Genomic DNA, 53,198 nt, shown 5'->3' with positions numbered 1-53,198 from the left:
CACAAATTTCATGCACCGGGCCTCTAGTATGCTAATGATATGCTAAGGCTGCTAAACCGCTCACTATGACATGCACTGACCACCAGGGAGCAGATGCTCTGATTGGTAGGTTAGCTTGCTGCTGGGGTCCAGCCAATTGGGACTGAACAAGATGGACCAGACATGCCCTGGAGCCCTCCCATGGTCTCTCCCCAGCCCGATCGTGCACCAATGGGGTTCCTCAGCCGGGCCTGCGGGGATCTAGCCAAAACTGGTCTGGTGCATGGATTCGTCCAGGGCATGTCCAGCTTGTCTCATCCAGTCCCAACTGAGGCCAATCGGGGCCAGCCAGCCAGTGAGGGACTGCGGGAGGTTGACCAGCCTGGGAGGGCTCCAGGGCATGTCCGACCTGTCTCGCCCAGTCCTAATAGGCGGGATCCCAGCAGCAAGCTAACCTACCAGTCAAAGTGTCTGTCCCCTGGTGGTCAGTGCATGTCATAGTGACTGGTCGACCAGTTGACTGTCTGCCCTCTCGTGGTCAGTGTATGTTATAGCAAGTAGTTGGGTGGCCTTAGCATATCATTAGCATATTACATTTTGATTGCTTGAACGGCCGACAGGTCGACCAGACACTTAGCATATTTGGCTTTTATTATATAGGATGTTTGGAGTATTTGTTCTAGCTCTGTGAAATAGGCCATTGGTATTTTAATAGGGATTGCATTGAATTTATAGATTGCCTTGGGTAGTATGGACATTTTAATGATGTTGATTCTACCAACCCATGAACATAGTATATTCTTCCTCTTGTTTATACCTTCCTCTATCTCTTTTTTCAACATCCTGTCATTTTTCAAGTACAGGTCTTTTGCCTCCTTGGTTAGGTTTATTCCTAAGTATCTTAATGTTTTTGTTGCAATGGTAAATAGGATTGTTTGCTTAGTTTCTCCTTCTGAGAATTCATCATTGGTGTATATAAAAGCCATCAGTTTTGGGGTGTTGATTTTGTATCCTACTACATTGCCGAATTCATTTATTAAATCTAGTAGTTTTGATGGAGTCTTTAGGGTTTTCTATGTACAATATCATGTCATCTAGGAATAATGAGAGTTTTACTTCCTCCTTTCCAATTTAGATGCCTTTTATTTCTCCTCCTTGTCTGATCTCTGTGGCTATGGCTTTCAGTACTATGTTGAATAAGAGTGGTGAGAGCAGACATCCCTGTCTTGTTTCTGTTCATAGGGGAAATGCTCTTAGTTTTTGCCCACTGAGTATGATGTTGGCCGTAGGTTTCTCATATATGGCCTTTATCATGTTGAGATATACTCCCTCTATTCCCACTTTGCTGAGAGTTTTTAATCAAAAATGGATGTTGAATTTTGTCAAATGATTTTTCTTCATCTATTGATATGATCATGTGTTTTTTTTTTGTCTTTCAATTTGTTTATGTGATTTATCATGTTTATTGATTGTGAATATTGTACCAGCCTTGCATCCCTAGTGCTGGGGTCCAACCCCAGCAGGTCCAGGGGTCCCCAAAGGTGTGGACGGAGTCGGCAAAGAAGGAATGACACGGAGACAGCGTTCAGTTGATCAGCAGCCTAGCCAGGATCTCTAGCCAGGATCTCCAGCCAAGTTCTGGTTAGGATCTGATGAGGAGCTGATGAGGAGCTGATGAGGAGCTGATCAGGTTGTGTTGTTTATTGTCTTGTTACATCCGTATTTATACCAGCCATTTTAATCCTGTCAATTTCTATTACAAAGGTTAGGGCGTTTCTTATCTCCATTCCAGGGAGTAAAGATTATGTAGCTTAACTACCCACCTGGCATTTAATTAAGGGGTTGTATCCCCTCCCTAACCTCAGGGAAAGATCCCCACCTGGGGAAACAACCTTTCTCGGAGAGGTGACCTTGGTCAAAACACATGGCACTAAGGAGAGCAAACATTAAGAACACTATGCCATATATGTCAGGTACCTCGAAACATATGCTGTGCAGATGTTTCTTCTCTGCAGCAAGGATGGACCGGCTCCCGGCACCCTAGAATAAATCCCACTTGGTCATGGTGTATAATCTTCTTAATATATTGCTGGATGCAATTTGCTAATATTTTGTTCAGGATTTTAGCATCTTTGTTCATCAAGGATATTGGCCTGTAATTCTCTTTCTTTGTAGTGTATTTATCTGGTTTGGAAATTAGAATAATGCTTGGTCTCATAAAAAAAAGAGTTTGGAAGTGTTCCTTCCTCTTGGATTATCTGAAATAGTTGAAGGAGTATAGGTGTTAGTTCTTCTTTGAATGTTTGGTAAAACTCCCCTGTGAAGCCATCCAAATCTGGGCTTTTGTTTGCTGGGAGTTTTTTTTATTATTACTGCTTCTATTTCATCAGTAGTTATTGGCGTATTCAGGTTTTCTGATTCCTCCTGATTCAGTTTTGGGAGATTATATTTTTTCTAGGAATTTGTCCATTTCATCCACATTGTCCAGTTTGATGGCATATAGTTTTCCATAGTATCTTCTTACAATCCTTTGTGTTTCTGTGGTGTCAGTGATTACTTCTCCATTTTTGTTTCTGATTTTATTTGGGTTCTCTCTGTTTCTTAATGAGTCTGGCTAACGGTTTATCAATTTTGTTTATCCTTTCAAAGAACCAGCTCTTGGTTTCATTGATTTTTTTGTATTCTTTTTTTTAGTCTTTGTTATTTATTTCTGCTCTAATCTTTATAATTTCCTTCCTTCTACTTGCTGTGGGCTTTTCTTGTTGTTCTCTTTTTAGTTCTTTAAGTTATAGGGTTAAATAGTTTATTGCTGATTTTTCTTGTTTTTTGAGGTAGGCCTGTAGTGCTATGAACTTCCCTCACACACAGGATGAGAGTGAAGGGATGGAAAAAAATTTTTCCATGCTTTTGCTGTGTCCTAGAGATTCTGGGTTGTTGTATGTTCATTTTCATTTCTTTCCAGTAATTTTTCTATTTCTTTCTTGATCTCACTGGTAACCTATTCATTGCTTAATAACATGCTATTTAGCCTCCATGTAAAACTCTAATATTTTGGGGTGTTTTTACTGTAGTTGATTTCTAATTTCATTCCACTGTGATCTGAGTAGATGCTTGATATGATTTCAACATTCTTGAACTTGTAGATTCCTGTTTTGTGTCCTAACATGCAGTTTATTTCTGTGAATGATCCTTGTGCACTTGAGAAGAATGTATATTCTGCTGCATTGGGGTGAAATGTTCTATAAATGTCAAATCCATCTGATCCAGTGTGACCTTTAGAGTCACTCTTTCCTTGTTAAGTTTTTGTCTGGAAGATCTATCTAGTGAAGTCAGAAGGCTGTTAAAGTCCCTTACTATGACTGTATTGTTGTCAATCTCTCCATTAAAGCCCTCTAGAAGTGTATATATGTGTGTGTGTGTGTGTGTGTGTGTGTGTGTGTGTGTGTGTGTGTGTAGTAAATTTTTTTTAGGTGCTCCTATATTGAGTGCATATGTTTATCAGGTTTATATGCTCTTGTTGGATCAATCCCTTTGGTATTATGCAGTGACCTTTGTTGTCTCCCGTGATGGCCTTCATTTTAAAATCTACTTTATTGGATATGAGTATTGCTGCTCCAGCTTTTTTTTTTCTTTTTCCATTTGCATGGAAATTTTTTTCCATCTCTTCACTTTCATCCTGTGTGTGTCTTTTGTTTTGAGGTGGGTCTCTTGTAGACAGCATATAGTTGGGTCATGTTTTTGTATCCATTCAGCTACCCTCTGCCTTTTGATTAGAGCACTTAATCCATTTACATTTAGGGTTATTATTGATAGGTACTTATTTATTGCCATTTTAATTCTGTATGCCTAGGTTTCTCACTGTTTCTTCTCATTACAGCAATCTCTTTAGCATTCCTTGTAATGCTGGCTTGGTGGTGATGTACTCCTATAGCTTTTTTGGCTGGGAAGCTCTTTATTTGATCATCTATTTTGAATGACAGCCTTGCTGGATAGAATAATCTTGGTTTCAGATCCTTGTTTTCCATTACCTTGAGTACTTCATGCCAGTCCCTTCTGGTCTGTAGAGTTTCTGATGAGAAATCAGGTGTCATCCTTATGGGAACTCCTTTGTAGGTCAGTTTGCTTTTCTCTTGTTGCCTTCACAATTCTTTGTCTTTAATTTTTTGCATTTTAATTATGATGTGTCTGGGCATGGGCCTGTTTGGGTTCCTCTTGCTTGGGGTTTTGTGTGACTTTTTCCTTTACCAGGTTAGGGAAGTTTTCTGCCATTATTTCTTCAAACACATTCTCTATCCCTTTCTGCTTCTTCTGGCTATTCTAATATTGTTATGTTTCACATTGTCCCACAGCTCCCTGAAGCTGTCCTCCTGTTTTTTTGTTTTTCTGGTTCACTGAGTGATTTTTTTCAACCCTGTCTTCTAATTTACTGATTCGATATTCAGCTTCCCCTAATCTGCTGTGTATTCCTTCCAATTTGTTATTTGTTATGTCATTGTTTATTTCCAATTGTTCTTTTTTCATAGTTACTATATCTTTACTATATCTTTTTTCATGCTGTTAAGAATCTTTACCATCATTACTCTGAACTCTGTTTCAGATAAATTTCTTATCTCTGCTTCATTTATCTTTTCCTCTGGAGAATTCTCGTTCTTTCATTTGGGGGTTGTTTCTTTGTCTCCTCATTTTGGCTGTCTGAGTTTGTGACTGTGTATTAGGTAGATCCTCTACACCTCTCAATCTCTAGTGCAGGATAGTGTCAAATGCTGTTTCTGACTAATTAGATCAGGCAAAGACTCAAAGCCTCCAGAGTCCACCTCTGCCTATAGACTGAAAAGATTCCAACTTGAATGGCCCCAGGCAATCATCTTCAGGTGTGGTGAGAGTTGTTGTTGTTGTTTTAATCTTTATTGTTCAGATTATTACAGATGTCCCTCTTTTATCCCCCCATAGCTCCCCTCCACCTGGATCCCACCCCATCCCAGGCCCTCGCCACCCCACTGTCCACATCCATAGGTACTGCATACATGCATATAAGATTTTTGTCCAATCTCTTCCTGTACCCTCCCACACCCCCTTCCCCCAAGAATTGTCAGTCCACTCCATTTCCATGCCCCTGGTTCTATTACATTCACCAGTTTATTCTGTTCATCACATTTTTTATTCACTTGATTTTTAGATTCACTTGTTGATAGATATGTATTTGTTGTCACTTTGTTGTTCATAATTTTTTATCTTTACATTTTTCTTCTTCTTCCTCTTCTTAAAGAATACCCTTCAGCATTTCATATAATACTGGTTTGGTTGAGATGAACTCCTTTAGCTTTTTCTTGTCTCTGAAGCTCTTCATCTGACCTTCAATTCTAAATGATAGCTTTGCTGGGTAGAGTAATCTTGGTTGTAGGTTCTTGCTATTCATCCCTTTGAATATTTCTTGCCACTCCCTTCTGGCCTGCATAGTTTCTGTTGAGAAATCAGCTGACAGTCGTATGGGTACTCCCTTGTAGGGTAACTAACTGTTTTTCTCTTGCTGCTTTTAAGATTTTCTCTTTGTCTTTTGCCCTTGGCATTTTAATTATGATGTGTCTTGGTGTGGTCTTCTTTGGATTTCTCGTTTGGGGTTCTCTGTGTTTCCTGGACTTACAAGTCTATTTCTTTCACCAGGTAGGGAAAGTTTTCTGTCATTATTTCTTCAAATAGGTTTTCAATATCTTGCTCTCTCTCTTCTCCTGGCACCCCATAATTCGGATGTTGGTATGCTTGAAGTTGTCCCAGAGGCTCCTTACACTATCTTCATATTTTTTTATTCTTTTTGGTTTTTGCTTTTCTGGTTGGGTGTTTTTTGCTTCCTTGTATTTCAACTCTTTGACTTGATTCTTGGTATCCTCTAGTCTACTGTTGGATCTCTGTATATTATTCTTTATTTCAGTCAGTGTATGCTTAATTTCTGACTGGTCCTTTTCCTTTTTTTTTTCTTTTGCATTTTCACTATGATCCGTAAAGGTCTCACTAAGTTCATCAAAGGTTTCTAGATTCTTGAGTAACCTTATAACTGTGGTTTTGAACTCTATATCCAGTAGTTTGCTTTCTTCCATTTGTGACATGTTTCTTTGTCTCTGCATTTTGGCTGCTTCCCTGTGTTTGTTTCTATGTATTGGGTAGCTGCTAAGTCTCCTTGAGTTGATCGAGTGGCCTTGTGTAGTAGGTGTCCTATAGGGCCCAGTGGTTCAGCCTCCCCAGTCACCTGAGGTGGACACTTTTGGTGTACCCCTGTGTGGGCTGTGTGCACAGTCTTGTTGCAGTTGAGTCTTGATTGCTGTTGGTATCACTAGGAGGAATTGACCTCCAGGACAATTGGCTATGACAACCAGCTGTGTCTACAATGGAAGAGCTGCTGTGCAGGAGACAACCTTATGGAGCAGGACTTGCTTCAGTGGGGCTTTGGTGCTCACTGAGTCTGCCCCTTGAGTGTGTCACTTATGGATGTGAAGAGTTGTAATGTGGTATGGTCTCACACTAACCACTGAGTATACTGGCTCTTGGATCTACAAGGCGGTGCAAAGTCAGCCACTGCTTGGGGCCACCCAGCAGGAGCTACAGAGGGATCTGCAGATTCTTCCTCTTTGTATTGGGTTTGGAAGTGACCAGACGAGGCCCAGCTATGAAGCAAGGCAAGCTGCTGCTGGTGCCGGCCTTGGGCCTTCTTTTGATAGCTTTGCAGTTCCCTGACCCAGCTGCAGCTTGTTTGATGGGTTTTAGGCTGAGAAAGAACAGTCCATTCATAAGCAAAAGCCGCTGCTGCACACAGCTTGGTTGCGGTTGTAAATTGGGTAGGGTGGGGTCTCAGGGAATCTCCAGGGTGGAGCAAACAGCAATGGCTGCCAGTTGGCCCTGCACTAAGGAAGTCCCAGCACAGGAACAATGACCATTGCAAACACCTCCTTCTGTAAGAAAGCCACCCCTGCCTTCCTGCCCCTATGCCAGACAGTCCAGTTGCTCCCTGTATGTGTCTGGGTCCCCCAGAGTCTCACCTGGCACTGGAGCTCAGAGCAAGTGGGAGCTTGTATCTCCCTCCCGATTAAAAAAGTGTCACACCTGGGTGCCAGCCCATTCCGCACCTCCTCCAGTCTCAATGTGCTTTCTTCTTTACCTCTCTAGTTGTAATACTTCCAGTCAGCCAAATTTCCCATGGTTCTGGATGATAGCTGTTCTGTATTTTAGTTGTAATTTTGATGTGGTTGTGGGAGGCAGCAAGTACAGGCATTTACCTATGCCCCCATCTTGGTTCATTTCTAACTGTGTTTTTTTTTCCAACAGGTGGGGCAGTTGCTTTTGCCTGGAGGCTAACTGTTATTTTTAGTCTCTTAAGTTGCCTCAGGGCAAGGTGTTTTCCAATAAGGTGGGTCAACTGTCTTCTCCCCAGGCAAGGCAAATGTCTGTATGGGAAAGAAATCCTCCACTGTGTGAGGGATGACTCAGCACAGGAAACTGAGGGTGTCTGCCTTCTGAGCCCTAACACCCGAGTCCCCAATCCTGGCTTCTGTTCACACAGCTCCAGTCCACTCTGCCCTCCCTCTGCTGGAGCATAAGGTGGGTGGCTCCACAGGGAATTTTGTGCATTGGTCCTTTAAGAGGGTGCCTGAATTTTCAACTGTCACTCCCTGGCAGACAGCAACCCTGTTGCTTTTCACAGCCAGATGTTATATGGGTACCCTCCTCAGTTTTGGTGGTCTCTGCTGGGAGGGGGGGCAGCTTGGGGATTAGATCCCCGAGTTCTCAGTGGCAATGCCCCGCAGCTGAGATCTCTCTCCCGAACTTCAGTTGTCGTCTATGGGTGCTGGGCCAGCCCTTTCATGCCTCCGCCCCTCCTACCAGTCTCTATGTGGTCTCCACTTTTGGTCCTCGAGTATCAGGGTTCTCTCCTGCAAGTCTTCTGTTGATTATTCCGGAAGTTTAGTTGTAATTCCAATTGTAATTCCAGTTTGTTTCTGGGAGCATGTCCGTGCAGCATCCACTTACTCTGCCACCATTTTTAATCTCTCCACATTAGGTCTCCTTAAAAGGAAGTCAAACCACTGAACCAATGAAGGTGGCAGGGTTTGGGTTCAGGCTTTTATAGTTTTATTACTGTCCAGGGTCATTTGTGAAGTAGGATCTGGTTGTGGGAACTCAGACTAAAGAGGCAACAGGCTCTGAAATCAACCTTCAGAAGCTCTGGAGACTCAAGTTTCGGGTAACTTTCCCTTTCCAGGGTCTCCCCACACACTGGGGAATGCTGTCACTGCCCACAAAACATTGTCTGGGCAGCCCCAGACCTATGCTTTTTGATGACTAAATATTTTGCTCTTCAGATTGAGAATCCACTAGAAAGCATAAATCTAATGGTGGACCAGAAGTATCTGTGTATCTCCTGTTATATCTTGAATTATTATACATGTATTAGGTACTTGAAGATAACTAAAGGATAACACATGTCCTACTGCAAGATAGCTTCAAGGAAAATATGTGATTTAACCAATGGAAAACAGATAAAAATCTTTAGATGAATGACATGTACAATATCAGAGAAAAGTAGCTCTAAAAGGAACTGTTATATAAAAAAGTCTTCTTTTTAAATATTTTTTATTGATTTCAGAGAGGAAGGAAGAGGGAGAAAGACAGAAACATCAATGATGAGAGAAAATCATTGGTCAGCTGCTTCCTGCACACCCCACATTGGGGATCGAGCCTACAACCTGAGCATATGCCCTGACTGGGAATCGAACCGTGACCTCCTGGTTCATAGGTCAACGCTCAATCACTGAGCATTATTTTCACATAATAATATGAACCCATAAATACCCTTATTCAAGAGTTACCAATGATGGATACTAAAAATTAAATATTTTACCTCTCAACTAAAAGTTTAATCAAATAAGAACACCGAGGGTGCATGTAAGTTTTTTATTGAGGCACAACAAGGCATTATAACTTGCCTGAACTTGAGGCAGTCAGTTTAATAAGCTGAACGTTAATACAGTTAAGGGTTAAGTGCAAACAAGATACATTCACAGCTTGACTAGCAAGGCTACATCACAATTTATAAAGTGCCAGATTAGTGCTAATTGTCATTCAGCTTCAAATTTTTCACTTTGGGGAGGAAAACAAAAATAAAGACCTCCTCCTTCCTCTAGGAATGAGAACATTTCCCTAAACCAGTTATTCACAAGTTCAAGGACTACCTTTTCCTTTAACCCCACTAATATAGAACACCATTCTTTTGTTGTCAATTGTGCATTGACTTTCAATCTTGATAAAGAAGGTAGCCAGAAAATGTAGAATATTTCCAACTACTTCCATAAATGGCTCCCCTGTGCAAACGTAACCATATCTGGTCTCCCTGGAAGAGCTGAAGAATCGCGTGATTGCTAGCGGTTTCATGGTCTGGAGCACCGTCATTGGCATAGGCAGACACCAAGACCTCTTCGTTCTTCATGAGGTTAACATACAGTGGCACATTCACTGCCAGCTTCAGCATGTGAAAAATGAAAACGTAAGTGCCATTCACCGGGCAATTAAATCTACCAAGCTGAAGATCAAACGTTTCTCCCAAGTTGTTCAGAAGAAGGTCAAACACAATAGGTTGGTCTAAAGTTCCGGGGGCGAGATTAGAGGTCCTGGCTGCTGAGAAGGCAACGCGCATCTGCTGAGGCAGGGGATAGACATGTACCGGCAGGATGGTGGCTGCTGGATTTGTCACGGGCACATCCACGGGGGTCATGCTGCGGGAGTCTCCTTGTCCGGAGTCACCACTGTTAAAGGTTTCGCTGTCTCTTTCTGGGCTGCTCACCTGAGAAGAATCGCTCCACCCTGCTGTTTTATTAGCAACAGTGAGTTTGTCATAATGAAGCAGTTAGCTTTGAACACAATATTTAACATTAGTCGGCTACTGAAACACAGAGAAGGACACATTTACAGTAAATTCCAAAACAAAAGCAAGGAAGTATAGCTACAGTATGCTTCTCAAGGCTTTTCCAGCACTAGGCTTTTATACCACTAAGATTAAAAAAAATAAGGCTCCCAAAAGCTTGGATAATTTACCTAGTTAAGATTATTGGCAAAGTCTAAAACCCAGGTTTGAACATTCTCTTTGCTTCTTTACCTTTCTCTCATAATTCTCATTGTTCTACATTCCTCAGTGATAAACCTACTCAAAGTTTCTGATGTAAAAACACTCAAGAAAACTGAGATTGCATAAGAGAACCAACTTTTAGAACTACTAGCCATTCAAGGATATTTTGGTATGATACCATGATGAATGCTTGTTTTTTATTTCCAAGTCAATGTGGTATTGTGAAATGTTTTAAGCATGGTACAAACACTGCTCACGTGTAAGGCAAAGGCAATGCAAATACTGGCTACTCTGTTTAAAAAAAAAAAAAAACTGTTTTCCTGTGACAAAGCCAGTTAATCTTTAGTAACTCTTGATTTCCTCGGTTACACTGAATCTTTAAATAGTACTGTCCACAATTTTTAAAGTATCACAAGTTTCCTGCTTTTGTTTCAAGTCTTAATTGTGTGTCTTAATTTTAAGTTGCTTATTTCCCATCTTTACTCCTATCTATCAATGTAGTGAAACTAGAGTATGTGCAAGTGCCCATTATTACAAGAACCACCTTCCTGAAACATTCCATGAAACAATTGGAAGTCGGCATTGTGAATATACAGAATGGGGCAGAAGTAACGTTTACAGTCGTTTGTATGGAAAATGATACAATAAAATACCAGAATAAAATCTGTGTTTCACATACTCACAACTGTAAACCTGCTTTTGCTCCACCCTGTATATCTAAGGTTAAATTACGCTCTGGGGTCAAGAAAACTGAAACACACACACACTTACACTTTTAATTAAACTGAAAACTGATTTCCACAGCCTAAGTAGTCTAATATCTCTCTCAGGTCTCCAGTACTACGACATAAGCAAACTGAAAGCCACAAGATAAATGCTGAAAACAGTGTATTTGGGGAGAACTTGACGAAGGAAGAGGTAGGTTGGGCAAATAAACTACTCAGTTAATTGTCCTTACCTCTTGAATTTGCCCGAGGACCACCAGATGTCCCTCCGCGCTTGTAACACTGCTGGAAATTATCCTAAAATGGCACCAAAAATATAAGACAATAATTAGTTATTACCCAGGATGACTGGCTGGTCATTCTCTAAGATTAAAGTCCTCTTAGCCCTTTACTGGCCTTCTCCAGCAACTGAAGAGGCTCAGATGTCTCCAAACACAAAAAAATAAAAAATAACAAAAAAAAACAATGGCAACAGTAGCAATACTTGCTTCATCTGTTAATGAACCTCATCAATTGGATAAGTTAATACTTTTTAAAAAAATTTTTATTGACTTGGGGGTGGGGGGAGGAGAAAGAGAGAAGCATCGATTTGTTGTTCCACTTATTTATGCATTCATTGGTTGATTCTTATATGTGCCCTGACCAGAGATCGAACCCACAACCTTGGCATATCGGGACAACACTCTAACCAACTGAGCTACCCAGCCAGGACCTAAATAGGCTAATACTTGCAAAAACTATAAAGCATCTAGAGAACGCTATTTAAAAGATACAATGCTAAGTAATGGGAGAAATGTAAAAATATGGCATGGTCTGCCCTGGCTGGTGTGGCTCAGTTGGTTGGGCATTGTCCTGTGCACCAAAAGGTTACTGGTTGAAGTCCTGGTCAGGGCACATGCCCAGGTTGTGGGCTCCATCCCCGGCTGGGGGCAATGCAGGGGCAGCCAATTGATGCTTTGTTCTCACATCAATGTTTTTTTCTCTCTCTCCCTTCCTCTCTAAAAAATCTTTATTAAAAAAAAATATGTTATGATCCTCTGTCCCTCATCTCAAAAAAAAAATAGAAGATAATAAAGCAAGAACACAGACTATTTAAATCTTGCTCTATAAACCAAACTCTAAAGATAATTACAAAGTAGGTTAGAGCTTTGTTTTGTCTTGACAGGTGAATTGATAAGAATTATATTGTACCCTGGAAATGTAATCTATTATCTTCAAGAAAAAATGTTCAAGAGCCAACATTTCAAACTACCTTCCAAGTATGGTAAAAGTCTGCCTCCATATAACCCATAAAAAGCATACTTATGCCCTAGCTGGTTTGGCTCTGGTTGAGCAACAACCTATGAACTGAGAGATCATGGTTCATTCCTGGTCAGGACACATGCCCAGGTTGCAGGCTCAATCCCCAGTGTAGGACGGAGGTGGAGGAGCGGGGGAGGGGGAGCAGCCAATCAATGATTCTCTCTCATCATTGATGTTTCTATCTCTCCCTCTCCCTTCCTGTAGGAAATCAATAAAAAAATATTTTTAAAAAAGACTTTGCTATACTTGATATTCAGAAAAGTTAAATTTAAGGCAATATAGTAAAATTAAAATCATGGGCTCCAGAGTTAAGAAATTTGCATTCTAATCTTAGTTCTACTTGCTGAGTGACCATAGATGTGTTATTTAACTTGTCTCTGAACCCCCGTTTCTCTTATAGGGTAAAGAGTAAATGAGTTAATACAAACAACACAATTAATACAATCCTTCAAACCTTCTAAGTTGTCATTTATGGGTTATTAGAAAAGCTTCCAACTTAACGCTTCACAGTACTTACAGGTTAAAACTAAGAGTGCCTTACACAAAAAAAATCATGACTGCGCTATAATTTAATCACCAGCTTAGCATCAACAACTGTACTACTATTCAACTATGATGACTATTCTTACCCTTTGGGAATAAGGTGTTCCAGGATACTCTCTAGCTTGGAATTGTAGCTGGCTATAATTTCCATTGGAAACTGAAGGAGGTCCTCTATAAGTATCAAAACCTAATAAATAAACAACTTACATAAAATTATGAGCAAAGTTACACTAAACTTTTAAGTAGTCTAACTGTATACCATTTTAAAAGTAAAGCTGATCCTATAATGCCAACATTAGATTTATGCCTTCGTTAAGCAAACTCTATTAATATTGCTTTCCACAATAAGACGCACATTTATAAAACATGGCTTACTTCAAATAAGCCACCTGCAGAAATTTACTATTGCTAGAATGCCGGTGGGGGTGGGAAATAGTGGTAAGGTAAGTAGGTAGTTAAAGCTTCTATATAAAGTACTTTGCTAACACCAAGCGTGACTGGAATACTTGGAACTACATTTAAAACTAAAAAGAATATCACTATTACAGTCTCAAAGTTTATGTTTTTATCTGTGGCATACTGATACACAAATCACTAGAAAATGGGCTTTGTCTAGTTATGACACATTTTGAACAATCAAGTCAATTAACAAATGAAAAAAAATTTTCAAATATGAAAATCAGAATAACAGGATGAATCTGCCTTTCATACAAAAAGTTCTCTGTTATAGAGAATAGGGGTATTAAATACTGTATTTTGCAGAAATAGGAACTTATTTACTACATTATAAATAACAACTACAAAAAGAAACAGATAAAGTAAAAAATAGTTTGAGTCAAGTTAATACATAGACAAAGTAATTCAGTATCATTCAATGTTATCCAGAGCATACCTTTATAAGCTCCCGGGGACCGATATGTATTGGTTAGTAATCTCCCACCTCGAGTGCATCCTCTAACAGATCCCCGGCTATTGACGAACGGTTGAGAGGGCCTGGGAAACACATTCGTCTGTGCTGGGTAAAAGGCAAGGCTACCATTGCTTACTTGAATAGTTCCATCAGGATAACTTGCTGCTGAAAGAAACAGTTTTAAAGTCCAAGAGTTAAATTGTAATAAAGATTCAATATTCTTTATACTAAAAAGTCACTATATGTCAAAACGTTTAATACAATGTCCTCCCTTTTTAAAAAATACAGGTGCTATGTATGTGTGAAATCTCTCTATACATACAGGGTGGGGCAAAGGTAGGTGTACAGTTGTTCATATGGAAAATAATACAATAATCAATAAATAATAATACAAGAATAAATTCTGTTTCATGTACTCACAACTGTACACCTACTTTTGCCCCACCCTATATCTACATATATAAAAGGCTAAGCAACCATCCGACCGTCCAACCGGTAGCTATGATGCATAATGACCACCAGGGGGCAGATGCTCCAACTGGTAGCTATGACACACACTGACCACCAGGAGCAGACACTCAATGCAGGAGCTGCCGAGCTTCAGTGACTTGGCAGCAGTGGTTCTCAGGTGACACACCCAGGAACCAGAGAGGAGGGAGCTGGACACGGGGTGCGTCACCCAAGAACCGCCCTCTCACAATCTGGGACCCCTCAGGGGATGTTGGAGAGCCAGTTTCAGCCCGATCCCTGCAGGCCAGGCCAAGGGACCCCACCTGCTAGAGGGACCCTGCTCACTCCACAGATGCCCTTCGAGCCACAGCGCAGCCCCTGGTGCAGGCAGCCTGGGAGAGACCACAGGAGGTTGGCTCCAGGGCATGTCCAGCCCATCTCACCCAGTTCCACCCTGTGGCCACCTTCTAATTAATTTCCATTTAATGTGCACGAATCTGTGCACCAGGGCACTAGTATTTAAATAGAACATTATTCAGCCTTAGAAAGGAAGGAAATTCTGACACAAGCTACAATACCGAAGAACCTTGACATTATGCTGAGTGAAACAGGCCAATCACAAAAGGACAACTATTGTGATAGCACTTACATAAGGTAAGTACCCAGAGTAGTCAAATTCATACAACAGAGTAGAATGGTGGTTGCCAGCATTTGGAGGGAAAGGGGAATGAGGAGTTAGTGTTAAATGAGTACAGAGTTTCAGTTGGAGAAGATGAAAGTCCTAGATATGAAGGATGGTGATGGCTGCACAACAATCTAAATGTACTTAATGCCACAGAACTCAATACATACAAATGGTTAAAATGATAAATGCTATGTTATATATATATTTTACCACAGTTAAAAAAAAAAGAGGCTAACTATTCCAGATCAGGGAGTAAAAGAAAATGAATGTTCATCACTACTGCAATTGAGAAGGCATATGACAAAAATATCCTTTCAGTAAATTATCTGCCCTACGTCTTCACAGTACAGGTGAGAACAGAATGAGGTCATTTGTGGCTAGGTCCAGGGATTTACATTGACTACCTCTGTGATAAACCAGGTCCCCAGAAAACTCAGTTCATCTGATCAGGTTTAAGTTTTAGAAGACTCACTAGGGGTCTGACGTACCAACACTAAAGATTTATAAGTACTTCTTAAAATAGTAAATAACTACAAAGTTGCTTATTTTTTCATGATTTACAATAGCGTGAAAGATCAAAATAACCTCTCATCTCTAAGCAAACAGTGGAATAAGCATACTAAGTTATATTGTCTGATTAACCAATGCTTTTATTGTAAGACAAAAGGAGAGAGCAAAGGCCAAATAGCCATCTGTCTGTGCTAAAAGAGTTAACAGAATGGTTTCAAAACCTTCATAAAAGCAACTGGACAATGCCCTATCTACCTCAACCACTGTCTATGGCAATCAACACAATCAGATTAAAAAATATGAGCTTATATATTCATCTAAGTCAACTAATTTCCACTTTTACAAAAGTTAAAATGGTGAACTTAACAGAGGAAAAAGCATCAAATATTTGTCAACGTTGAACATGTAAAGAGATAATGCTTACTGCTCGGGAAAGAACTGCTAAAGTATCACTACAGAGTTGCTTTCCAATTAGCTGTCATCTAAGTCTTCAAATACCATACACCAAGGTCTTACCAGTCTCTTGAGAAAGAACAGTTTGTTCCACATGGATGGCTGGCAGTTGGCACTGGAGTGGTGTTTGTGTACTTGCTGTGGTAAAACTTTGATTGTAGCCAGGTGAACAGGTGGATTCTTTTATTTCTTGCTCTTTCCGTGGAGGCAGAGGTGCATTAACATTAAATACCTTAAAAGACAAGGGTATGCTGAGTCATTTGCGAAGTTTCATAAAAAATAATTAAGGGTGACATCCAGCAAAACTCGGCAACATTCAAAAGCTTCTATTTGATGGCAAAGGACTTGAATAAACATTTCTCCAAATAAGATTCATGACCAATAAGCACATACAAAATGCTCAACATCATTAGTTATTAGGGAAATAGAAATCAAAATTACACTGAGATACTACTTCATCATACCCATTAGGATGGCTATTGTTTTTAAAAAACAGAAAATCCAAGTGTTGGCAAGGTTGTGGTCAAGTTGGAATCCTCGTGGATGCTAATAGGAATGTAAAATGGGGCAGCCCATTTTACATGTAGAAAGCAGTATGGTGGTTCCTCAAAAAGCTAAACATAGAATTATCATGTGAGTTATAACCCCAGAAACTGGCTCCATAAAATACCTGTTTTTTAATGAATGAATGAGTGAGTGAATGAATAAACGAATACCACTTTGTACTAGATAGAATTCAAACAGGTGGAGAAAACAGATTGGCATGAGCAAAAAGGTATTGTGGCAAGAATGTACAAGGCAAGCACAGGGGACTAGTTTGGCAGGTTATACCAGACTTCAGAAGTTATTGAGTGTCGGACAAAGGACTTTCCATTTTATGCTGTAATGGACCACTGTTTGCTTTTAATTGGGAATAGGAAAAAGTTAGCAAAACCAATGTGGCAATTCTGTGCAAGATGGGCTGACAGGGAAAGAGGGAAAGCAAAGAAACTAAGCTGTTCTAAATGGCCACGCAGGAAGTAATAAGATCAGTGAATTCAGGTCTCTGAATTCACCAGCCTATCTCCCTGCATTGTGCCTATTTCCCATTGCCACTCCACTGGCCCCACTACTGTCACTCAAAGAACCTGGAATGGGACATTAAGCACCATCAGGAAAGGTACTTATTGCCTCAGTCTTTTTGTGGGTCTTTTTATAAAACTGTTTTATACTATTCTGTTTTTAAAGAACATAGAAACCTAGTTGTAATAGTACTATAAAAATAGTTAGATTACAATTTTAATTTGTGATCCAAAATACCACACATATCTGAATAATTCTCTAAAAACTTACACGAGATCAAGATTAAATCAAGTGAAAGTTTCAACAATGATAGAACACCCCGGTATGTGTCCTCTGTGTCTGGTTTTGATGCAATGGAACATCGCTAGTGTGATATTAGAAATGGTTAGTATAGGCCCGGCCGGTGTTGCTCAGTGGTTGAGCGTCCATCCATGAACAGGAGGTCACGGTGCGATTCCCGGTCAGGGCAATGACCAGGGTGCGGGCTCCATCCCTAGGACAAGGCATGCAAGAGGCAGCCAATCAATGATTCTCTCTCATCATTGATGTTTCTGTCTCTCTCTCCCTCTCCCTTCCTCCCTCTGAAATCAATAAAAACATTTTTAAATAAAAATAAAAATATATTTTAAAAAAAGAAATGGTTTATTTAGATGTTCATACAAGATTATGTTCCTCACCCACACCGTTCATTTCTTTCCTAGGGGTCCTCAGCTTTGCCTGCTACTGATTTTCACCCAGGGGGAAATGCTCCGATAAAACACCCATCAAAGTTCTTGAGGTTTTACTCGACCAACACAAACAATATTTCCACCGGACAAATGTAAACTCTACCAGCCCGAATAAGAGTAACCCAATGGCAGATTTATTCACCTAGTAACCAATAACAGATGTAAGAGAAACAATGGCTTTTTAACAGGAATAATGAATTGCAATCATCATTCTCAGTTCATACTCACTGTCTGCATGGCTTGAAAGGGCGCTGTGCCAATGGTTACTGAACTACTAGTTGCCGGAGGTGACGGGAAGCCCTGTTCAGGGCCCTTTGACATGGGAGAGTTTGGAGAAGCCAGTGAAGATGGCTGTTTGCTTGGGGGAACTGCTGCCTGGGGAGGAGAAATGCAGCATCAGCCAATCACCTCCCGTACAGCAAGCAGTTCACATACCCTAAACCCAGACCAGCGTAAGTCAGCAAGTTCTACAGAACGACAGCTGGACACAGGAATGCAAAAGAATAGCTTCTGCTTACAACTCCAAACCTCATCTGCTGAGGATGCATACTAGCGTCTGCTTTACCCAGCTGGCTGACTAAGCAAAAGAGTCTCACCAATAATCAGTCACACACAGTGGTCGGCAAACCGGCTCGGCAAACTGCGGCTCGAGAGCCACATGCGGCTCTTTGGCCCCTTCAGTGTGGCTCTTCCACAAAATACCGACTTCTGCGCACCGGCTCTTCCACAAAATACCGACTTCTGCGCATGGGCCATGAAGTTTCAATCGCACTGTACATGCACGCCCGCACGTGGTATTTTGTGGAAGAGCCACATTCAAGAAGCCAAAGAGCCGCATGTGGCTTGTGAGCCGCGGTTTGCAAACCACGGGTCTAACAGATGAGGGACTGGACTTTTCAGGAGTATCTAGTCCTTTTCAAACCGTGAAATGGTATTTTCCATTAAGTTAAAAGTCTAAATTATATCAAATTCATTCAGTAGAATTAGGCTTTAGAAAACCTTGGGTTACTTCCTGAGTTAGTGTTAACATTTTCCTATTTAAAAATCTTATTAGTGGACTTCTAAGTCAGCTGCCTAACAGAATCAAGCTTGATCTAATTTAAATAATTCTTATCTAAGAGAAGGCATAAAAAATTACCAAAATTCAATCCCAATGAGGTTATGAAGCAGACAGCTATGACTTGCTTGGTAACAAATACTTTGTCTTCTTAAAACGAGGAAACAAGTAATTTCAATTTAGACCACATCAGTACCACAAAAACTAAAGTTCATCTATATTTTCTTATATTCTGTAAAAAATACACATTCTTATACAATAGTTCAAAAAAACACACATACCCAATGAAACCTGAGTTGATATATTAATACCAAAAAAAAGCCCAAAATCACCCTATCTTGCTATATCTATTTAAGGATTTATTAGTACTGAAACTATTAGCAAAAAAAAAAAAAATCACTTTAGAATTGAAAGTACAAATATTGTAAAATACTTTTGACAAAATTAGGCAAAAAGAGAATGTAAATCATTCCAATTGAATAAAGGCTAATAGCAGCACTATAAAGTTATTGAGTGTTCACAGTTATATGAATAAAAAGATTTTTCTTCTCAGAATTTCTTCAATATAAATACAGCGAGAAACGACCTAATCCTACCTAAAAATTTTCATCTTTTTTGACACTAGCAATTTGGACAAATTTATTGTATCTGATAAAGCAAGACTCCAGTCTAGTAAGTCTACTTTATAGCAAAGCCACCATAAAGCTACCTGCATAAGTTCCAGGACCACACCTACAGAAAGCAGTATGGTAGTACAGTATAAATGTCACATTGTTTAATGGATCATGCATGTAATTCATACAATAAATTGAGACAATCAGTCTCTCATTATTACCTCAGGGGTCTCTGTGGGCATAAACTCTGTTTCAGATCCCGAAGAAGCCTGATCGGTAGTAACCAAGCAAGCACTTGAGCTACTGGTAACTGGAGAAACAGCAGTCTGGACACAGGAAGACATAAAACTTTTTTAAAAGGCACATTTTGTTCACATTCTATTTCTTGGGCCTTGGGCTTCCTAATATGTTATTGTTATTGAGAGCTCACTAATGCTAAATACTTCACACACTCTAACATCTAATCCAACAGTAAGCTTTTAGTTTTGTTTGTTTACTATTCTTTTAGAGGTCACCCAAGACTTTTAACATGAATCCTTGATTAAAAATTTAATATGAATAAGTACTTTTCCCACTTCCTGGATAGTGTGAGGGCTTTGAACACTACTATCCTCATTTTATTGACAATCAGGCAGAGGAAAAGAAAGATTACATCATTTACCCAAGATCACACAGAATTAAGTGGCAGAGCTGAGATTCAAACCCAAGCAGTCAGCTACATTGCCTTTCCAGGCCTGGTCGCCAAAGGGCACATCTAATCCCATCTTCACTTATCAAGATTCTTGGCCCTGGAAACTTGGGGCTAGATTTTCACTCTGGCACTCAATAGCAATTCACTGAAAGATGAGCTCAGGGCGCATTTAACACTCTAGGCATAGCTCTGCCAGGGATCATAGTAACTATGTTTTCACTCTGAGTACTCTCAGGATCTTAAAGAGGTAGGTAGAAATATAAATAGAAAGGATAAGCGCTGTATAAATCACAATGGCATCAAAATTCTAACAAAAAAATTAAAGCTAATAATAGTTATAAAATAAAAATTAGGAAAAAGCAGAGTAAGAACTAAGGCTGTGACAACTGTAACCAATAGAAAACTAAGAGAGAGCCCTAACCGGTTTGGCTCAGTGGATAGAGCGTCGGCCTGCGGACTCAAGGGTCCCAGGTTCGATTCCGGTCAAGGGCATGTACCTGGGTTGCGGGCACATGCCCAGTAGGGTGTGTGCAGGAGGCAGCTGATTGATGTTTCTCTCTCATCGATGTTTCTAACTCTCTATCCCTCTCCCTTCCTCTCTGTAAAAAAACCAATAAAATATATTTTTTAAAAAGTAAAAATCATCATTCTCACCTTTAAAACAAACAAACAAACTAAGAGAGTGGCTAGGAATTCGATGGTACAACAGGTATTAGATATAACGGAGAGAGACCCACAAGGTCTTAAATATCAGTGAATCCACTCCTTTTACCTAAATGCATGGATGCGGTTCTCAGAAGCCCAAGCAATAAAATGGGTGAACTGGAAACTAATTAATGGTAACCAATATCAAACCAGTTATGGTTCAATGACCTTCTAAAAGGAGTCACCATGATATAACACTTCTTGGGAAGGAGATGGGGGCCAAGTTTACAAAAGGCCTTATGGAAAAAAAAAAATATATATATATATATATATATATCCCCTTCACATTTTATATCCTATATAATAAAAGGGTAATGTGCAAATTGACCCTAACAGCAGAATGACTGGGAATGATTGGTCACTATGACACACACTGACCACCAGGGGGCAGACGCTCAATGCAGGAGATGCCCCCTGGTGGTCAGTGTGCTCCCACAGGGGGAGCTCTGCTCAGCCACAAGCCAGGCTGACGGCTGCCAGCACAGCGGTGGTGGCAGGAGCCTCTCCCGCCTCCTCAGCAGCGCTAAGGATGTCCAACTGCAGCTTAGGCCTGCTCCCCGCTGGCAAGTGGACATCCCCCAAGGGCTCCTGGGCTTCCAGAGGGATGTCTGACTGCCAGCTTAGGCCCGATCCCCTGGGGAGCAGGCCTAAGCCAGCAGGTGGACATCCCGCGAGGGGTCCCAGACTGCGAGAGGGCACAGGCCTGGCTGAGGAACCCCCGAGTGCACAAATTTTTGTGCACCGGGCCTCTAGTAACTAAATAAACAGGTACAATTTGGATCTGACCAAAATATTAGAACTATTATGAGACTGGAGAGTTTCTAAAACGGGGCCTTTCTTCTAGCCCTCTCCTAGACAACTGCCCTAAAGAAGTGGGACTGGCTATGGTGGAGGCATAACGAAGCTCTAGCCACAGAAAGATTCACAGATGCTAAGTGAAGGCGACTCAGGCCATTCGATAGTTAAGATTTAAAAGACTTGAATTTTAGTTAAAAGGTTCACTTAACAAAAAAGATAAACATTTTTGCATTAGTATTTATTTAGAAATGATGGCAACTCTTAATTCCAAATTATTGTTCTTTAAGTATACCAGCTGAAGGTCATTTTAAGTATTGATGAGTAAACATAATGTTACAGACCAGAACTACTACACCAGGCCAGTGGCTTTCCAAAAAAAAAATGTAATTAATTTGTCAATGGAACCCTAATAGCTAAACAGATAAAATGGAGCTCGTTCGTTACAGCAGTGACTGGGGTGAGAGACCTTGCCCAACAAACACAGTTTGAAAATGGAGCCATACCTTATTAAAATAAATATAAACCAGTGTCACACTGTAAGCAAATGATATGATTTTCTCAGAAGTTTTTGAAAAGAAAGACAATTATTGACCCATCTGGTTAAAATATTTAATATACTATCAAAGTAGCTACTATCAAGAAAATTGCCAATAAGGCTTTCAGAGGGATAATGACCAGAAAACTTGAACTTACCATTGATGGAAATGCAACGTGGCATTTACAGACATCAATGATCTGGTCCCTTTATATCTCTAAGTTGTTTTGTTAAAATTAGTTCCTCAGAATGTTAACTATTTGGGGGAGGGGGCAATGGCTAACCATGAATTTTAAAAAATCAGTTTCTTTCTTTAGACACTTCACTATGCTGCTATATTAAGCTGCTTAGGTAGCTCAGTAGCAAAGGAAAATTCCCAAACAAGGTACCTCTGGATTCTTCAGGTGTGCTCTTTCCTTACTAAGTCAACTAGCTTCCTCCGTTATAATTTATGTCTTCCCCATGGTCATTAGGGAATCTTTTGAGGACTGGTTGTACTTAATCTAAAAACTAGACATGTATATTAGAATCACTAAGTCTGGTCATTCTTGCCAAAGTAAGAGTTTTTTCCCCTAAATACCAAAGAAGAGTAAATGAAAGATTAATTTGGAGAAGTTACCTGTGATGGCTCTTGAAGAAAATCATTTTGACTGGTTAGATTTTGTTCTGTAGTTGCTGCAGAGAGTGAAATCAACAGTAAACCACTGAGCGAGGAGAAAAGTTTATGCATATCAACTGGGTGGAAACTAAAGTTTATACTTTACAAAAAAAAAAAAACGTAGCTGAAAAGACTAGGTCTCAAGTCCATCGTGAGTTTTCTATTAGAGCGCTACAAAGAGTCAGAGAAAATGTAGAGGAGGGGAATACTAGTCCCATCTGTGATACATAATATTTCAAGGTTAAATGGGCAGAAGCAGCATATCAAGGCCTCCAAAAGAACAGAAATATGACTTTTAAAAATAACGGGTAAGCCCAGCCAGCGTGGCTCAGTGGTTGAGTGTCGACCTGTGAACCAGGAGGTCACGGTTCGATTCCCCATGGGTCAGTGCACATGCCCGGGTTGCAGGCTCGATCCCCAGTATGGGCGTGCAGGAGGCAGCCCATCAATGATTCTCTCTCATCACTGATGTTTCCATCTCTCTCTCCCTCTCTCTTCCTCTCTGAAATCAATAAAATATATTTTTTAAAAGAATGCTTATAAAAGATAAATAAATAAAAATGACCGGTAGTAGTAATCTGAAAAGATAAAATCTGAGCTATCATGAATAGTAATTAATTTATTCATGTAAGTTTCAAGTTTCAAAGTAAATCTTAGCTAGGTCATCTGTCTCTTGAGGGTTTTTTTTCCCTCTTTGATCATGCATATTAATGTACTTTTCAGTTACCTGGTTTCAGTTTGGTTTTTCCTTGTTAATGTCCATCAGTTTTGTTAATTACTCTAGTTTTTCCTTACTTCAGCCAGGAATTGCTGTATAATCTTACTACAGCTGGGTCACATCTTTGATTGCATCACCCTTCCCCTGAGATAAACTAGTGTAGAGCAAAAGGCCTAAAGTTTGAAGCATCAGACCAGATTCAAATCTAGGCTCCATCATTAATTACTACTCAGTATACTAATTATCACTGAAGCAACTTCACTCATAGTCAGGATCCAAGAGCCTCAAGGCTAAATTTATACAGCTGAAAGGGGTCAAGCAAGTTCTACTCAGAATTCACTCCAAGAACAGAAAAAACTGCAAAAACAGCTATTGTGCATTTCCATTCACCCATCTGGAGACTTTCTCTAAAATGCAAATATCCTAATGGGAATTTACCCATATATAACTGATAATAACATGGATACTTAGAATAAATTAACACATGGACACAGTTTAACCCTTACGATATCTAGAATAAAATTACTTGTAAAAGAATTAATTGCTAGACCTACAGCTCTTTGTTCCAAGTCTCAGGAATGATTACATACCTGCTGGGCTCCCTGGAGTAACAGAAGGCAGCTGTGAGGATGGAATTGCACTTGAAGGTTTGTCAAAATCCAGAATAGATTCCTAAAGCCAAGTTTTTAAATAATGAATAGAAACAAAGGTTATTCATTTAAGAGCTATTGCCATTAAATGATTCATGATGTTGTCCATAGCTTATTAGGTATAGGAATCTAGCTAATAACTATCTCAAAAGGTTAATAACTTAAGACTTTACAGAAGCAGAAATTAAGAGTTAAAATGAAAAACTAAAGTAATTGTCAAACGTTAAGACTGTGTCAAGTTTTAAAACTACAATAGTAATTCTAAGGCCTGCCTTGGAAAAAAAACAAAAACTCCTGACTTGAGGTCTTAAACAATTAGGCATTAATCCTAGTAGAGACTGAACCCTCGTTTTTATTATACCCGAACAATGAGAGGGTCTAATTATTTTGTCTCAACCACTAAACTAGCTCATGGCACTAAATACTTTCATGAGGAGAAGCCATTCTCTTCTGCCATCTGCCTATCTTGGTTCTCCCAGAAATGTTTCCAACACTTTGAATACTTAAGCTACCCACTTGTAGTGATCATTTTAGTTCTTTAATTTATCTTTAGATAATATGAAGAATAAGCAATTCCATTGTACAAATAAGTAGAGGGGTGGAAGCGAAATAACTTGCCATAGATTCTACAGCTGGTAAACTGGTAGAAGTGGGATTTAAACAGGGACCTAATTCCAAGCTCAAGATCTTTTTACTACACAAGAATATCTTATTTGTCTACTTCATCCCTCAGTAATATCACACTATTCTGAAATTCTGCAAGAGTCTGTATGACACAATTTAACGTTTAACTATTGGCTTAACACATGTTCACAATCTTATACAACTGGAATCTAAACTCCTTAAAGGCAATGAATGTCTTATAATTTTCTCTATACAAGGGCACTTACCAAAATACCAAGCATAGAGTAGGTTCTCACAATCTCAGTGAAAACTACTGGTGATCCATAGCTATAAAAAGCACTGTAAGCTTTTTACATGTTTAATTCATTTTGTTACAACAAACAGAAATAGAAACTATTACCCTTATTCTTAAAGGAAACCGAGGCAGTAGCTTGCCTAAACTCTCAGAGCTAGGAAGTGGCAGAGCCAGGATTTGTACTCATTCTGGAACACCAGAATCTATGCTCTTAACAACCTCATTATAATGCTTTAGGTCAGAAGCGAGTAGCCCCATGAATATAATTTAAGATTCATTCAATAATGACTTATACAATAATGACTCATACTTGCATAAAGTTACAGGTTCCTTGAATCTGGGTCATCAGATCCTGCAGTTTTTCTTTCCTCAATACTGGATCCTTTGGAAGAGGAGAGGAAGAACCTACAGGTTGATGCATGGGCTTAGGCACCTACAAGACAAACCCATAATGTATTAAGAGTAAAATTCAAGTTCGATAACCTAATTTAGGAATCTTGGCCTGTCATTACATCTAAATGAAATCAAAACACATAGCAATGCTCATTTATCATATTTATCTCAGGTAAAGAATTTCCACCTAAATGCATTTTCTAAATAATTTAATCAAACTTTAAACACTTTTCCCCCTTTCAGAATAACTTTAATGGAAATCTTTCTAAAACATCCTCTTTTTAAAGAGAAGACCCAAGGCCCGGCCATGATGGCTCAGTGGTTGAGCGTCAACCTGTGAACCAGGAGGTCACAGTTCGATTCTGGTTGAGGCACATGCCTGGGTTACGGGCTCTATCCCCAGTGTGGGGCGTACAGGTGGCAGCCGATAAATGATTCTCTCTCGTCACTGATGTCTCTATCTCTCTCTCCCTCTCCCTTCCTCTCTGAAATCAATAAAAATATTTAAAAATTAAAATAAAGAGAAGAACCAAAATAACAGGGCTTGAAAGGAAGTTCTTTCATTGTGGACTTCAATTACTGTATGTCTTCTAGGCCAAGATGCCACTGGCTCTGAGACACACCAATGATTTTTTTTCCTATGGAAAAAATTACTACTACTACATTAAATATACATCCCATTTTTAAGATGTATCTGATTTCAGAAACATTAATATGTAAAAATGTATACATATATCCTAGAATTGAGGAAATACACTATTATGTTTTGTTATAAAGTAAGTATACTTTGAGGGGCTAATGGTTTTTATAAGGTGGTTAGCCCTCATGCTAAACTGCTTTAGATTGCTGCACACCCTGAATTAAACCTGTTTATAGTTACTTCTTACAGCTGTCAGCATGCCTCTCCCCTCCAGCACCTCTTCTCCAACTTTTAATGTACTAGTATTCAGTAGTCACACAGCTCAATTGATCAAAGTATCCCATAAAATAAGAGTTAATAGACCCTACGTGAATGAATGAAAAGCTCCTTTAGGAGAAAAGTATGAGCATTAGTGTTTAATTTCATGTTATCTAGTCTTTTGTGAACCCTATTTTGCCCTTGACTGTACTTACTCATGTTCTAGACAGCTGAGCTTGCAAGACAGATAGAGAGACAAATATTGAATTATACACAGAGGTGTCCTGTCAGACACTGAGAGACCTTGCAACTTCAGTATAATGCTGTGCCATAAAGGCAAATTAAATCAGTTCTGACCTTTACAACTAAACACCCCTGATTTCAAATTATTCTGCAAATGTCATGGTATCAATATTCTGGTATGATAAAGGCTCAGCACTGCTATACCCAGTGGAATTTTAAGTTGGGTGTTTTAAATCAGCATTGAGGGTTTTTTAAAAAAATATATTTTTATTGATTTCAGAGAGGAAAGGAAGAGATAGAAACATCAGTGATGAGAGAGGATCATTGATCGGCTGCCTCCTGCACACCCCACAGTGGGGATTGAGCCCACAACCCGGGCATGTGCCCTTGACCAGAATCAAACCTGGACCTCCTGGTTCATAGGTTGACGCTCAACCACTGAGCCACACTGGCCCGGCAAAAACTGGGTTTTTAAATATAAGTTTCTCAAAATGATATATTACAATTACTGTGGGTGATATCTGGTTAGTGAAATAACACTATCAATCTTCTGCAGGGTCAGGAAGAAATGAAAATTAATATTAGCACCTGAAGAAAGAGGAATAGAGGAGAGCAGAAGGAGACAGTAAACTCTAAAATTCTCTTCAAGGGAAGGACGGAGGTAGGGGTAATCTATACTAATAATAGAGAAATATAGAGGAATATAGGGAACAACATAGACTGATGAACAGGGACAGATCCAAAGACAGAGAAACAGCGATCAGACTATCAATCCCCAGAGGGAAAGTAGGGGAGGGTGGGAGTAAGGGGAAGAGATCAACCAAAGGACTTGTATGCATGCATATAAGCCAAACCAATGGACACGAACAACAGGGGGATGAGAGCATGAGTGGGGGGAGGGGGAAGGTTGGGGGTTAATGGGGGGATGAGGACACATTTGTAATACCTTAACCAATAAAGAATTTTTTTAAAAAAAGGGTAGGACGGAGGTAGGGGTAATCTATACTAATAATAGAGAAATATGTAAATTGACCGCCTCTCTGTGACACCCACAGCCGATCAGGAGTGAGTATGCAAATTAATCCGACAAAGATGGCGGGCCTGTGGGCAACGCACACGCGCGCAGGCGCCAAGCAGCCGGGGTCCCGGGGACGCCACTGGAGTGTCCGGTCCTGTCAGCCCGGCCTGGAGGTGGCTGGACTTCTCAGTCCTTTTGGTTTCTGCAGCCCCTGGACCAGAAGCGGAAGCCCGGAGTGCAGGGAGCACCGGGAATGCTAGGAATCGTAGTTCTGGTGGCAGACACGTTGTGGGATCTCCTAGACCAGTGATGGCGAACCTATGACACGCGTGTCAGAGGTGACACATGAACTCATTTTTTTGGTTGATTTTTCTTTGTTAAATGGCATTTAAATATATAAAATAAATATCAAAAATATAAATCTTTGTTTTACTATGGTTGCAAATATCAAAAAATTTCTATATGTGACACGGCACCAGAGTTAAGTTAGGGTTTTTCAAAATGCTGACACACCAAGCTCAAAAGGTTCGCCATCACTGTCCTAGACACTAGAGCAAAGTGAGCCTGGAGCAAGTTACTGTTGCAGGTGGGGGATAGAGGGAAAGCAAAGGTGAAAGACATAAGTAAAGTCAGAGTGTCGAGGAAAAATTAAAAGGAAGATATCCTGCAACTTCTAGAAAATCTCCACCAATGGAGCAAAGAAAAAAAAAGACCTCTATTATTCTGTGAGTACCAAACTAAACTGGGTTGGGGTCTCAGACAATTCGCTCATATGATTGCAAAGACAGACAGAAACTCCCGGATTGGAGAGGGCTCCCCTGAGGGCTCCCAGATTGGAGAGGGTGCAGGTAGGGCTGAGGGACCCACCCCCTGTGCGCGAATTTTGTGCACCGGGCCCCTAGTTTATTTATAAAATGCAATGCTTTGATTTCCCCAAGCAAAATGTTTTTCACACTGTTGGAGCACCAAAGGTTTATCCGAAAACTTTTGGCTAAAATGGCACGGAAGTGTAAGGAACAGTACTAGAGAGGAAGAACACTGGGAGGATAAAACATTCACACTGCTTAGCAAACAAGGTGGGACCAAGTTTGCATTTAAATAATGGAACATAAATTACAATTTAATAAAAATATAATACTAACTAGCACTGTATAAAAGGATTATACATCATAAGTCTTCTCATTTTCCTTTCTCCAACTACAGGATATCTGCAACCACCATGTACCTTCTTCAAAGAGTACAGGCTAATCTGAGTGACTACGAATGAGTGAAAGAGAAGCAAGAGAACACAGAAAAATATAACTTCTGTCAGAAAAAGTCACCCAGGGACCAGGTGAAAGATAACAAGTCTCCCACCTGGGACATGCATTTACATCTCTCACTTGTTCACATTATGGTCTTGTCTCAACTATCCACTATTTTGACGTCATATCATGTCATTAAATTTTTGGCATTAAAACAGTATTTCCTCATTGTGGAAATTTCATCTCAGGTTAGGCTCAACAGACTGACTAGGTCTACTTCCAATTTTCAAGGGAAAACAATAAATTACACATTAAAGAGGTAAGTGAAATACTGTACACATTAATTTAACATGGGTTTTGTTGATTTCTTCTTTTTTTTTTTTTTTTAAGAAAACTAAAGTTATCAGTACCACAGCTCCTTATTTATGTCTACATTGCCAGGCACAGACTGATAGAGATCAACTCACATCTTTGGGTTCTGCATTAAACTTCCTGGGCAGCAGCTGGTCATTTGGTATGAGGCTTCCTGCAGCTACCCCCCAGGACTTTGGAGAAGTCTGTGATTGTGGTGTTAAAGGGTGTTTTGGATGCTCCACATTGTTGTCCCAGGACTTGGGAGTCTCTGCCTGCCTTGCATCCTGTTCTTCACACATGGGAGCGGCCCATGACTTGCTGAGGTCCTGTTCGCTCTGCAGGGAAGGTGTCCAAGACTTTGCAGTTTGCTTCTTTGGATCCTGTTCTTTCTGCAGTTGAACTGGCCAAGGCCTTGGTGTCTCCTGCTTCTTTTGTTCCTCTTGAACGCATCCTGCTTTGGGTTTGGGAGTTTCTTGCTTCCACTGGCTAGGAGTTAGCTTGGGCTTAGAGACATCCTGCTTCTTCTGCTCTTCCTGCAGAGTGGACCTGAGCTTGGCCATCTCTTGCTTCCTCTGTTCTGAGGAAACCGCAGGCCTTGCCAGCTCCTGCTGCTTAACAGAAGGCTCCCAGGACCTGAAGGATTCCTGTTTCTTCTCCTCACCAGCTGGTTCAGTAAGCTTATCCCAACATTTGGGGAGATTTGGTTTTCTAGCATAATCCGCTTCCCAAGATTGCTCGTCATGCTGTTTGCTTGAATAATCTACTTCTGCTATGTAGCGCCTGTTAAGAAACTAGACCAGAGAAAAAAATGTGCTGAGTCACTAAATGTATAGAAGACCTTTAGGGGGATAGTGAACTCTCTTAGTATCCCTATGTCCATTGGTCTGAACCACTCTACTAACAGGAAATTTCTATCTTATTCTACTTGAAAAGACTGTCCTACTTTTTTGTCCATTCCTTTCCCCTCTCAATTAACAGGAATACAAACTTTGATATTTAAAAAGTAATCTATATTTGACTGGCAGAGTCAGAATAACCTTGATAAAAGAGCCTGAATCAAGTAAATGTGGGACCACGATGTGCAGTTCTTAGCAGTCTTAGGTGAGTCAAGTATAGATCGCTACTTTGGAAACATCAAAGTTTATATTTCTGACTACTCACCTGACACCCTTAAACATTAAGGCAGAGGACAGTCCAACTAAACAAAGTTATATTGCTTAACCTTAAGCCTTACGTTTTTTAAATTACCAGACTTTTCTTTATTTCCATTATATATCCGTCAATACTGTGATGTTGCCTCTCCCATTCTTTCCAGTTTCTATGAATTTCAATGTCAGTTTGAAAAGAACAAATACCCTCTTCTATTACTAATCTGAGTAAATTTTGGAGAGAGCAAAATTCTACCCATTTTTAAATTCTAACACAAGGGCCAACAACAATAACAGCTAACAAAGCAGTTATTGTATGCCAGGCCAAATTCTAAGCAATGTAGAAATTAAGCTGCCTCCTGTAATCCTCACAGTAACCACATGAGGCAGGCATTACTCTCATCCCACCTTATGCATACAGATAACAGACATAGGTATCTTGCCCAAAGTCACTAGGCTAGTAAACTGCAGAGCCAGGATTCAAGCTTAAGTAGTATACCTCCAGGGCAGGAATTTCCAACCACAACGCTACACAAAAGCTCAAAAACCAAAATCAGCAAATGACCTTTCAGTACCTTACCTCTTGTGGTTGTATCTCTGTCTGTGTAAATTCCATAAGAGACTCTGGGAAGATAAAAGAAATACAGGTAAATTATACATTTTAAGACTGATTACAACTAATTCATTCTAGCAACATATCTCAGAGGAGTTATAGGAAAAAAATATAGTAAAATTAAGTATATTCATAGCAGGAGTAATTCTATTGTTTGTTAGTCAAAAGCTTGTGGTCCGAGGCTAGCTGAAGCTAATAGCTCACCTCATGTAAAGTCAAGTTACAGTTAAAAACAGATTTCTGATGGAAAACAAGATTATCTCCTCTTACCCCAAACACAGCTTGTTTCAAGCTGGAATTACAGCTCCGGTATCCATGGGGTAATAATTAGTCATCTCAGCTTGAAATATAGCCCTTAAAGGCCTCTTACAAGCCAGTTTAAGATTGGGAGGAGGGTGAGGGAGTGAAGATACTGAAGCACTGGATTTCGTATTAGGAACTAAGAGGAAGTGGCCTCCAGAACCCTGCCTGGACTACCTCCTTAGAAGTGATATTTCATATATATATATTTTTTTTTTAACTGATATTAGAGAGGAAGAGAGAGAAACAATAATGATGAGAGAGAATCATTGAGCGGTCACCTCCTGCCTGCCCCACACTGGGGATAGAGCCCGCAAGCCCGGCATGTGCCCTGACCAGGAATCAAACCGTGACCTCCCAATTCATAGGTCGACGCTCAGCCACTGAGCCACACCAGCCAGGCAGAAGTGATATTTCTTAAATAAATCCAGCTTCAACAAACAAAAGCAAAAGTGCCATTTACTCAAAATATTTCTTTCCCAAATAAAGTGGAATTTTGAAGAGCATATTTCCTTGATTGGAATTATTATATTTATTTGGGCACTTTTTTCCTTAATCAGTATGTTAACCTTAGGTTATTTACACTCTTATTCTACTCCAGTATTGGATTGTACTATAATTTATATTTTAAACAATTTCAAATGAAATTATCCTACTACTAGTTTAACAAAGAGATTCAAACTCCATAATATCTCATTATAACAGCACACTCTCTTGTAACAAAGTATAACTTAACATTTCTAGTAAGGTTCACTCTTAATAGAAGGTAAATCATGGTAATAAAGCCTAGTGATATTTCCTAAAGTGAGGTAAAGATTTCCTGCCACAAGTAAAGATTTCCATGCATGTACACACTACCAAATTAAAACATGGCAATCATTTCACAGTGATTTGTCTCATATTTGGGCATTAAAAATGCAACCACTATACAGAATTTCAGAAAGCACAACAAACCTGACTCTCTGACAGATTCCGTCTTCAATAACAGTTTTCTCTTCTCTGATTTTATTTCTTCCTCCAGTGATACTTCTTTTTCCTGAGCACTTTTTGGAACTGGGATACTTTCAAAATAGCCTGAGTTCAGCAATTTAGACAGTAGTTCTTTCATATGTTTGTCTAAGAAAAAGTGATGAAGATTTAGTTATCATATAACCTAAAAGGTCATGGGAAATTATTTGGAATAGAAATCCTAACATAATTTTATCCTATAGTGTCATTACAACATTCTACGTTAGAGGGGATTCAAAGAACTAGTCAGTACCATGAAAAATAAATATGCAGCCCATCTTTATGTCAGGCTGAATCAATACGAATTTAAACAATCAGAATCCCAAAGTTTAGCAAGTCACTTAAGGTCTCCATTTCTACTATGTGAAAAATGACTAAAAATCAGAGATCCTTATCAAAGTCTCAAATATTTTACAAAAATACACATTATTCCCTGAGCTTAAGGAAAAGTCATTTCTCCCATCTGCTTACAAGACATCATAACTAACAATTACTCTATCTTCCCCAAGTCATGAAGGCTTTATAGAAGTAAAAGCTCCTCAAACATAACTACTAGAAAACCCTAACTTGGACAATCTCTAAAAGATTTTTAAACTACAAAATTCCACGATTATGACTTTACTCGAGTTATACTTTATGTCACTCATAGCATATCACCCTTTGATGATCAAGAAAAATCTTAAAATGATGTTAAAGTCACTGCACCATGAATAGGTTTAACGTCTATTTCATTTTTAATATCTACTAAAACCATAATTCCAAATTAAGCTGAGTTCCCACACTTGATTTGGGTCTATTATTCCTTTCATAGGAGTACTATGACATAGATTTTTGTCTTTCTTTAAAAGAAAATCAACTTTGAGATATAATTTACAAACAAAAAAATTCATTCACTTGAAGTGCACAGAAAGTCATGTTATTTCTGGTGTTACTTCCACCAGAAAGAGATACAGAACATTTTTATCAACTCAAAAAGTTCCTTCATATCCCCTTCCCCCTCTCCCTGGCAACCACTGATGTGCTCTCATTCTAGTTATGTCTTTTCTAGAATTTCATACAAATGGAATCATATAATATGTGCTCATTTTTTTGTCTGGCTTATTTCACTCAACATAATTATTTTTAGATCCACCCATGCTGTTGCATATATGAATACTTCATTCCATTTCTTATTGCTGAGTAGATTCCACTGTATGGATATACCACATTTTGTTTAACAATTATCAACTGATGCACATCTGGGCTGTGTTCAGTTTGGAGCTATTATGAATAAAGCTGGTATGAACATTCATGTACAAATACTTATGTGAACATATGTTTTCAGTTCTCTTGGGTATTAGAAGTATATCTGCTTTGTTATATAGTAAGTGTACGCTTAATTTTATTTTTAAAAACTGCCAAATGATTTTCCAAAGTATTTGTATCATTTTGCATTCTAACCAAGAAATAAATTTCTGTGATCAAAACTTGAAAGGACTTAGAAAGTTCGTGACAATTATATATACTTAGGGTATTTTAAAAAGGAAGCAACCACTATTAACAAAAATGTTTGCTAGCTTCGAATGAGTTTTCATTACCCTAAGCTAGTACACAAAACTATGTACTTCATGTCTGGCCTTTTGTACTTGGGCACTGGGCCAACATCTATTTAGGAAGCCAAAAGAACTCTTTCTCTTCAGCTCATTTCCAGATCAATAGACAACAATGCATCAGTAGACTATGTAGCCAAACCATTCATATATTTCTTAGGCAAATCTGGTAGATAAGTCTTGATATTAACAATATGTGGATTTAAAATGCTTAAATAGAACAGGTACAACTATTCAGAATAGAGAACCGAACTCTAAAAGGGTCTCCATTTCTCCAGTGTTAAAGCTAGCACTAGACCTTAGTTAGCCCTTGTTCCCAAATCACAGTGACTTTCCACTTGAAAACTCTCCCTAGGTTTCATTTTAATGAGTGCAATTATACAACAGCTGCTTTTAGCAGAACTAAACAAAGAGATCATTCTCCTGATGAATATAGTATTGCAGACAAGTAAGTTCTGATGGACTGACGCAGTTTCAGCCCTCAGTATCATTCTAAACTTCTAGACATAAAGTTTAGTATTTACTGCATAAGTCCAGAGTAGAGAAAACTCACATGTCGTTCCTACCACTGCTTTCTCACTACCTTCCAAAAGGTCCCAAAAGTACAAGGATGACTGCTCCATCTGGTCTTCAACACTGATAAGAAAAAGCAGCAGCAGAACAAAGTGGCTTTAGAGATACATATATATCCTATATAATAAAGGGCTAATATGCAAATTGACCGAACGGTTGAACGACTGGTCACTATGACGCGCACTGACCACCAAAGGGCAGACGCTCAATGCAGGAGCTGCCCCTTGATGGTCAGTGTGCTCCCACAGGGGGAGCACCGCTCAGCCAGACGCTGGGCTCATGGCTAGCGAGCGCAGCAGCAGTGGCGGGAGCCTCTCCAGCCTCCACGGCAGCACTAAGGACCCCTCAAGGGGTGTCTGCCTGCCGGCTTAAGCCCGCTATGTCAGCCTGCTGGATTAGGCCTGCAAGGAGCGGGCCTAAGCTGACAGGTGGACATCTCCTGAGGGGTCCTGGACTGCAAGAGGGCACAGGCCAGGCTGAGGGACACCACCCCCCCAAGTGCACAAATGTCATGCACCAGCCTTCTAGTCTATATATATGGAGTAGTGCAATTTATACAATTAACCCATAAATAGTCAAGACACTCAATGTGAATTTTATCTTTTTACTCTTTGAAAAATGGAAATTTTACAAAAGATGACTAACTGCCCATTTATGGTTTTCTACTGTAAGCACTTTTCCTCAAAACAACCAAAATAAGGATTTTTACCAAATACAGCTATTAAGGAATAATCCAAAAAGAGCTTAAAACTGTCAATGACATAGCATTCATTATCAAGCCTATGTCCTACATAAAAGAACATTGGAATGAAAATATTAAGAGCTGTATTTAAAGAGAGCAGCTTATTTTTCAAATTATAATCACTTGCATTTCACATATTAAAGCTACATTCCCTGAACCCACCAAAGTGAAGTAGGAGAAGACAACAAACAGGTAATGATGATGGAGTAGACTATCAGAATAGGAATAAAAAATATATATATATGCGGCTGTCTATAGGTAATTGAGTTTTATTAGGTTTCCTGATACATGATTGATTTCCAATAGCAGTTGAAATCTAACCCTTAGTTAGATACAGGCTATTCCAATGTTGTGTCTAACTAGCATAGCTAACAGACACAACATTGGAATTGCCTATATCTAACAAAGAAAGGCTTAGAGAGCTGTTCATTAGCTAACTTATTCCTTCAAAGCAAGAATAGAAAATGGATAACTGTGTGTGTGTGGGGGGGGGTATGCGGGGGGGATGGGCGGGGACTGAGCAGCCTCCATTTGCTGGTTTAGTATTTTTAATTATCAGGTTTGTTTCTCAGTATTTATTCGCAGCACAAAAACACCAAATAATTCTCCCTTTGAAATGTTAATGATACTGGTCAAGGTAAATTTTATTTACCTCCACTTTAAGTACAGCAGTAAAAAGGCAAAGACTCTCAGGTAGTACAACAGCCTGAGATAATTACACAAAAAAAAATTTAAGAAAATGCAGAATTAGTATTATGGTTAACACTTGCACAAGGTTAAAACTTGGTGATCAGTCATTACTTTTTAAAATCCGTGTTACAATAAAGAAGTAGGTTAATGAGATCATTCAAATTCACTTTCCTCCTAATAGTCTATCAACCCTGTCAGAGTCTAGGCAGGCCAACATTTCCCGTGTTGAATCAAATTAATGTTTTCCTAATTACTACATACATACATTTTTTATATTTACAAAAGCTAGACTAAAGTGTTATGTGTTCTACTTCAGAAAAATATTTTCATTGGCTTACCTCAGACTTTCATTTCTTTCAGGGCAGGTCAGTTTTGAAAATTTAATGAGGTAGTCAAGTTCTTTTAAAGGCAAACACACTGCACCATTCAAGCCCTCCTTCAAGTCCTTCTGTACATGTTCCTGTGTCAAGTTCTGTAATACATACTGAAGCTGGAGGACAGTGCAAAGTTTTTTCTTCTCAGCCTCAAGTTTTAGCATGTGCTCCCTTCTCTGGGCCTTCTTCTGAGCTTTAAGTAGCTGTTAAAACAAATGCTAATTAAAATGGACAACTCTCACCACCGAGTATTAGCAGCACCGTAGTCTAAAAAAGTCTAATCCCAGAGACTTGAGATTAGAAGATAAAACTCATATACAGGGTGGGCAAAAGTAAAGTTTATAGTTGTGAGTACCCAAAACACAGAGTTTATGCTTGTATTACTTATTTGTACTACAACTATAAACCTATTTGTACCCAGCCCTGGATGTGACACTGACTGTGAAACTGATACATTCATTTAACCCTGCTTCCTCCTTCAGCTGAAGAAGTCCCCGAGTAATAAACTGGTTTGTCTCCGGTAACCAGAGCCCAGGGAGTCCAGATTATCTGCCCCGGACTCCAGGCTCTATCTAGTACCTGCAACATCACCATAACGAGAAGCACAGCACCCACTGCTGATATCTGCATCAATCCAAGGTTTTACTCTTCCATATTTAGTATTATCAAGCCTTCTTAGACCAAATATTTTAAGAAAATGCTTCAGTCTGTTTTGGGTTATTTTTTTAATCTCATGTTCCAGGCGAAGAATATTTAAACTATAATAGTCAGTTTTCAACCAACCAAAGACAACTGGCTAAAGCGTGAGGAATTGAAAACCAAACAGAAATAAAATGCCTAATAAATGTAATGGGGGGAAAAACAGCCACAGCCAACAGGTTTGTTTTAAAAGTAAAGAGATATTTTCAGAATTGTGTGCCAGTCTTGATGGAGCTTGTATCTTCCAATATTTAGCAGACAAAACACATATGGAAAATTATTGTCTACTCTAAAGCTCAGAACTGCAACACCTTAAAGTCTGACATAATACATGGCTTCCCATTTAAAAACAACAACAACAACAACAAAAAGTACTATCTATTTCCACTAAGAAGCCTAAAAGTTCTTTTCTTCCCATAGTTGTTTTTCTGGCTGTAATGTTTGCTTCATGTTGGATATTTTCCGATATATAAAGATCAAGAGAACAACAACAAAAGTCTAAACGCTTTTTCCTATAGGTGGGTTAAATTATTTTGATATAGCATCAGTATTTAAAACTCTACGAAAGAGATGTGTATGTTCATAAATCCTAACAGATAAAGACTGAAGGAAAAAAACTCAGGAAAAATATTCATTATGGCATTATTAACTAACTTTCTAGATGTTATGAAAGCAACTTAATAAACTCGACTTGTGTTATTCTCAGGGACAGGAGACAAGGAATGAAGATAAAAGTTTGAGAATGAGGCACAGGCTGGTTGGGGGTTAATGGGTAAGCGTATTTTCTTCAGGAGGACAAAGGCTCAGAAAATCTTTCCCAAGACTTCAATTTGGACTCACTGCAATACTAATTAACCAAACTATTACAGCAGTGTCCGTTTCTGCTTGAGAGGAGGAAAAAATATGAAGACGCAAGCCAAACTATCCAAGTGGGGTCCTCTGGGATGCAGTCTCATGATGGTGTAAGGAAAGGCAACTGATGCCAAGGGCATCTTCAAGATGGTAGCACAAGATAACCTCACATCTCTAGTTAGCCATCTCCCAAGGTTGGATTAGGTGTTCTTATGGGCTCATGCTACCCTGAACTTCCTCTATCCAAGTATCTATTACATTAAATGGTTATCTTTTTATTTATTTGCCATTCCCCCCACCCCTTGGGCTTCAACTCCATGATGACAGAGACTATATGTCCATTGTTCACCAATATATCACTAGTGCCCAGAACAGAGCTGGACACATGACAGGCTTCATACATTTGCTAAGTCAATCAAGTATCAAGTAAGAAAGCATGTTGTCTCCTAGATTATAATCAGATGCTCCTGTCATGAACATCACTGACAACAGCCTATTTCTCCTTATTTATATAGAAGCTAAGAAGTCAGGTTACATCATCTTCTCTTCTTCCAGTGGGGGACTGGTTGGAAATAAGAAGGTAAGAAATATAAACTGCTATCAACCAACAGTCTTGAATAATCAAATTTATTTTCTGAACCATGATGCAAAATGATAAATCCCCAGCAAGGGACAGAGCTCCTATCATACAGACTAAGAGAGGTGTGGCTAGGCTGAAGGGAAAGAAGAAAATGTTACACAAGCTGCAAAACTGGCTATCACAGAAGAGATTTGACAAAAGAAACAGCTTAGTAAAAGAAGAGCCCAATAATTATTGGGCTGGAAGGTAGTGACAAGCACTTCTAGGATCGTGATTTATTAAGGCCCACTCCCAAGTACTTTTTAGCACCTCACCTATTGTGCAAATAAGGAAAAATAATCTCACACATAACAAAATCTGGTGGCTTGGAAGCTACCTCTAGACCATGGCAGTGGAAAAACATGTGAATATACAGGTACCATATCTATGGCATAAAATAAACAGTTTTTAAGAGTGAAAAATATTAGAGCTCTACCTTCACTCTACCACTTCCTGGCCACATGACTTTGAAGAAGTTCCTTTTGTTCTGAGCCTCAGATTCCTTATCTGAAAAATGGGGGCTACTTATATCTACTTCCTGGGTTGCTGTAAAAACAAGTGAATTTTTGTAGGTGCCTGGCACATGGAAAGTGTTTTTTAAAAAAGATTTATATCTTAAAACAAAAAAACATATATTGAAAAAATGAAGTCCTATATGGAAAATTAAAATTTGATAGGGTCTGAGTAAAGAGTGTCAATGGAGAATTTTTAAGTTTTAAAAGTATACTTCCAACCATCCACACAGAAGGTTGATATGAATGATCTTTCTAGAGTAAAATGGACCAAAACTAAATAAACTTAACCTATTGGGGGGGGGGGGGGCGGGTAATGGAAAATTGATCATACAAGAAAACAAATTGACTTAAAAGTATTGTATCTAAAACAGACTATAAATATTTAATAACTGTGGAATTAACAGTAAGTACTAAAATGAAGTGACTCATGAGTAACAACGAGTTAAAATATGTTGTGATTAACAAAAAGAGCTATCATCTTAGGCTTACATTAACAGAAATATCCAGAAAACAGAAGGTAGTGGCTCTACACTAGTCTATTTTAGATTTACACACTACCTCTGAGAGTTAATGAAGGCAGACATCCAGAAGAGAGCAACTCCGGACTATGTTACAAGGATTAAGAAGGATTAAGATGGGAGATGTCTTCAGCCTAGAAAGTATGCTTTGGGGTTTTGGCAGGGTTTTTTTGGAGGGGCAAGGTACACCAGTGGTTGATGCCAGAGGAATGGAGAAGAGAATTTCAGTTCACTGTACAAGAAGAAAATAACCAAAAAGTAGAAGAGACTATCTTATGAGGTATGCTACCCAACACAGAAATGAATTTACAAAAAAATGTCAATTGTTAGAACATGATCTTTCAAGGGCCTTCTAAGATTCTAAAACAGTGAAGAATACTTCATTAATGAATGCTTAAGATTTCACATTAATTACCGATTCAATTTGCCAGAGATAAAAGTTTAAATCGTCAACATAGAGAACCTAACAGGTGAGACCAGACTAATTCTAACATGAATCTTAAGTCTTTCTGGTAATAACTGCCCTGGTCTCCAGAAGAGTCTACCAATTCCATGTTTCCTAATACATTAAATAATGCTGACCTTAAAAGTCTATCATATATAAGTGTGCAGGCCTATATGCTAACATATATTTAATAAATGTACCCATAAACATAGTTTTTATTCCCTTCTCAGTGATTTCTATGATTCCACAGTGAAATAATACACATGAATTAGATAACTAATACTTTATTCACAATGTCTCATATCCAGACATCATTTGTGTTCTCTGGAGCAGCAGTCGCCAACCTTTCGGGCCTCACGGACCACCAGTGATCCGCGGACCACCGGTTGGCAACCGCTGCTCTGGAGGCTCCAGAAATCTGCAAACATGAGTTCTGGAGTAGCTATGCTCAACCCCCATCCACAATAAAATATCAGCAGGAATGAGATGGATGGTAACCAAGTGCCATCAGCAGACCCTGACATTTTCTTCCGATCAGTGGTGGAACTGGTTTTAAGGAAAACATACTCACATCTTGGCTCAGCCCCGAGAAGGTTTTCTGAAGCTCCTTGGCAAATTCTAAGTTATGTAGCACTTCTTCATATTTCTCAACTGCTTCCTACCAAATAGGAGAAGAAAACACCAATTCTGTGAACTTCTGAATACACATATGTCAAAGTAAGTGTTCCTTAAAAACATGAGGAGATTTAAGACTTTATGGATTAGACATTTACTATATCTAATTGAAAAAGTAGAAAGAGTATTTAGAAGGTACATAAAGTTAAATTTAAAAATTCAAATTTTATACTAGAAATCTGAGCCATAACAACAATGTTGATGATATCTATAAAGTCAGAGAGACCTTGGGTTTTTAAGAGCACTGAGCCAACAGGATTCCTGTCAATATTCATTTTACTACTCAAATATGTTACACAAGTAGCAAAACTAGGATCACACAGATAAATAAGCAACTTTAAGAAATGTATATTATGGTAGAAGAGACTTGTAAACAATTACCTATGACAGGCAAAATTAAATAAGATTGTTACAGAAATACTGCAAATGAAAAGAGACAATTTTTTAAAGATTTCACAGATGAATGAAGATGATAATTAGAGGAGTAGGTTTTTCATAGGACTTAAACTTAAATACATATGGAAAAACTAAGAGCCAATATGAAACAGAAAAAGAAACGTGTCCGACCACAGAAAGATATATTACAAAGCCTCCATAATCAAAACAGCATAGTACTCCCTTTCTAGATATTTATCTAAAATAAATAAAGACATTATGTCCCCATAAAGATGTGTATGCAAATTTATATAGTAGCATTATTTATTATAGCCCAAAATAAAAATAATCCAAATATCCAGCAACTGGTAAATGAATAAACAAAAATGTGATATAAACCATACAAAGAAATACTTGTCAGCAATAATAAAAATTGAATTACTGATACAGGCTCTAACATGGATGAACCTCAAAAACATAATTCTAAGTCAAAGAAGCCAGATGTGAAAGAAATACCCAGAAAAGGTAAATTTATAGAGATAGAAAGCAAACAAGGGCACAAAAGGGAACTTGGAAGGGTTTATAAAAATGTTTTAAAACTGGACTGTTGGGACAATTACATAGCTCTACAAATTTACTATGACTCATTGAATTCTACGCTCACAATGGATTAATTTTCTGTTATGTATATGATACCTCAATAATGCTGTTTTTAAAAAAGTCTGATAATACTAAGTCTTTATAAAGATATAGAGCAATAGGAACTCCAGTATTTGACTAAATGGTACAATAATTTTGGAAAACAGTTGGTCATTTTTACCTATGAAGTTCACTAAAAAAATCTGGCACCTGTGTCTCACTTAACATATATAAGATTCATCAAAGTAGCACCGGCCACTGTTGCTAAATGGTTAGAGCATCAGCCCTTGCACCGAAGGGTCTCGGGTTCGATTCCTGGTAACGGGAGTGTTCCTGAGTTGCAGGTTCAGTCCCCAGCCCTGGTTGGGGCACCTGTGGGAGGCAACCAATCAATGTGTCTCTCTCACATTGATGTTCTCTCTTTCTCTCATCTTCCTCCCTCGTTTCCTCCCTCCTTCCTCCCTGCCTTCCCACTCTCTCCTCTCTAAAAACCAGTGGTCCAAAGTTGAGCTCTGCATCCTACCATTCCAAAACATTCTTCTTTCCTAGTATTTCCAAGCCCAATATATAAAAGGTTTTGTCATCTATCCAACTGTTCAAGAACTTGGAAACCACGCTTGGCTCGTCCCTCTACTCATACATCCAGTTACCAAGCTATGTTGATTTTACCTCTCAAATCCCACTACTTTACTCAAACCCCTCTGCCACCACCTAGGAAACAGCTCTCATAAATCTCTGACTTAAACTACAGCCAACCCTTATCTGGTCTCCTTACATCCATCTTTACCATCTCCAAAACTTTCTTCACATAGAAAAGGGAAATTTTCAACTACAACATTAAAGATCCTTGTAGTTATTCTCTGCTTCAAACATATCTATAATATTTCTGATGCCCTTAGGAAAAAACAGTCTTTAAATGCCATACAAGGATCTGTATAACGTGCCTTTCCCCATCCAGGCTCATCCTTCCATCCATACTGGCCTTCTTAGAAAGCCCTTTGTAAAAACATTATTTTCCTTCTCAGGGCCTTTCCACATGTTAGCATCTACCTACACTGCTCTTTCTCTTTCTCCACTTTAACTGGCTAAGTAAGCCCTATTAAATTTTTAGGTCTTAACTAAAGCACTTCTTCTTTCAAAGAAGCTGTCCTCAACTCTCCAGACTAGGTTAGATTCCTGATTGCACTCTATTGTCATTCTGTACTTTACCTTCACATCCATCACATGTATATTTGCTTATTTCCTTCCTCTCTTCCCCATCACATTATATCTATAAGGACAAGCATCAAATTTGTCCCTTAGGAATTATAACCCTACCAATAAGCACAGTATCTCCCAGAGTAGGTACTTAATATATTTTTGTTGAATAAATAAAAAGTAGTTCAGAACATGATCTCTGACAGCCTCAAATATGCTAAAAATTCTGAACAGAATTTAAACTTTTCAGTAGAATCATATACTGAGATTTCCGTTTCAAGAAAAGAACACTAGGAGAAGTAGAGCTGGTGAATTAGAACAGAAGGTCTCAAGACAAGGAGATTAATTAGGAAGCTTATGTAACATTCAGGTGGCTTGCTTTGACTAGGCCAATAGCAGTGAGACTATAGAAAAGATTCCACATTACTTAATGAGCTTAGTGTTATGCATTAAATACAAAGTAGGGTCAGAGTTTAGCAACAAGGGATGGGCACCAAATCCTAATTCTTTAACAATAAAAACTTTGGTGGAAATGAAAGCATCAAGTACCTCTCTCTTTTTGCTCAAGCATTTACTTGAATCTCGGTTCTCCATTTCAAATCCAGACAAAAACCAAAATCGATACTAAAGTTACAAACGGGACTCTAGAAAACATCATTAAGACATTCTTCTTACTATTTCAAAGGAGAAATCTAGGCTTGTGTGCAATCTTAGTGAAATCTTAGCAGTCTATAGCTTAGTCTTTACAGGTTTACTTAAGAGTTATATTATCAAAAGAGGTTACAACAGCCATGCAGATTATAGGAAGCTTTACTTACAATATTACAAAAATTGTTGGATTAGAGTATTACAAACTAAAATTATAACATTTCTAGCCAAAAAATATTGAAACTACAGTATCAAACCCATAATACACAGTGAAAGCAATACTTGAAGGAAAATTTACAGCCTTAAATACCAATCAGTGGGGGGGAAGGAAATGAATTAAGCACTCAACTCAGAAAATGAAGCAAATAAACCAAGAAAAGCATAAAGATAAAAGGAAAAGAGAAAAATAAAATAAGTCTAAAATCTGGCTTAATTTTTTTAAACCACTAACTTAAGAGTGAACTGAGGGAATACAACTACACAAAAAATTAGAAACAAACACAAAGTAACACAGAAACATAATTTTATTTTATTTTGATTTTTATGATTCAATTTTTGTTGTTGTTTACTCATCTTTATTTTTTTAAAGGTATGACTTTTTATTCATTTTTAAATGTCTTTTTTTTTTAATATATTTTATTGATTTTTTACAGAGAGGAAGGGAGAGAGATAGAGAGTTAGAAACATCGATGAGAGAGAAACATCAATCAGCTGCCTCCTGCACATCTCCTACTGGGGATGTGCCCGCAACCCAGGTACATGCCCTTGACCGGAATCCAACCTGGGACCTTTCAGTCCACAGGCCAACGCTCTATCCACTGAGCCAAACCGGTTTCGGCTAAATGTCTTTATTGTTGAAATTATTACATATGTCCCTTTTCCCCCATTGCCCTCTCCCCACCCCAGAATTTTACTTATTTTTTAATTACTTTGCCCCAGTCTTTGCAAATAAATTTTTGAAACTGAATGAAATAAGTAAATTTCAAGGAAAGTTTGGAAAAGTTGACTCCAAAAAAAATCTAAACATAACAATTTCCAAAGAAAAAGAGAATATTACAAAAAAAAAACAAAAACTCAAGCCCCATGCCCACCCCCCCAAAAAAACAGGCTCAGATAGTTTCACAGAACAATTCAGCCAAACTGTAAAGACCATGCATTGTGGAAACACTGACATGATATTAAAAAGGGGTGGATAAATAGGTAGAACACAGTGGATTTTTATGGCAGGGATATTTTGTACAATACTATAATGGTGGGATACATGCCTTCATACATTTCCCCAAACCCACAGAAAGTACAACACCAAGAATGAACCCGAAATGTAAACTATGGACTGGGAGTGATGATGATGTGTAAACATAGGTTGGTTTTGTGGGTTGCTGTTTTTTAATCTTTATTGTTGAAAGTATTACAGATGTCCCCCTTTTTTTCCCCATTGACCTCCTCCACACTTCACCCCCCCCCCCCAGGCCTTTACCACACTGTCTGTGTCCATGGGATATGCATATATGCATAGAAGTTCTTTGGTTAATCTCTCCCCACCCACTCACCAACCCCCACCTTCCCTCTGAATTTTTTTTAATAATCTTTTTTTAATGTTTTTTATTGATTTTTAGAGAGAGAGGGAGGGAGAGGAGTGAGAGAGAGAAACATCAATGTGAGAGAGAAACATGGATTGCTTGCCTCCTATAAGTGCCCTGACCAGGGATCGAACCCACAACCTGGCATATGCCCTGACCAGGAATCAAATCTACGAACGTTTCGGTGCACGAGATGACACTCAACCAATTGAGCCACACTGGCCAGGGCATAAACATAGGTTTAATTATAATAAGTTATAATGATAATAAATGCACCACTCTAGTAATGAAATGTTGATAGTGAAGGAGGTTGTGCAAACATGGGGTGATGGGTATATGAATTTCTCTATACTTTCTGCTCAATTTTATTATGAACCTGTAACTGCTCAAAAAATAGTCTATTTTTTTTTTAAGGAAGAAGCAAAAATAAAGGCCCCCTAAGTATTTACATTAAACTAAGTTATATAGAAAATGGAAAAAGAGAAGGCAGGAAGAAGAATATGTGTTTGTTTATATAGGCTTAAAGGAACTCTAAACAGATATATAAGAATCTATTAGCAGTCATTATTTTGTAAAATGAAAACTGAACAGAGGAAAGACAGGGTGAATAAAAACTGCATCTTCTTTAATCTTTCCTAATTTCTGGGCTATGTAAATTAGTACCAATTTTAAAACCTAAACTTAGAGCTTCTTAATACTACACTATTGACAGCTATTTTCCGAGAGGTCAGATTATAGGTTTTTCTTCTTCTGACTTAAATGCATTTTCTAAATACCTTAAATATACAATGCTTGTATGAGATGTTATTTCTCAAAAGTAACACAAGCCATATGCTTAATCACATCTAGAAACCTAATATTCAATCATCATATAGTTAGTAAATTTATCCTATATAATAAAAGAGAAACATGTAAACTGACTCTCCCTCCACTATGCTCACCAGCCAATCAGGAGTGAGTATGCAAATTAACCTGCATACACAGGCGCTGGGCAGAGAGCAGAGCGGGAGAGCCAGTGGAGAGTGGAGCGGCTTGGGGAAATTGGCTCCCCAAGCCGCCAGATGGAGAGCAGAGAGGGAGAGCTGGTGGCTTGGAGGACTTGGCAGAGTGGGAGGCCGTGGGACAGAGACAGAGCAGGAAAGGAAAACCAAGATCGAGGGGAGCACCAGGAATTCTGGGAATAGTTTTGGTGGCAGCCCCAGGACTGGAAGCAGAAGCCCAGAGCGCAGGGAGCACCAGGAATGCTGGGAATCGTAGTTCTGGTGGCAGACGGATCTCCTAGACCAGGGATGGCAAACCTATGACACGCATGTCAGAGGTGACACGCGAACTCATTTTTTTGGTTGATTTTTCTTTGTTAAATGGCATTTAAATATATAAAATAAATATCAAAAATATAAGTCTTTGTTTTACTATGGTTGCAAATATCAAAAAATTTCTATATGTGACACGGCACCAGAGTTAAGTTAGGGTTTTTCAAAACGCTGACATGCCAAGCTCTAAAGGTTCACCATCACTGTCCTAGACACTAGAGCAAAGTGAGCCTGGAGCAAGTTACTGTTGTGGTGGGGGGATGGAGAAAAAGCAAAGGTGAGAGACATTAGTAAAATCAGAGTGTCTAGGAAAAATTAAAGGGAAGATATCCTAAAACTTCCAGGAAATCTCCACCAATGGAGCAAAGAAAAAAAAAAATGTCTCTATTATTCTGTGAGCAACAAACCAAACTGAGTTGGGGTCTCAGACAATTCACTCATATGATTGTAAAGACAGACAGAAACTCCCAGATTGGAGAGGGCTCCCAGATTGAAGAGGGTGCAGATCGGACTGAGGGACCCCCACACTCCCTAGTGCACGAATGTCGTTCACCGGGCCTCTAGTCTTTAATAATAAAAGGGTAATATGCTAATTAGACCGGATGTCTTCCAGATGTCATTCTGGACGTCCTTCCTGACCAAGCCAGGGCCAGAGGAAAGCCAGCCCATGTCCTGTGTGCCTGCCGGCGGCCAGAGGATGGAAGCCCAGGTCCCAGGTGCCGGAGGGAAGCTGGTGCCAGCAGCTGGGGGAAGGAAGACCTACCCTTGCACGAATTTTCATGCACCGGGCCTCTGGTATGTAATAACCCGCACGCCTACATGCCTACTATATACTACACACTATTCTAAGTACTAGGAAAACAGCAGTGAACAGACAAAATTTCTAATGGAAATTACACTGCAAGGAAAGGACAGACAAAATTTTACAGCTTGTCAGAGAAGTGCTTCTATGAAGAAAATTTAAGAAAGGAAAGTAGCTAAGGAATGTGAATGGGAAAACAGAGGTATCGTGTTGTCAAGACAGGCTTACTGGATGACCTTCCAACCAAAAGCAGAAGGAGGGTGGGAACTGAGCTCCCCATCCTTACCCCCAATATTTGGACATCTAGGGGGAAAATATCTCAGGCAGAAGGAACAACACATGCAAAAGCCCTGAGGCAGATGGGTGCCTGGGATGTTTGAGGAACAGAGAAGGCCAGTGTAACTAGGTTGAAGGTAACAAGGGAGAGAAGGATAGGAAATGCAACAGATGTAAAAGGAAGCAGGGAGCCTATTTTATAGGGCTTTGCAGGCCACAGTAAGGACACGCTGCCACCCTGATGGGAACCAATGGGGACTTTTGAGCAGAGGAATGACCATCTGACCTGCATGTGAACGGGATTACTGAGGCTACGATATTGAGAATAGACTTGGAGAGGGCAGGACAGAAAAACCTGTGAGGAAGCTATTACAGTAATGCAGATGAAAGATGATGTGGTTTGGGCCAGGATAACAGAAGAATTTATGAAAAATGGTTAGTTCCTAAATTTATTTTGAAGAACTGATCAAACTTGCTAATGGCTAGATGTAAAATCCTATATAATAAAAGGCTAATACGCAAATCGACCAAAAGGCAGAAGGACTGGTCACTATGATATGCACTGACCACCAGGAGGCAGACACTCAATGCAGGAGCTTCCCCCTGGTGGTCAGTGCACTCCCACAGGGGGAGCACCGCTCAGCCAGAAGCTGGGCTCACGACTATTGAGCACAGCTGTGGTGGTGGGAGCCTCTCCTGTCTCTGTGGCAGCGCTAAGGATGTCCAACTGCCAGCGGGCGCCTAAGCCATCAGTCAGACATCCCCAGAGGGCTTCCAGACTGCAAGAGGGCGAAAGCCAGGCTGAGGGACCCCCCCCAAATGCATGAATCTCGTGCACCGGGCCTCTAGTCTAAAGAGAAACATGAAAAATTCTCCAAGGTTTTCTGCCAACTCCATCCTTCTAGTCCAGTGGTTCTCAACCTTCCTGATGCCGCGACCCTTTAATACAGTTCCTCATGTTGTGGTGATCCCCAACCATAAAATTATTTTCGTTGCTTCTTCATAACTGTAATTTTGCTACTGTTATGAATCATAATGTAAATATCTGATATGCAGGATGTATTTAGGCGACCGCTGTGAAAGGGTCGTTTGACTCCCAAAGGAGTTGCGACCCACAGGTTGAGAACCGCTGTTCTAGTCCATCAAGCCATTAACTGACATAGCTAAGATAAAGGGGATACAGGTTTTGGCGGGTAGGGTAAAATCTGATGTCAAATAGGCAACTGGACAAAGAAATCTAGAGTTCACAAAATTAATATATTGGCAAATATAAAATTGGCAGTTGGCAGCATATTTCTCAAAAGAGAAATCAAAGTTAATATTATAGAACAACAAGTGGTTATAAAGATGGTAAGAATTATTGCGATTAAAGTTTTTCTGGCTGGAGCTCTGAAATATAGCAATGTCCTTGATATATTTTAGAGAGCTATCATGAGAACCACCATCCTTACCCCCCAATATTACCCCCAAATCAACAATACTACCTTATCAGAACACTTTCTTTAAGGATATTTACACAAAGAAAAGGTTTATCACTCTAAACATTATTGAACACTAGAGGCCCTGGTGCAAGAAATTTTTGTACTGTCGGGGAGGGGTGTCCCTCAGCCCGGCCTGCGCCCTCTTGCAGTCCGGGAGCCCTTGAGGGATGTCCAACTGACAGCTTAGGCCCGCTTCCCACGGGGAGCGGTCTTAAGCCAGCAGTCGGACATCCTTAGCGCTGCCGCAGAGGCTTATGGCTGAGCGGCACTCCCCCTGTGGGAGCACACTGACCACCAGGGGGCATATCCTGCATTGAACATCTGCCCCCTGGTGGTCAGTGCACGTCATAGTGACCTGTGGTTCCACTGTTTGGTCAATTTGCATATTAGCCTTTTATTATATAGGATACTATGACTACTTAAACAAAGCCATGTTGAGATATTGGATGTCCAGCTAAGTCCTCTCACAAGCTATGTGAGCACATCATTGTCAGAGCTCACACAATTCAAATCTGTGCCTCAGCAAAACTATAATCTACCACATCACAGAAATTCAAGCCAGTGAAGAACAGTCAGTGTGGCCAGGGGAAGTCCCTGAATACCAGTATCTATGACACACAACCAAAAATCTTTGTTGAGAAGATAAAAGACAACAGATGTACAAGCTAGATCAAATAACTTTTAGATTAACTTGTCCCTTCTTAGCCAGGAGATGTGATCAAGTCAAAAAGGTAAACATCAATGAAACATTTTTTTTATTTCTATACTGCAAAAAGTCTCATCTAAATTAGATAAAACTTGCAATTACCAGGTATACCATGGACAAGTTAAACAACATTTTTAAAAGTTATAAATAGTCTAATATTTATAGTTAGGTTCAAAAAAAAGCCAGATTTCACTGCTCTTTTTTGGCCTATCAAATATTTAGTCTCATCTAGTCTATCTACAGTTTTAATAAGAAAAGGAAACCAGCAAGTCTGACCAAATTATCATAAAATCACTTACCAATTGGTCTGGATTAAGTTGCTCTCCATTTTTCAGGCGATCCTTGTAATCTTCCAATTTGAGCTACAAAAGAGAAACTTGCATCTATTACAGTCTGATATAAAATTCTCAAGCAAATAAATACTAGACTTTGTTTCTTATGAAAACAGTTACTAAAGTAATCCATCAATCTGCAAAAGTATCATTTTACTACAAAGCACGCAGCAACTGAGTACATGAGTTCTAGTTAGGGGGAAAAATATCACACACAAATGAACATTTGTCTGGTATTACAAAAGTAATAAAATGGTTTTTTTCTTTTAATAGCCTCTCTACATGTTTAGACTACAAAGACTTAACTAGTCAATCATATGCCCTTAACCAAGTGGTGCCCAATCAGGGGCAATATGTCCCCCAGGGATATCTGGCAATGTCTGGACATACTTTTGGTTATCACAACTTGGGGAATGGCAGACAGGTGGAGCATGCTACTGGCATTTTGTGGGTAGACACCAGAGATGTTGCTAAACATCCTACAATTCACAGGACAGCCCCACACAACAAAGAATTATCCAGCCTCAAAAGTCAACAGTGCTGACCCTAGCTGGTTTGGCTCAGTGGATGGAGCATCAGCCTGTGGACTGAAGGGTCCCAGGTTTGATTCCAATCAGGGGCACATGCCCAGGTTATGGGCTCAATCCCCATTGTGGGGTGTGCAGGAGGCAGTTGATCAATGATTCTCTCTCATCATTGATGTTTCTATCTCTCTCTCCCTCTCCCTTCCCCTCTGAAATCAATAAAAAATATATTTTTTTAAAAAAAGTCAATAGTGCTGAGGCTGAGAAACCCTACTCGAACCTCATGCTTAAACCGTTAGTCACCTGTTGGGTTTTGTGGCATTTGTCGGATAAAAAACTTCCTAATGGAAGTATAGAAATGTAAAAGATTTCTTTTCTAGCATTATAGTAGCCTCAAACTGAAGCTATTTTTATATTAAATTTGATATTTAAGTAAACACACAAATAAATTGCATTTATTGTCCCCATGAAAATTACATGGCCCACGATGGTATTCTAAAAGAACATTTAGACTCCTCCCATTTGGCTTTATAGCTTTAAGATGTTTTCTCAGAAGCTTGAAATAAAAGCTTTGGTATTGTCAGATAGGTATTCAAAGAGATAGTATCATGAAGCCAGAGAGGATAAGTATACCTACACACATAGTTCCTCCAAGAGTAGATCCTGCTTTGAATAGGTCCTGCCCTGACTAGTTTCCAACAGTGGCAAGGAATTTGTGCTGACCCAGACACACTCACCTTATCACTCTGGTGATCAACTCTATGCATTCATAAGACAACTGGCCAGAGCTAGGGCTACAGAGAATCTACTCATAACTGGCCCTTCTTCACTATGTTCCTGGGTATATTTTTTAAAATTAAAAAAAAACATTTTTAGAAGGAAAAGAAACAGTCAATCAGACTTTTTTAAAAAAAATCTCTTCTCACTCCTCCATTACAAACAACTTTCCTAAGGTTTAACTAGGTCTTGGCATAAAAATATTGAAGAGTTCCTAGGTCAGAGAGTGAATGACTCACCTTATCATCACGAGCAAAGAGAATCATGACACAACAAAGCAACGTGCAGCACTGTTCCACAGGCTACATGACTCAGGAAATGAGGAATGATGTGGAGATCTTTACATCAGCATCTACTGTAACGTTAGGCTGATTATAACCTCAGAGTCCCTGTGCAAGGCTCTCTACAATGCTTTCACCCACCAATCTTAAAGGATCACCTGGCAACCCAAAAATTAGTGCTGAAACATTTTCTGGCTCCACCATCATTAAAGCTTCCAATGACTGCAGCATCTATACTGCAATATCAACTGCTGCAGAAAGTCACACGGGAAACGAGCTAAAAAAAAATCAGGCAATCTCTGAAAAGAAACACTACTACTACACTCAAGGAATTAACCCGACTTAAAGTAGCTAGCTCTTCAAATATTTCAACAGTAGCATGCATAATTTTACTATGAAGAATATTTGTATTCAGTCATGCTGACAAATCAAACAGAACATGTTTAATATATCCAATATTTAGCCTGCTTGTATGTTTTCAGCCAGCTAAATCCCAAGGTTAGTTAAATCTCTGGGAAGTAATCTATGAGCCCTGATAAAAAGCCAAAATGTCAGTTCCTTAACCCTTACCTGAAATGGTGTATATGCCTGGCTAGGAGAAAGGAGGGGGAAAAAAAGTTACCTTCTTTTTCTCGATGTTTCTAATTTTGTGTTTAAGGCATATGAGTCCATTATCAATGTAGGTCTCATATGCTTGAGAAGGAGAGGCCGCGGACCGGAGAGGAGACTGCAAGGGGCTCAGGGCCCGCTGGCTTTCCCCAAGGCTGTGGTTCACTTGGGGCTTGGCCGACTTCATAGTCCCCTCCCTTCCCTCCTCCGAATGGCCTGAAGGTGACTGGTGACCAAAAGGCGATGAAGAGAACTGCACCATTGAAACAGCTGATCCTGAAGGAGGTAAGGGGGGAAAGTTCAGTATCAAAGTAAATTAGGACTAGAGGGGCCCATCCAGGGTTCCCCTTTCGGGAATCTAAACCCACTCCCTCGAAATTCTCCTCCACAGAAGCGAGCTCAGCGCTCAGTGCTGCTTCAGAGGCCGCGCCTCCATCTCCCTGCGCGCAAGGCAATCAGCGCCAAGGACTAGCACCTTTACCAGGCAAGACCGACAACACGGGGAATGTTTCCAGAAACTCCGTTTTCCACACACGAGGAAGGACTGCTGCTCAAGCAATGGCTGCAGAGCTTTCTCATGACAGCAGTCTGCGTTCTGAAGAATGTCTATGGTCCGGTGATGACACCAAGAAAATAAGCTTTCCCCTCTTTACCCTATCCCTCGCCACCAGCCTGAAGCCCAATCATTGACAACAACATAAGAAAAGAAAAAAAGAAAAGAAAAGAACTAAAAAACAAAACAAAACAAACCAACCAGAACACACAATTTTTAGAGCTCTCACTCACTAACTGAAAAGTAGCTTCTTGAGCAAGGCTAACTTCCCTTTGCTCTGGGGCCAGCAAGACAAGTCCGTCCCGACTGCACGTTTGTAGCGAGGAACTTACTCTCTCGGGCTACCAGCGCCCTAAGTTGGTTTTCTGTTTTGTTGAAACTACCCATAACTACACCCAACCACTGGCTAAGGGGTCATCTTGGGGAGCCTGACACGGCCCCGGTCAGTGACCTTCGCACACGCCTCGTCCCGCGCATCGGAGGTGTCCCTCCCACCCCCTCAGGAGCATCCCCAAACTCAGGGCATCACCAGCCCCCTGCGTGTCCGCGCTGATCCCACACCCCCGCAGGGGCCCGCGCGAGAGGCGCCTCCACCCGCCGCCACTAGGCGCCCCGGGGACACCGACCCCCGCCCTTCCCCCAGCCCTCGGGACGCCCAGGCACCAGCCCGGGCCACTTCTGCGGGCGCCCCCAGGGGGAGCACCCGAGAAAAACCCAGGACCACGCCGGGCGGGCCCCACCCGGGGGATGCCGAGCCGCCCCCTACCTCCCGCGGCCGGGGCCGCCCAGCCCTGC

The 53,198-nt window shown here is 39.7% G+C and overlaps 1 protein-coding gene across 1 annotated transcript; it reads right to left on the bottom strand.

Moving 5' to 3' along the window:
• Positions 1-8,904: 8,904 nt before the first annotated feature.
• Positions 8,905-52,266, bottom strand: CAPRIN2 (caprin family member 2). Its single transcript, XM_023752311.1, has 18 exons — positions 51,864-52,266; positions 49,627-49,689; positions 40,207-40,293; positions 35,952-36,190; positions 34,162-34,244; positions 31,966-32,127; positions 30,679-30,722; positions 29,064-29,741; positions 25,111-25,233; positions 23,822-23,903; positions 22,475-22,530; positions 19,348-19,452; positions 17,684-17,830; positions 15,729-15,897; positions 13,550-13,732; positions 12,744-12,844; positions 11,046-11,109; positions 8,905-9,828 (listed from the first exon to the last, which is right to left on the bottom strand). The coding sequence occupies exons 1-18, from the start codon at positions 52,110-52,112 to the stop codon at positions 9,260-9,262; spliced, it is 3,204 nt and encodes a 1,067-aa protein (XP_023608079.1). The 5' UTR covers positions 52,113-52,266; the 3' UTR covers positions 8,905-9,259.
• Positions 52,267-53,198: the final 932 nt, after the last annotated feature.

Source organism: Myotis lucifugus, unplaced genomic scaffold (assembly GCF_000147115.1).
Source record: "Myotis lucifugus unplaced genomic scaffold, Myoluc2.0 scaffold_30, whole genome shotgun sequence".
Classification (NCBI taxonomy): domain Eukaryota; kingdom Metazoa; phylum Chordata; class Mammalia; order Chiroptera; family Vespertilionidae; genus Myotis; species Myotis lucifugus.
The sequence above is the reverse complement of the archived record's forward strand: the minus strand, read 5'-3'. Positions and strand labels throughout refer to the sequence as shown.

Coding starts and splice junctions, on each gene's coding strand:
- CAPRIN2 (XM_023752311.1), bottom strand. CDS start 52,112: ATGGTGCAGTTCTCTTCATCGCCTTTTGGTCACCAGTCACCTTCAGGC. Junction 22,531..23,821: donor TACTCCAGGGAGCCCAGCAG/GTATGTAATCAT, acceptor CACTCTCTGCAG/CAACTACAGAACAAAATCTA. Junction 15,898..17,683: donor CCTTTCAAGCCATGCAGACA/GTGAGTATGAAC, acceptor TTGTCTTTTAAG/GTATTTAATGTTAATGCACC.